Source organism: Cynocephalus volans, chromosome 15 (genome assembly GCF_027409185.1).
Source record: "Cynocephalus volans isolate mCynVol1 chromosome 15, mCynVol1.pri, whole genome shotgun sequence".
NCBI lineage: Eukaryota > Metazoa > Chordata > Mammalia > Dermoptera > Cynocephalidae > Cynocephalus > Cynocephalus volans.
Window position 1 is genome coordinate 77,333,012 of NC_084474.1, and position 72,089 is coordinate 77,405,100.

General features: G+C 43.2%; 1 protein-coding gene across 1 annotated transcript; it reads right to left on the reverse strand.

Moving 5' to 3' along the window:
- Nucleotides 1-20,969: 20,969 nt before the first annotated feature.
- Nucleotides 20,970-53,585, reverse strand: FBXO32 (F-box protein 32). The gene is made up of 9 exons (XM_063080145.1): nt 53,015-53,585; nt 47,040-47,152; nt 46,130-46,179; nt 44,840-44,932; nt 30,301-30,394; nt 29,295-29,479; nt 22,850-23,032; nt 21,717-21,860; nt 20,970-21,306 (listed from the first exon to the last, which is right to left on the reverse strand). Exons 1-9 carry the CDS (start codon nt 53,128-53,130, stop codon nt 21,217-21,219), a joined length of 1,068 nt encoding a protein of 355 aa, XP_062936215.1. The 5' UTR covers nt 53,131-53,585; the 3' UTR covers nt 20,970-21,216.
- Between the last annotated feature and the right edge of the window lie 18,504 nt (nt 53,586-72,089).

Here is a 72,089-nt window from a genome sequence, read left to right on the forward strand (position 1 = left end):
GAAAAACAGGAAATGAGTTGCATTGTCGTAGCTTAAGAGTATTTAACCTTTTGTCTTCTAGCTCCAAGCTGTGCTTGTTTTACAAAAACATTCCTTCTCTCCTGAGAACTTTGGGGCATTTAAGGAACTATAATAATCCATGGACTCTTCAGGGAGCAGAGGTAGCTATTTTGGTGAAAAAGGAAATGAGAACATGAGTGTACTGTGCTTGGACTGTAACGTGAATGCAGCCATTCAAAGGAACGTTTTTGCTGTCCTCTTCTGAATTCTAAATGTGTGTTTAATGCTGTCTCTGATGGTGTACTCCTAAAGGGCAGGAACTCAGCCTGGGTAACTCTCTTTCTGTTCTTGACACATAGTTTGATTAAGGACATAAAATGACCCTCAGAAAAGCAAGTTAAGAAGAGGCAGCTGACATTTATGAAACACTTTCTATGTACTAAGCACTGAGCAAAACACATTATGTGCATTATCTCATTCACAGCAATGCTAAGGTGTGGTTACCACTGTTACCCCCTTATACAGATGAACAAATGGAAGCACAGAGTAGTTACGGAATTTTCAAGAGTACCAGAACTGGCATCTGAATCCAAACCAAAATGATTCTAGAACCCGTGTTCTTAGCTGGTGTGCTAGACCATTATAGGGCTATTGTGAAGATTAAATGAGATGATGCATGTGACAAACTTATCACACAGTCCCTGGTTCATAATAAACATCACAATTAATTCCAGCTATTATTTACATGTGTAAATAAAATAATGCTGTTCTTCAGTATTAAGTAGATGCTGCTACTCATTCTTCTGATGTAAGACACACAGTGGTGGCCACTCTTAAGTATCTATTGAATTGAAATGAATTGAGTACTGGTGGTGAGGATTTGTGCTCAGTATATTTATTACATGCAGCATTGCAGTGGGGCTGAAGATACAATAATGGTGACAGTGGTCAGGTTAGAGAGTTTGTAAACAAGTATAGGGAACTGGCCCACACTGAGAAAAAGTCTACAACGTTGGCCTTATTAACCACTGCTTCTTAGAATCTAAGAAATGACCTCATAACAATTACTACATTGAATGTCTGCTTTCTCAGACTCACTCAAAGGCTGTTGGGATATAGTATTAGATAAGATATAATCCTTTTGCTTATGGAACTTATAGTCTAGTAGGAAATTTTTAAAAAATGCTGAAATTTTTACAAATCATGATAAGTGCAACCAAGGAAATAAGCAAAGGGTTAAGATACAGAATAATGGAGATGGGACATGGGGAGGAGGGTCCGGATCCTACTTTGCATGGAGCAGTAAAGAAAGGCTTCCTTGAGTAGGTGACATTTAAGAGCTGATGATAACTGAGGCAGGGAGCCAGGGATTGGACCCCCTTCCCACAACCAGGCACACTGCCAGTGCCTTGAGGCCTGCCCAGGGACCTGAGGCATTGGGCAGGGGATTGGACCCCCCCTCCCACATCCAGGTACACTGCCAGAGCATCAGGGCCCACCTGGGGACCTGAGGCTTGAAGCTGGGGACCAGATCCCCCCACAACGAGGCACACCACCAGTGCCAAGGAGCATGCCAGAAATATCCGCTCCATGTGGGTGGCCCATCACAGCCACCACAGTAACCATGGCTGCTGCAAAAGTTGGTAGACATCACAACCACCACTCAGATGGTCTGCTAGCCACCAGAGTGCATTGACACAAGGAGAGTCACTAGCAGAGACCAAAGAGGAGGATTCTCTCTCCACAAAGCTCATTCCAGAGTGACAGAAGAAGCATCTGCCCTACGATAACATTGGGGGACCTGAACACACCTCTCAGCATTGGACAGATCATCTAGGCAACAAATCAACAGAGTCACCATTACTCTTTCAGAAGGAGAGAAGAAATCTAGGGTTATCAGTGGTGGGAGGGGGGAGAGAGAGGGGGATTGGGAGAGATTGGACAAGGGGCATAAAGAGTAAGTATGATTTGTAAAAATATATATACCAGTAATATTGATTTGAAACAACATATGTCCACATTGAATCCCCAAAATCTGTATAATCAATACAAATTAAAATAAATAAATAAATAAGTAACTGCTGATGAGAACGAGTCTAGGAAAAAGGAGCAATACAAACCAAGGCTCTGAGGTGGTAAAGAACCTGAAAGAGGACACGTGTGGCTGGAGCTGAGCAGGGTGATATGAGATGAGATGAGAAAGATAGTCAGTGCAGATCATGTAGGGCCTTGCTGGCTCTGGGCAAGAAATTGGGTTTCATTCTAAGTTTAATGGAAACCTCTGAAAGGTCCTAAATAGGTGAGTGCCATAATCTGATTTGCTGCTGTGTGGAGAATGGACTAGAAAGAATGAGAAAGCTGCTGGGGTTTCTTGTGCAGAAAAACAAAGGTGGCTTGAACCAAGAAGCAGCTCTGGAGAGAAAGAAGAGGGTAGATTTGGGAACTGACAAGACTTGACCCACAAGGACTGGATGTGGAGGGTGAGGGAAAGGGGAGAAATTAAGGGTGACTTAGATTTCAGTCTGTGGAAATACAGTCTCAGGGGTATTAGTAAACAAATATGTAATATTATTACTGTCATAGTCAGTTTTTGTTAGGTTCTGGTCCAATAATGAATAACCCCCAATTCTCTGTGGTTTGCACAGCTGCTGCTTATTTTCCACTTGTGTTATGGGAATCTGTCCATTGTAGGTCCACTGAGGCTTCTTCAATTGGGATCCAGGCTAAAGAAGGAACCCCTCCCTGGAACATGCCAATCTCGTGGCAGATGAAGAGCTACACTGGAACTGTGCAATACCTCCTAAGACATCTGCTCGGAGGGTCCCCTATCACTTCTGCTTACATCACATTGGCAGGAGTGAGTGACATGTCAGTGGGGTAAGGCAGTATATTCTCACACATCGAGTGATGATAATTTAGAACAATAGTATATATCCCAATTTCAAATTGTATTACAGGATTTACCACTAGATCATGACTTGTCATGTTACAAACTAAGGAAGTAGCACTATATGTCGAGGATTTCTGTGTGCCTTACTTAAGGATCTGAAGATGGTATGCAGAATTGGTGAATAAATATTTTGTGGATTTTCTCAAATAGAGAAAAATAGACAGTTTTTTTAAAAAAATTATTTTTTAACATGTCATCTATTCATATGATGTTAAGATCTAAAATTACAAATGGGTATATGGTGAAAAGTTTCCTCCCTACTTCTGTGTCCCAGTCAACCAGTTACTCTCTGGTATGCAGCACAAGGTATGTGGGACCATGGAAGTGGCTGGAAGAGGACACCTTGATGAAGAAGGAGTGGTTTATATTGTCAGGTATTTCCAGGAGGGCAAATTAATCTGAATACTTAGAAAAAAAGCTTATCATTAAAGGCCACCAGAAGTTCCAGAATAAGTTTACACCAAAGGAACTTCATTTCTTTTTTTTTTTTTTTTTTTTTTTATCGTGTCATAAGACTACTGAGAAAAGAGAGTGCCCTGAATGAAGTGCATCTTGATTTCAATGTAGCAACTGGCACAGGCTCTCACGATGATGTGGGCATGGAGTCACGTGGTGGCTAAACTCACAGCCAGGTGTTTCCAAGGCTCGTGGAGCTACCGCACACCAATGTGCCAGTTCACAGGTTGAGAAACTTGCAGGGGAGTTTGTCCCTTGTCTCCATCCTCTTCACTATATGCTGTTGCCAACTAGAATAAAGACACAGAAAGTATGCTTTCTCAAATCTAAAGATGAAAGATAGGTGACAGAGACAAGACCTCCCAGAATCTTGAGAGGCTTGGAGATGTAAACTAGGATAACATGTGATAGTGATGAAAACATGAAATTCTCCATCTAAGTTAAAAAAAAAAAAAAGGGTCAACAAGGTTAAAAAAAAAAAAAAAAAGGTCCATGGCTTTTTAGTTGATAGGGAGCATAATGGAGGTCAGCAGTAGGTTTTCTCTACTGTTAATTAATCTTAATATATAAATGAAGGGCTGGATGCTTAGCTCAGTTGGTTAGAGCGCGGTGCTGATAACACCAAAGTCCCGGGTTCCATTCCTGTACCAGCCAGCAGCCAAAAAATATAATTATATACAAGAGTACTTCGGAAAGTTTGTGGAAAAATAGAATCGAAAGGTAATGTGAATCTTTCGGCGAATTTTTGAAGTACCCGCTTATTAACATATATGAAGTGTCCAGAAGAGGGGAGGGGGATGACCCATTTCTGGGTCCTGCGTCTGGACATTCTGGAATGCCTTCCGAGGCAGGGAGCAGGACAGTGAAGGACTTAGAAATAATCTTGGAACTCTTCGAGGAACTGAGTGTGGTTAGTCTGAAGAAGAAAAGACTCGGGGCAGAGGGCACAGATGCTGTCTTCACACATTTGAAGGGCTGAAGTATGGAAGTGAATTGGATTTATGTTGTGTGGCTCCTGGAGTCAGAAAGGGACCAATGAGTAGATGTCCCAGAGAGGGAGGTTTGTGCACAGCCCAAAGAAGAGTTTCCTTCCAGAGCTGTTTAAGTACTGAGCTCCTTGTGATTGGAAATCAGTGTCACTGGGGTCAAAGCAGAGCCCAGGTGACCAACTATTAGAGGTGGAGGAAACGACAGACCTTTCCCTAAGTGGGGAAGGAGCCATTTCCACCATGGCCTGGCCCCAGGTGTATGTATCATGGAAGCTTTGTTCAGCTGGTGCAGTGCTGTCCTCTGACACATCTCTTATACCCTGTGTCGTAATCACACATCCAGTTGTGTCCCCCAGATATCACCTGGGGCTCTTCTTCTCAGAGATCTCATTAGGCCTGACCCAAACCCCCAGCTGTGTGAGAGCCTTGAGACCTCCCATGGTTTCTGGATTCTGGGACTTCCCTTCTCATGCTTCTTTTAGTCTCTGTGCCCCCCTCCTCCCTGGTAATCTGGGCAGGATCAGAGGGTTTGTGTGGGGCTGAGGAACAGCTGAGGCTGGAAATGCAGAATAGAGTCCAGTCCTGGATGGTCTCTGGGTCAGAGTCCTGGTAGGAAACATGTGTCCATCTGGATAATTTGAGGAGGGTGTAATAAGTGGAGTATTTACCAGGGTGTGGGCAGAGTTAGGGGAAACACCAAAGGAGGGTGTAATGTGCGAAGACTGTTAATAGCGGGGGCTGCGGTGTGCAGTGTAATGCGCCCCCACAGGACTCTGTGTCCTAAACACCTGCACCTGCGAACATGTCAAATTACAATACAAAAGGGACTTTGCAGATGTGATTAAGGATCTTGAGGTGGGGAGATTATATTGGATTATCCAGGGGGACCCAATCACAAGTCCCTGTAAGAGGAAGGCTGGAAGGTCGGAGACAGAAAAGGGCACGTATCAATAGAGGCAGAGGTCAGAGTGATGTGGGGCCACAAACCAAGCAATGTGGGCAGCTCTAGAAACTGGAAAAGGCAAAAAGTGGATTCTTCCTTAGAGCTTCCAGAGGGAATGGAGCCCTGCTGACCTGTTTTAGACTTTTGACCTGTAGAACTGTCAAATAATAAATTCGTGTTGTTTTAAGCCACCTAGTTTGTGGTAATTTGTTATAGCTGCAATAGAAACAGGTGTAGGAGTCATTAGTCTTTACAGCCCTTAAACCTAAAGGGGCAGCGAGCAGGGTAGGTATGACCAGAGCCCAGAGAAGCTGTCTGGACAGGGTCGACGGACAGCTGCTGGGGCCTGCGGGAGATGGACGTGGCTACACCGTGGTCTGGTAGGCAGGTGTCAGCAGGAATAAACAGTCTGTTCTCACTCTGCTTCACTCTCCAATCTTTCCATCCTCCTTCCAGACCTAACCAAGAGCTATAGGCAGGGACCCACAGATGCAGTTCTTCTGGGTAGCAGACAGAATGGGTTAGGAACAGAGGAAGGAGTGATTTGAGGGTTGATGCTCAGGGACGTCTTTACAGGTAGAGGACATTTGAGCTGGGCTTTGTAGGGAGAGCAGGAGTTTACCAGGCAGACGAGACAGGGGAGGACATTGCAAACAGTGAACAGCATATGCGACGGAGGCGTGAAGTAGGCAGCCAGGTCAGGGCACTGAATACAGTTTGGTGTGGCTGGAGCAGAGGACACACATGGCTTTTGATGAGTCTATGGGAGAGGCAGGGGCCTGATAATCACTGGCCCTGCAGCCACATCAGTGAGCTAGGGGGTTAAACCGGAGTTCATGGGAGGCCTTAAAATGATTTTAGAATTTATTACAAAAGTGACAAAAGTAATTCTTGCCAAACTTTCAAGTACCATAGTTATTTTGCAATTAAAGACTCCCTTCCACTGATCTCTTTGTGTCCATCCAAATCCACCCCCTACCCCAAATGGTGTAGACATTGTTAACCATCCGGGGGCATCTTTATTGATGTATTACAAATTTTATGATGTAAAATTTTAAACCTACCAAATATAGAGAAAGTAGTAAAAAGAATCTTCATTTACCCATCACCCAGATTCAACAATAATTTATTGAATGATTTTTTTTTTCTTTTTAAAGATGACCGGTAAGGGGATCTTAACCCTTGACTTGGTGTTGTCAGCACCACGCTCACCCAGTGAGCCAACTGGCCATCCCTATGTGGGATCCGAACCCGTGGCCTTGGCGTTATCAGAACCACACTCACCTGAGTGAGCCACGGGCCGGCCCTATTGAATGATTATGAACAGGGGAATCATTTGATGAGGTATGTGTTCTAGAAAGATCTTTAGGGCAGCAAAGTGGGTAAACTGGAGGGGCTCAGCCTAGAGGTGGGGATAAATACCTCTTGCAGGCTTCCAGGCAAACGATGCTGAGGGCTGTGGTCAGGGGACAGGCAGAGGAGGAGGAGAGGAGAGGGTTGAGCAGGGGGAGGTTTAAGAGCAGAATTAATGGGCTACACGTTCTTGACCATGAGCCTGTATTTTGTTGAATCTAAGACACAGCCTGAATTAAAAAATATGAAAAATGAAAAGAATGTTCATGTTAGCATTGATGAAATGCAGTAAATTAAAAGCTGGGACTGCCAACTCCCCATGGGAACACCAGACGCAAGCTCATTTGTGTGTAACAGAGAAGCAAGATTTTGGTATCTGGAATCCTGATGCATAATATGGATGAATGAACACATCTTTTTTATGCTTCTCAAGTTGAACTCTTGCTGATCATGATTAAAGAATATGTTTCAGGGGATTTGTATGGTTGGGAACTTCACAGGAGCCTCTCAGTTTAGCAAAATTCTATCCAGATGCAATGATGTCACTTAAGAGGGCACGGTCCTGCTTGGGTTGGGGACAGCCCGATTCTGTTTATTTAATAAAAACAGTTGTTTTGAATGGCAGTACTTTGGGACCTGGCCTGCTGCTGCTTTTTACAGGAGCCTTCCTGGACTTCCAGAGAGAGCTTGGATTCCACAGGCAGATGGAGCTGTTTATCCTTGTTTTCCTCCCCAGCGATGGGCCTGCAAGCTTGCAGTTACAGGGTACTGCCATCCCATGTTGGGAGCTGGGATGGTGGCATAAATACCACCAGCTTGAAATTGGATTGAAACATTCATGTGAATGTTTATAAAAAGTTCAGAGCCAGACTTCTGTGTTGGAAGTTATTTTAGGACAATATTTTATCAGTTGCTGTTTTGGAAAAAGTACTTTTGCCTTTGCATTCCCGGAAGTACCACCCAGTAGAAACAACCACTCCTAACCCCCATACAACACAGTGAGTGTGGGCTCTGGATTCAGACAGCTGAAGTTTGAACCCCAGTTCCACTGTGTGTCCCTGGGCAAGTGGCTTATCCTTCCTGTGCCTCAGTTCCCTCTTCTGTAAAATAGGCATCATAAGTAGTACCTATTTAGTAGTAGTATTGGGAAAATCAAGCATTTAACATGCTTAGAACAGTGCTTACCCATTCAATATAAAAATAGCAATGATAACTACAATACTGAACACTAAAGAATATTCCATTTACTTGGTGGCAGGCACTTTTCTACATAAAATAGCTCATTTAATCTTCCCAACAATCCTATGAGCAGATGCTATTTTTTCCCCCACTTTATAGATGAGGAAATTGAAACAGAAAAGTTGATTCAATAAGGGTTAAATACTATTGTGTCTTGGTTGAGTGACATGTATACCTGGTTGTAGAATATTATAATGATTGGTTTATATGTCTGAGTATGTTGGGATATTTGGCACCATTTGCCCTCTGCATTGGCGCCAAATATCCTGTTGAGTTATAATTACTATAACTCAACGTCCTGTTATAGTAATTAACGAATTACAGAGTATGATTGTCTATTATAGTTTTTTTGGGTAGATCATGAACGTTTCTAGGTCTCACTTGTCTCATCTGTGAAATGGGGGTGTGTGTGGGGGGTGATGCCTGTTGGAAGGTGATAGAAACAAATCACCTCTTGAGGTCTCTGTCAAGTGTAATGTCTTTGAGTCTATGGAGTTCAAGGTTTTAGGGTTGCCTGAATTCAAGGTTTCTCTTTTCTCATCTTTATTTGGTTTCAAGTAAAGATTGCATTCATTTCAAAGTACTTCATAGCTGTGAAATGCCCAACCTAGAAAGAGGCAAATTCTAACCAGGGGAGGGGAAGAGAGTATTGTGTTCATACATATGATGGAAATGGAAACAAAGCAGTGTTCTGTGTAATCTGTTCCTGCCTACCAGCAGCAGGGCTGTTAGCTCAAGCCAAGAGTGCTTTCGAGGTATTTGTCAGCAAGTTTGCAACCAACAGAAAGACAATTTGGATGTCAAGGCTAAATGAAGGTTTACCCTAGAGACCCCTGGGTATCTGGTACAGGAAATATGTAAGTCAAAAGAGTCTTCCCAAGGTATTGTACTAGGTGCTGTGTGGGAAAGACAACTGTGGTGTCAGAGAGAGAACACTGGGTCAAGGACCAGACAGATTTGAGCTTAAACTCCGGCTCTGTGGTTTGGTAAGTGTGTGACCAAGGTGTGCTGGTAAATGCTTAAAAACCAGCTCTCAAAAAAAAAAAAAAAAAAAAAAAAAAGCCCTGATTTGTAGCAGTTGCCAGTTTCTGTGGTGTAAATGCTCCTACTGTGGCCAATCTGAGTTGCCAGCATGTCACTTAATTTGGAGTGGGAAAGAGATAAACACAATCAGTTCAGCTATTGGGAGTTGACTCCAATATATCACACTGTGTGATCTTGGATAAGTCATTTAATTTTTCTGAATCTCCCTCAGTGTCCACATTTGTAAAGTGAGATAATACTAGTATGTACTTCATAGGGTTGCTCTAACAGTTAAAAAGAATAATGCATTTGGGGCCAACCCCGTGGCGCACTCGGGAGAGTGCAGTGCTGGGAGCGCAGCAGTGCTCCCGTCGCGGGTTCGGATCCTATATAAGGATGGCCGGTGCGCTCACTGGCTGAGTGCAGTGCGGCCGGTCACAAAAATGACAAAAAAAAAAAAAAAAAAAAAAAGAATAATGCATTTGAAAACACTTGGCAAAGGATCAGATTCAGTTTATTATTGATGTTGCATCTGGGCTTTCTTATTCCTTGTTACCTGGGAGTTTAAAAAATTATTTAAAAAGGATTTTTCACCCAAGAAAAATTCTACTAACTGGTGGAGGGTGTGTATGTGCATGTTGTGGGGGTGGAATGGAGGAGGATGTTTTGTGTTCTGGTAAATAAGATAAACAAGAAATACATTGAAAATACAAAAGAACATAGTTTCATCTGAACTAAAAGATGACTCACTAAAATTACCAAAGGATAATTGAGCTAAGAGGGACCTCAAGAGTCACTAATCCAACATGCCTTCATGTTACAGATGTGGAAACTGAATCAGAGAACTGAAGTGGGTTTGCCTAGGTTCTGTCCGGCAGTGACAGAGCCCTGAGCGGAAGCCATACCTGTGGACTGGCTGGCCAGGGCTTATCTGTGAGCCCATCCTTTCTCAGCAGGGATTTTTGTTGGCTTGAGCAAGGACTTTCCCCCAAGGACTGATGGGAGAAGGGGGAATATAGGGCTTACATTGCACTGCTCAGGAAAGGTAGTTTGGCTCAGTCATCAAATAGCTATTTAAACCAGGGGACTCCAAAGTGAGCTGCTGGAAGAAAAATATGAAAACCTCCATTAGTTTATTTTAATCTAAAAGAGTAAGAAGTAAAGCAATTATCAATGAGATTTCTGGCAGGAAATAATCTACTTCTGTAGTTCCAGTGAAGGGGCATTCATGAAGGGGCTAGTTGGAGAGGTGTGTGCAGAATTACGGGAACACAAAGGGACGCTGAGGTCCCCCGGGAATGAGCAGGTGGTGACAATGACTTCCCCTAGGCTTGGAGAGGAGCACGTGATAGCTGGAGCCTTGAGGAGGGCTATGTGCAGGAGGGACACAGCCTCTGTCAGACACGAGGTGCCAAAGCCAGGAAAGATTGGGGAAGGAGGATCCTGAACTCTTTCTCTCTGCTCCCTTGTCTCAGCCAGCACCTCTCAGTGGACAAACACAACCAGATGCCCATTGGCAAGGGAGTCTGGGGGATGCAGTCCTTTGTGGTCAGTGCTCTGGAGCATAGAGCCAGGCAGAGAGGTGGAGAATGGATCTTTGGGGACAGACAGAACAACTGGCACAAAAGCTTTACAAATGTTTACTATGTGGCTTGACAGTGGTGGTCTCAGTCCACCCATCAGACATCAGGTGTCACGTCAGATACCTGAGGAATCTTGGCTCCAGTGTGGGGTGGGGGCCACTAGCACCTGCAGTCATTTGTCTTCAGTGTATTGTGACATATTGCAACATCTGTAGACCAAGCTAAGTGGATCTATTGATTATTGTATCTAGTTTTAATTAAAGGAATTATTACAAAATAGACAAAAGCTTTAAAAAGGTTCTTGCAAGGAAGTGGCAGAGCGAGGAAACTACTGTTGCAGGCACAAGGAAAGAAGGAAATGTCAGCACCAACACTGCCCTTCCTGGGCAGGCTTCTTCTGTGGCTGCATTAGGAGGTGCAACAATGATAAGCTAATGAGGTGTGACCAAAAAATGGCCGCAGAATTCAAAATGGTCACAACTATGTGAAATATGGATTTACATCCATTAGTTCTAATGACTGTCTTTCTACCTGTTTATTATGCTTTGAAACATTAGCTAATGATAGAAGTATTTGTATAAACTTTATAGATAAATAAATGAACAAATATAGTACATATATTGAGTTTATACTTAAAAAAAGTTTACTGATGAGATGGTTGGAAAACACTGGTTTCAAAAATAAGCGAAGGGGGGTGGTCACTGATTTTATCATTATGTTTCTCTTTTTAGACAGTGAAGGCTACATGGTTTTTCTACCTGGAGCACATAAGGTAAAAACAGAAAATGGAAAGCGGACTTAGTGAATAATAACAAATATTTACATAAAACTTACTATGTGTCAAGCATTGCTCTAACCACATAAAACATGTCTAATCTTGAAAATACATCAGCTCAGTCATTCCACACATCAATTCTATGATGCAGACATCATGCCCATTTTACAGATGAGGGGACTGAGGCATGTCAAGGTTTAGCACACTGTCCAGTACAGCTGGCAAGTGGCAGGCTGGCACCAGAGTCTGTGCTCTTGATCACTGTGCTACTGTGCCTCTCCAAAGGAAGTAGGAGTTCCTGGGAATAATTGTGAAATGAAGAAAGCTAAATAGTAAAATATAATTGAAACAATTGAATACAAGTTTAAAAAACACAAAGGAGCGACAGCCACACAAACGTTTTTATGTGGGGCGAGAGTAACTGTTGTGTTGCACTCTTCGGTATCTGCTAAATATGATTTCCTAGGATGTGGTCGTTGGCTGTGTGCCTCTTGCAGCCACTAGATTCCGCTCTACCTCTGGTTCGTCTCCCTCTCCCCTCTCCCCCTGCCCTCAGAAGCCTTCCTCTAGGCTTTGCTTGCCCTTGACCTCTTTCTAGGAGCTTGTATGAATCAGGGTGCTCCAGAGAAACAGAATCAATAGGATGTGCATCTCTCTTTACTTCTGTCTGCATGAGTGTATGTACATATACGAGTACATAATATCTCTCCCTCTCTCCATACCTATCTTTCTACCGATGTATTTTATTCCTTAAAATAAAATTCCTCAAAGCAAAATAGTTTATTCCTTAAAATCTCTCTCTGTCTCTCTCTCTACTATCTTGATTTATCTTAAGGAATTGGCTCACACAATTATAGGGGTTGGCAAGTCTGAAATCTGCAGGGCAGGCCAGCAGGCTGAGTCCCAGGGAAAGACTTGGTGTTGCAGTCTTAAGTCAGGAGGCAATCTGGAGACGTGATTCCTTCTTCGGAGGTCATGAGTTTTTTTCTCTTAAGGGCTTCTACTGATTGGATGAGGCACACCCCCATTAGGGAGGGTAACCTGCTGTACTCAAGGTATACTGATTTGAATATTAATCACATCTAAAAAATACCATCACAGCAACATCTAGACTGTGGGTATCATGGCCTAGCCAAATTGACACATACAATTAATCATCACAGACCTCCTTGAAGGGACCTGGGGCTCGTTTGGGCTTCTGCTGGTTTTCTAGAACACTGATGAGGCTCTGGCACTGGGATCCCAGGGGACACAGAGAGCTTCAGTTCCCTCCAAAAGGGAAATCTGTCTAAGTTTCAGAGTCTCCCTTCTCCCCACCCTCCAAGATACCAATCAACACCACCAAATAGGTTTCGGTAATATTGTCACCGGCTCTTGAGCCGCAGTCACCAGCTTCTGGCTGCCAAAGAAGGAGCCCTTGCTTGCACTGATTCAGGAAGGATGTGTTGTGGGCTTGTGTCTTACCCCACATCATTCTCATTTTCAGAAGCATGAACTCATTTTTCCTCTATGAACTCCTCTGGTTCTTTGTACCTGACTCAGGGCACTTGAGACTTTGGATCTTGTGTCGTGTGTGGTACACACTTTCTCATCACTTTCACCCCTCACTGCAGGTAAGTTCCTTGAGGGCCAGGGCTGGCACACACCTCTGAAGGGCTGCCTCAGTGCCCAGGACACTGCTTCTTCATGAACATTGCCACTAGAGAGAATTTGCCACGCTGAATCTCTGTGATGCTTCTTGGGCAGACACACGCTTGGTGTTCGCCTCAATTAAGCATATGTAAAAGGGGAAGGAGATAGAGGTTGATGTCTCCTGTCCAGCTTTTGCAGTTCCATATATCTAGGCAGTCAAAATAATCCTTGCTACTGAATTAGGCTGTGAAGACGATTGTGCCTTTTATTTGCAGACAGAGCCTTGCCCAGCTTGGAGGGGGGCCGTGCAGCAAGAGGGACAGTGGGAATTTGTCTGAGGGGACAGAAGTGATAGGGAAAAGCTTTGTAGAGGTGGACTGCTAGACTTTCTAGAGAATCCGTCAAATTAGCTGTATGAGTTTCCTGTTACCGCTGTAACAAATTACCACCCATGTGGTGGCTTAAAACAACACAGATTCATTATTTTATAGTTCACAAGGTCAGATCTGACACAGGTCTCATTGGCTTAATGTTATGATGTCAGCAGGGCTGTGCTCCTTCCTGGAGGCTCTAGAGCAGAATCCTTTTCCTTGCCTTTTCCAGATTATAGATGCTGGTCTGCTCTTATTCCTTGGCTTGAGACCCCTTCCTGTATCTTCAAAGTCAGCAACGCGGGGTTGAGTCCTTCTCCCATCCCATCGGTCTGACCTCTTCTGCTTCCCTCTTCCACTTTTAAGGACTCTTGTGATTACATTGGGCCCACCCAGATAGACAGCACAGGAAAATCTCTCCATCTCAAGGTGCTTATCTTAATCACGTCTGCAATTTTCCCTTTGCCCCTGTAACATAACATTCATAGGTTCCAGGGATCAGGACATGGACATCCTTAGGGAGCTATTATTCTGCCTACCATAGTAGTCTTATTATTTCCATTTAAAATAAATAATTAGTGTAAGATAGGACTTCAAATTGAAAGGTATAATAATTGCATAATATTAATGTTTGAGTTTTTTAGAGAATTTATTTTGTGACTTACTAATTTTTTGTTTTGCTTATTAAGGTTGTAAACTTATCTGAGCAGGTATTTGAAGTGCTTTAAAAAAGCAAACACGTTAGATTTATAGCTGAAGTGCTTAAAAGATCAAATGTATCAGATTTATAATTGCAGCTTTAAAATGTTTAAAGGAATTTTTATTAAGTTTGTAAAAGAGACTTATTTTTTAGAGGGACTTTGGTCTGTTCAATTTGAGTTTATTGGGCTCTCTTCTTTTGTATTAAAATTTACAAGAGTTGTAAATTGAATATTAAGATTCGTTAGTTGAACTTAAAAGAAATTTTAATGAAAACTGGGTCTCTATATTTGTTACTTTATCAACTCACATTAATTTTAAAGCAAGAAGCTGTAAATAATTCTGTTTATGCACGTAGACTCACACTGATTTCTATTCTAGTTAAGTATGTGGTCCTAAGTGAGACATTCAGAAGCATTTTATGAATGTATGTATGGGCTTATTAATTCATTCTGTCCTGGCAGTGTGCTAGGTACTATGCTATCGCCACAAACAGGACTACAATATAACAAAGTCCATAAATAAGAAAAGAGTTGTGAGATGAGATTTACTCAGCGGGGGGAGGCTTCAGTGAGGAACTGAACAATGGGTGCTAACCAGACAGGGGTAAAGGAAGAACATTCTAATAGACAGACTGAGCAAAGAATGCATGGGATATTTAGGGAATGGTGAGATTTTGTGATCCTGGTGGAGGTTTAAAAATTTTCTGTCTAATTACTCTCATGTACCTTTTATGTCATTTTTTGATGCAGAGTTACTGGCAGGATCAGGGTGTGTTTCAGAGAGAAAGTATCAAGTGAGTCAGTCACCTACAGCTAAGTCACCTGAGTAGATCATACCAGCTGGAAACACAATGCAATTCCTAACCCAATGCTTAGACTCTTGTTGCTCAGGGAATAATAATAACTGTTAACATTTGTTGAACTTATGTACCCAGCTCCAAGCACTTTACATGTATTAGTTCAATTAACCCTCATAACCATGAGAGATACTCTTACTATCACCATTTTAAAGTCTGGGAAATTGAGACAGGAGGGGTGAAGTAAGGTGACAAAGGTCACATTGCAGGTAAGTGGCAGGAGCATGATTGAACATTGTACAAGCTGTTTCCTCTTTTTGGAATGCTCTCTGAGGCCTGCTCTTTCTTACCTTTCAGGTCTCAGTTTCAACATGACGTCCTTGGAGAGGCCCCCTGCTCAGTCTGTCTTAAACACGTTCCCCTTCTTTTTCAGTATTATTCTGTATCTCTGAAAAACTCTTAACTCCTTTTCTATTATTCCCTTCATAACATTTATTACAAATTATTTTTTTCTACTTTTTTTTGTTTGTTTGTTTTTCTCACAAGATTCTAAATTTCATTATGGCAGGGTCTATTTCTGTCTTGTTCACCACCCTATTCCCAGTACTTTGCACAGGTCAAGCATCTAGTACCTGTTCCATAAATGTCTGTTGATGAATAAATTGATATTGACTTCAAAATTCTTTATTCCCTGGTCATTCTACTATACAGCTAGTATACAGAAATATCCCACTTAAACATAATGCTGTTTTATGGACTTAGGTTGATATTTAGCAACAAGCTTATTTTTCAATGTATTCCTGGAAATCTTACAATAATAAGTTCCTGGGAGAAGGAATATAAATCTCAATAGGCAAAAGATAAACATATTTGGTATGATAAGAAGCCAACTTGAAGTGACACACACCAAAAATGCACCAGTGTGTGTTGTTGGAAAAACATTTATTGCAATTCAGTGTCAAAAATTTTTTACAAAAATATGCCACCGTCTGGTACAAACAACTATAAAAAATCAGTTCATCATGCAAGAAAAGTGTGCAAATAATTTATACAGAAGGACTCAACTCACACAATATTAAATAAACATCTTTGCATGTAATTGGTCTAACCTTATACTTTTAGTTACAATGTTCAACCTTCTCTAATATTTTTCATTTTAAAAAAGTACATTAAAGCTTCTAAGCTTAGGACATAGACTGTTATACATACCCCTGTTAGACAGGGTGATTGGCACTTAGTAGAATAAAAGATGGCGCCAAGGGTTCCCAAGTGTAGAGCAGGGCTTGGAGCTTTCTGTTTAACAGACTTGTGCATTGTTAATTAAACAAACATATCTACACTCAAAGACAGAAAAAGTCATGTTCAAACTCCATAGGTAATGTTGTAGTAGATGGAGTTTCAAGAAGTTCAGAATTTTGGAGCAGCCATCCATTTGGAGCCATATGGAGCAGGGCCTAAGTTTTGAGAGATTTTTCAGGAAGCTCTGCTTGCTGAGTGAGTTCAAGGACACTTTGAAAAATTCCCAGCAGACAAAGTCAAGAACATCATGGTCCCTTGCTCCTTGCTGCCTCATGGAATAATCCCTCTTTGCTTAGTGAACATGAGGTTTGGCAGAGAGTGAACTTCCACTGGGACAGAAACTCACTGGATCTCACACTGGAGTACTGGAGGAGGGGGACATGGAGAGGATGGATTCAATGTACCTCTCCATCTAAGGGGAGGAAACACCTGCTTGGTTACCATCAGAACCTCTTCTAGAAAGCACGCCACTGCTCAGCCATTATCTATTTTTATAAGGGCTGTCTTTGTAATTAAAATGGAAGTATCCAAGGAAAAGGCGAATTTGTCAAAACATGCTATTTACAGCAAGCAGGCTGTACTCACTAGAATGTCATACTCATGACAGAGCAGAGGTCTGTAAAAGTGTTGAGTTGCTCCTTAACTTTTCCAGTAAGAATCAGGGACTTAAAATGTTTGGAAAAGTTAACGGTCACATGCCCAACACTGGGCAGTCTCCTGTGCCTTCCACAGTGAAGGTCTTGAGAAGAATCAAGTCAGAGGTCACGGGTGTCCAGCTACACCAAAGGGTGCTTGGGGTGGGGCACAGGGGCGCACATGGTCAGGCCTCAGAAAGCCCCAGGGTTATGCTCAGCTTTGCCACTGAGTACCAGGTGGGCTGAGGCATGTCTCTTAAATATTCTGGACCCACTTCCTCATCTTGAAAGGCAGAAGGAGTGTCAGACTTCACCACTAATGTCCCTTCCAGGTCTAAAGTCTTGTTTAGGAGTTTCCTCCCTTTGAAAAACCACAGCGTCTACAGAAAGCAGCAAATTTAAAGGAACTATGACCTTGTTTGTTGAAGCTATCAAGGACCCAAGATACATCAAAGAGCAACATCTCTGCATTTGCCTAGAGGTTCAGGGTGTTTCTGAGGTCTGTTTAAGCGCTAATAGGATTTTAGGCCAGCATCCAGTCAGAAGAGATGGTTCACAGACTCAGATAGTTGGAAACAGATAAAAAAACAACAGATGTCAACATAGAAAATGATGATAGAGTTTAGTTAAAAAAAAAATTCACACATAAAATTACGGTTAAAAAATTCACACATAAAATAGTGTTTGCATAGCAAAACATCATTGCCCTATAGCCTGGCAGAAAAATATAAACTCAGGTGCATATTTTATAATAAACATTGTGTTGAATGCTAAGAATGATACACTGTTGAACTTCTCTGGAAATGACTTACTTCCTTTTAAATCACACCACTTGCTTAGACAAATGAAACTCCAAGCTCTTTCTCTTTTCCCATATACAAACAACAGAAACAAGGAACCTCTGTTAATAGCAAGCTCCTCATAGGAAAGGGTTTGTGAGTTCACAAAAATGAGAACTGTGGCAATAACACAACACACACCCACCACCTCGCCTCACAAGCAAGAACAACTTGCTCTTGTGTTGAAGTTTTGCAGTGTAAACCCAGTCCATATAAAATATCTCCTCTAAGCCACTTTGATATAAAATTGATCATCACTAAACAACTATCACACAACTGACACCTTGTAACTTTTGTTTGTTTCTGCCACCCTCCTTCCCATTCAGCTGACTCATCTGCTCAAAGTACCAGCGTTGAGTGATAGTGCAATCTAGTCTAAAATGTCCCTGGGCTCTTTTCTGGATCTTTCTGTAAAGTGAGCACTCCTAAACTTCACGTACTCTCCTTTCCCCAAATCCTGGGCCTTACTCTCAAGAGACTCAAGGTTTACTGCTCATAAACCTTTGAGTTGGACCAAATCATAACTGCCCTGGACAGAACTCTTGCCTTCTCTAGAAGTCTGAATTACTTCATATTTGACATCAGTTTTGAATTCTCCTCTACAGGGTTTAGAGAGGGGGTAGGTAAATACAGCAAAGAGAGTAGAGCATTCTATCTCTTCCAGCAATTTCCATTGTCAGGCCCCTTCTGGCTTTTAGACCAGCAGCTCTGAAACAGGGATTCTCCATGTTTTTGTTTTATAGGTCAAGTTGACCTGGGAGGGTTTGCCAATAGAAATTCCATAGGCTATTAGTGCCCAGAGAACAAGGATTTTCTTTTTAACTTACTTTACTTATATGTGAGGCTCTGGCCATGCCTGACAGATACCGCATGACATTAACACAGATCCTTTTGCCTGCTGTGCTCTTCCCATTGTTCCCACGCAAACCCCGCCATCAAAGACATGCCATTTCTATTCCTTTCTCTCTCCCTCTCCACCTGCCATTTCCTTCCTTATTCTCCTCTTCCAATGAAAGAAAATCATAAATGATGGTTTCTTTTTTTTCCCTTAAAAAATTTCCTCAACTCTGTCAAGCACCGCCTCCAGTAACACCAAAGGACATGGGGGGAGCCCATGGGCGCCATCTTGGTAACCATTTCAGAAAACTATCACCCCCTCATTTGGGGTAGGGTCACCTTGCACAGATGCATGACATTGCCTAGGGTGTGATGTGGAATCGCCTGCACTGCTGATGGTCTAAATGAGGCTGGTTTGCTCGTTTTGTGCTAATAGCCCAAATCAGGCAGCACTTCTGGAATCGCAAACCTCAGGTACCAAGGAGTTTCTACCTCTTCGATCAGCACCAAGGAGCAGAGGTCACTAGTTGGTGGGAAGACCATGAACCCCTAAATCTAAAAAGGTCACTTGGAGTCAAAGGTTCCAGAGCTCTCATAGCAATGGCAGACCCAGCTCTACCCCACATCTTTTTTTTTCTTTTTCTTTTTTATAAAGATGACTGGTAAGGGGATCTTAACCCTTGACTTGTTGTTGTCAGCACCACGCTCTCCCAAGTGAGCTAACCAGCCATTCCTATATAGGGATCCGAGCCCTTGGCCTTGGTGTTATCAGCACCACATTCTCCTAAGTGAGCCATGGGCCGGCCATCTACCCACATCTTTAAGGAAGCTGAGAAATTTGAGAGAACCTAACAATTATGGAAGAAGTAGCTTTTTATTCAATGGTCTAGGCCCTGCATTTTCAATGTGAAGTTGCTTCAGGGGGAGAAGGAGATGGCAAAATAATAATAATAATAACAACAACTTTGGTTTTTGGCCCTTCAAAGCTCAATCTTACCCAACAAAATCTTATTTATTATAATTTGTAATTTTTCTCAGTAGGAAAAATTTAAATTCAATTTTTTCTTTGAGGGATGATTTAAAAATATTGAGAAATCCTGGTGTAGGCACAAACATGGCACAGTGAGGAGCTTTGAATGATAATTTCTCTTCAGAATGCTGATACTTGGGTTGTGTGCCATGCAGGAAAGGGGAGGATGGGGTGCTCCATCGCTAGCTTGTCCCTCACTTTGCTTCTGTACATGCTTAACCATCTGTCCCCTCTTCCCCATCACCCCAGTGGTCAACCCTTACTGATAGATCCACTGTTCCTCAACGTGACTGTGAGTCAAGTTCCTATTTCCGCTTCACTTGTTTGCCAAGGGCATGCAGAATGGCAACTTTATTTGGAAAAGAGAAAAGCAAACACAACTGCAAATGTATGTACATCGTTGTAGAAAAGCAACATTCTATAAAAAATAAACAAAAACATCCCACACTCCCTCCCAGGAATATCTGACAATTAACTCATTAAGTCCTGAGATCTTCCTTCCACAGCTACCTGCTGATACTTGCCTGGCATGATCCCCAAAGAGTTTTACATTTTAACTCTATGTTTTAGCTACCCAGGCCTGAAGCAAGTTTAAGATGCCTCCCTATGTGGCTGGAACTCCAGGCTCTCTTTTTAATCACCATTGCAAAAAGCCCTAGCTCAGGTTGACTGAATTTTGGTGTTGGACCTAAAGAGAACAGCTCATCACTCACAGCTCATTACCCAGCCAAGGGGAACAGTAGCCAGTAAATGGTTTAATGGGCTGATGTGTGAAACTTGTCTTTCAAGCCTCAGCACTTGAGCTCCAGCCATTCCACAGACATATGCTTATCCATGAAGATACCCAAGGAAGCCCGGACAAGCCAGCAAGTTAAACAAGAATAAGGAAGTCTTCACAGCTATTCAGTGACTAATTCTATCTTTTCTGCGGCAAGACTTCCTTTGGGATTGTTTTAAATTGGCCTCTGTTTCCCCAGATGAAAGGAAAAAAGGCACATGTACTTTGGGGTTGTTCTAGGAAAGAGGCAACTCCAAAGAGCTCCCAGTACTCCTAAAAAGGAAGTCTGAACAAGACGAGCGTTGCTTCCAATATCCCTTTCCATTTTAAATCACTTTTTATAGTGATGAAAACACTTACAAGAAAAGCAGACACTGCCTACTGGATAATGCACGTTGTCAGAGGGAGTGTTCTAGGCTTTTAGAGGTAGACCCTTGTGTGGTGTCTTCGTAGGCCCTTTGCCCAGGAAGGCTAACGTGGGGGCTGATCTATTACCTTTTCAAAACAAACCCCAAATCAAAACCAAAAGCCCAAAGTTTTCTCATATGTAGCTTTTCTTCTTTTTTTCTTTTTTTTTTCCTGAACAAATTTTCACATTGTAAACAAAGAGTGTTCTATCTCGTATTTGAATTTTGCCTTTTTCTTCCTAGGGAACATAAAGGAGTTTCTGAGAACACCAAGAAAATTCCCATTTTTACTGCAGAAATAAAATTCTTGCCCTTATAGTTTTGCTGGCAAATTGTTAGAAAAAAAGTTTATTTACAGGATTTCTGCTTTTCCATACCAACCCTAATGAGAAGTTCACATTCTTAAATTCCCAGTCAGCAACAAAATGCTCCCCTCCAATGTCTTCTCCATGACTTATCTCAGAAGTGTTAAGCCAATGATTAAAATGTACACTATTTACAAATGAAGCGTCCAAACTCCGTATTCCCAGCTATCCAATTAGCAGGGGACCCTTCTGAAGTGTTGTTATGTGCTGGGATTCAGAACTTGAACAAGTTGATAAAGTCCTGGGGTGAAAGTGAAACAGAACAGCTCTCTGGGTTATTGGCGGTGCACGGATGGTCAGTGCCCTGCAAGGGAACATCACGGTTAGGTTCAAGTTCTCAGAGGCATTATGCTCGCTTGTGGCACCATAAGACATTGCCCAACTTCAAAACAACAGTTCTCTGTCAAGAATGCCACAGGTCGGCAAGAACTAAAGAGCTGTGAATTTGCATGAGCATGTGTGTGCACTTGTGCACACGGAGATACAATTTGGGAGTAGGTGGATTGCCGAAAAAAATAAACCTAAGAGGGTGAAGGAAATGGAGGTCTTTCTCTGTCCATCCCCCTTGCCCAGGCACTAAATCAGTTTCACCCTCACCCTCAGCTGAGGGCTGCGAAAGGGGACAGTAGGAAAGGATTTGGCCTCATGATGAGGGCACTGGTGGCTCTTAGGGGCTGGGCTAGGGGCCTGTAGCCACCACTTTGAGACACATACCTTCCAGGAAAGAATGTGACAGTGTTTGCAAAGCTGAAGGGTGTCTCCATACTGCTCTTTCCTTGGGTAACATCGTATAAGTTTAAAATACATCTTCTTCCAATCCAGCTGCCCTTTGTCTGACAAAATTAATCGCTTGCGGATCTAAAAAAAATTAAATGAATCAAAGAAGTTGCAGGAGAGTTCATCAAGAAGATGGTTTGTGGTTTTCTGGTTCTGAAACGTATTGCTCCCACCTTTTCCTTCTCCCCCACCTTTTAAAAATATCTACCCTACAATAGCCAGGGGAAAAAACTGTCAAGATATAAAGAAATATCTTCTCAGCTCTCCCCAATTAAATAATAGCTTTTAACCAGTCTTTAAAAGAAACAGGTGGCTGGCAACATATTACTAGTGACCTTTACTAAATTGCATTCAGAGGGTCCCTTAAAGTTTAGACGATCTCAGTAAACAACTTCAATCTTTTCTTTGCCATAGACTTGAGTGATTATTGCAGGTGGATACCATAACTGCCTGGCACTGTGGCTCTATTTTATATCTAAATATTAGTGGCTTCATGAACAGAACTTGTTGAACTCACACATCTATATAAAGAAATTGGAAAGAAACCCGACAAACTGGAGGCAGCATGATGAGGGGAAACAGGGCTAGAGTTGGTGTCTGAAGGCCCAGATTCAAGTTCAAGACCAGTTTCTTCACCCTGAGAGCCACTTCACTAATTTGCATATGTCACAGCCATTTGTGGAGTTAGTCTCTTCATTTCTTCAAAGTTGGCACAATACCTACCCTTCTCTTACTTTAACTGTAAGGTATCATAAAAATGTAAGTTATTTTATTATAGAAAGAAAGAATAGGTGCCAATTTATAAATTTAAGTTGTAAAATGCGAATATGTTAAGAATATAAGTTTTTTGTTTTTTTGTTTTTTTCCCCATGAAAACTACCTGGAAAAAAAAAAAAATCCCAACTCACACACTCATCATACAGAAACTACTTAGACTGTTGTTTTCCAGTCAAACCAGGAAGCGCTGGCATGGGGGGCACCCACACCTCCTGCTTGAAAAGGATGCCAAGAAAGCCTGGCAGGGGGCAGAGAAGGGAAGGCAGGGAGAAAGGCCCAGGGGCCCCACACACCTGCCGCTCAGAGAAGTGGTACTGGCAGAGTTTCTTCCACAGCAACCGGTCCTCACTGAGCACATGCAGGTCGGGGGCCGCCTGGCCCAGGCTGACCAGGTCCCGCCCGTCACTCAGCCTCTGCATGATATTCAGTTGTAGGCACAAAGGCAGGTCAGTGAAGGTGAGGCCTTTGAAGGCAGGCTGCAGAGAGAAGGATGACAATAGGTTGGGGGTTGGAGAGCAGCAGTTCAGCAGGCGACACCCTCCAAGGATGCAGCTGTCCCCTTGTCCTCCACCTTCAAGCCAGTTTATTGATCAGAGGTCAAAAGCGTTAATTCTCCCTACCCTAAATGCAGAAACAGGACCCATGGCCAAGATTCACAAAGAAGTGGCTTGAGCTGAATGGTGCCAGAGAGATTTTCCTAAGTTTCACAAAGCTTCGTGCTTTCACTCTTAAAGATTCTCCCAGTAGCACATGTTGATTCCTGTGCTTCATTTGGTTCACTCAGTTACAAGATTTGCTGTGTATCCAAAGGCCTCACTGCCCCGGATGGAGTGCCTCTGCCTGCCACCCCAGCCTCCTATCCCACTGGCCCCGTTGTGACCTCAGATCGCTCCAAGTGGGTTTCTCACTGGCACCTAAATACACCTGGCTCACTTGTCCGTGATGCCCTCCCCACCGACCCCAGTCCTCTCTGCCCGTCCAAATGCTGCCACTCCTCAGATCCAGTTCAAACCCGCTTCCTCTGAAAGGCCTCTGCACTTGTGACTCCTATAGGCCTTACTTGTCGCTCCTTCCTACAATGCCTAGGATCTCTTTCTGACACTTCTTGCAATACCACCCTTTTTCTTATGCAGTGTAGCCCTTTTCCAAAAGAAACCTTGAATGGAACATTTCTGCTAGAACTTAAGCTCCATGTAGGCAGGAATTTTTATCTTTTTTCATTGCTGTGTCCCCAGTGTCTAGAAAAGTGCCCAGCACATAGTAGGCATTCCATAAATATCTGTAGAATGAATGAAACCCAAATAATTAAATAGGTAAACAACAACAATAATACAAAGACCCTACACTGGTGGTGTGTATAGTGTGGTTATGTGTGTGTACGTGTGGTGTGTATAGTGTGTGTATGTATATGTATGGTGTGTATGTGTGTACTGTGGTGTGTGTAGTGTAATGTGTGTGTATGTATATGTGTGTGGTGTGTGTACATGTGTGTGTGGTGTGGTGTGTGTGTGTATATGTATGTGTGTAGTGTGTGTGTGGTGTGGTGTGTATGTGTGTACTGTGGTGCGTGTAGTGTGGTGTGTGTGTGTGTATGGTATGTGGTGTGTTTATGTGTGTTGTGCTGTGTTGTATGAGTGTAGTGTATGTGTGTGTATGTGGTATGTGCACGTGTGTGGTATGCATGTGTGGTGTGTGTGTGTGTGTATGGTATGTGGTGTGTGTGTGTGTGTTGTGTTGTATGTGTGTAGTGTATGTGGTGTGTGTATGTGTGTGGTATGTGTGTGTATGTGGTATGTGCACGTGTGTGGTATGCATGTGTGGTGTGTGTGTGTGTGTATGGTATGTGGTGTGTGTGTGTGTGTTGTGTTGTATGTGTGTAGTGTATGTGGTGTGTGTATGTGTGTGGTATGTGTGTGTATGTGGTATGTGCACGTGTGTGGTATGCATGTGTGGTGTGTGTGTGTGTGTATGGTATGTGGTGTGTGTGTGTGTGTTGTGTTGTATGTGTGTAGTGTATGTGGTGTGTGTATGTGTGTGGTATGTGTGTGTATGTGGTTTGTGCACGTGTGTGGTGTGTGTGTGTACAGTGGGGATGGCTGGCCCAGGACCCTTTGGCCTAAGCTCCACCATCCATTGAGGCATTTGTATTCAAACCCAGGGATCCACAGAACATTCTCCAGGAGGTTCTACCACATCCCTGAATTTATATTTAAGTTCCTTATTGTTTTAAATTTTGGTGAGGCCATGATACCTCAGCCAGACCGACATCGTTGAAGGCAGAGTCTAATTTTGTATCCCTTACAGACTAGCCCAGCACAACTTTTTGGAGTGCCTACATGGCCTGGTGCTGGAGTGGCTACCATGAGCTCTTTAGGCTGGTGAGAGACCCAGAAAAATAAGCAAGTAATCATAGAACATGGTAAGTGCTGTCACAGAGGGAAGCACAGAGTGCTGTGGGGACAGTCTGTACACAGGAGGTCCTCCATAATACTGGCTGATGTGTCTTGAACAGCAACAGGGTGCTGCCATCTGGATAAGAAGTCAACTAACCACCTGGGACTGTGGTTCCTTGTCCTTCCCATGCTAGTTCTGAATGAGCTCTTGATTCTGGACAACTGACATTTTTAGCTTAATGTTCTGTTACCCCTGAGAGGTCACAGGGAAAAAAAAAAAAAAAAGGGATGAAGAAACCAGCTCAGGGGAAAATATCCCGGGAATGGGTATCAATTTCCCTCCTCAAATTCTTAGGGAATTAAATTCTGTATGAAGCATAGCAAAACCCAAACACAAAAGGGATTCCAGGGGGACACTGTCTCAGCAATTTGCTCCTGTGTTTCCTGCACATCGTGGGAAGGTGGGCAGTGTTGAGCGGTGTTGGGTAGGTTGGACTATTGAGAAAAATGGGAGGTGGCATGAGAAACACATCAGACAGACAAGCCGCAGATCGGGATCCCAGGGACCCTTGGGAAGTCTGGGTCCATTTCCCCATGTCCAAAATGGATGGGTTTAGAAGGCTCTGAAGATCCCTTCCAGGTCTAACAATCTCAGGCTCGGGGCCACTTTAGCCTCTGATTTCATCAGAAATATCTATGACTAGACAATTTATATTTCTCAGTTCCACCTCAGGCTGCTGGGCTGACCTCTCAACCGTTTGTAAAATTCAGATCTTTGCCTGACCACAGAGGCCCTAGACCTATTTGTCATTTATCATCTGCTGCTGATCATATGAGCTAATAAAACTGCCATGAGATTTTCTTTTTGTTTCCAGCACTTCAAAGCCTCTACTTTTTTGGTTAAAACTCCCAGGCCAATTATTACATTAACTCCTATTAAAGGCAAGTCCACTTGGCAGAGTTCACTCTGTCAAATTTTCAAACCTGAACTTTTCCAAAATCCTTGCCCAGACCCCATACTGAGCTCTTCCTTCTGATAAACAGTTAACTGCTTGTATGCCTCCTTTGCAAATGTAAACATGTAAAAGAAAAATAAGTCACTCTTGCTTGTCCAATCAAACATTTGGCTAAAATCCATTTATGTCTATTGTGCCCACCCCTCCCCCACACATGCTTCCCACAGCACACTGTAATTATATTTGATTCCTCCCCCTACACATTAGTTCTCTTATTTTTTTTTCTTCATCCTTTATGATGTTAATTATTTTTGCCAATTAAAATTGGCTCTGTAAAATTAGATATGAAAATTTCAAAGGAAAGCAAGATTATATGCTAGGGAGATACTGCTAGAACTTTGGCAAATAGAAAACATTTACTATAAAAGTCACCTTAATATTTTCATGTAATAACATACTTCTCTTTGGGCCAAACTGTTAAAAAGTAAGTTTTAAAATGTAGTCCAGACCGAAGTAATTAAGTTCCCTCTCTCTATCTCTCTCATCTCTGTCCTCTGGAGAGTTGGGCATTGGTGTGAAAAGCTCTTCAGGGCTTTGTGGGTTCCAGCACAGACAGCTCTCAGAATAATGTAGCTCAGAGCCAAGGAGGGTTGGGACAGAGGACATGAGGGAGAAGGGTATCACGGTTAAAAGCTCAGCCTCTGCAGACAGGCCTGGGTTCAATCCCCAGCCACATTCTACCAGTCGTGAGGCCCTGGCCAAATTATTCTCGACTACTCAGTCTGATTTTTCTCATTTATAAAATGAGGAAAAGCATATGTTACAGTGTTGCTGGGTAGAGCGGATATGAGATAATGCACAGAAGTACTTAGTGCAGTGCCCAATAAATATTAACTATTATAATGACTCCTACTTACAATTATTCACTAGATGAGTTAATTAATACACATAAAGGACAGAGAAGAGTGTCTGTACAGAGAAAGCCCTTAATAATAACAACAGTCACCAAATTTATAATACTATGCATCAGGCACTGTTCCAACTGCTTTCTATGGATTAACATATTAAATCTTACACTAGGGCTATGAGGTAGGCATTACTGTCCCTATTTGCTAAATGAGGAAAGTGAGATATGGAGAGATTGGATAACTTGTCCCCTATCCTGGTCATCATCGTCCATAATACAGGGCAATAGTTTCCAATTGTGTTCCTTTGAACATGCAACAAATATTTCAGGCAAGCGGTGGGAGGGGACTTCCCTTCAACCATTCCTTCATTCAGCTAAAATTTACTGACTGCCTCCTGCTCTGTGCCAGGGACAGAGAATAAGACGGGCAATGTCCTTTCTTGGATGGAGACAGAAAAGTGCATGCCCATGAGATAATTTCAGATCATAACAGCTGTTCTGAAGAAGGTGATGTGATAGTGGCTCCGATAGATTTGATGGTCAGGGAAGGCCGCGAGCTGAAAAGCCCCAAGGTAGGACCATGCTCAGAGGGTACAGAGAATAGCTTGGTTTGGCTGGAGCGCCTTGAGCAGATGAGATGAACTTCAGTGTTTGATCTCTTCTGCATGGGATTTCATTGGATTAAAAAGTTTTTTTAAAAAAAGCTAGATCATTGGATAAATAGTTGGAAGAAAGCTGGGTTGAAAAAAAGTTTGGAAACCCTGATGTTAAGCAAGCTTTGCCATTTTTGGAATAAGGAATCCAGGACTCTTGCCTCAGCTCTGGCCCTCACTGCTGTGTAATGCTGGGAAAGTCAGTAGGTTTCTCTGGTCCCCACCCCACAAAGGGTAATAGCAGCTACAATGGCTACCTCCCAAGAGTGTTTGGGGATCAATGAAGGGGAACTCCAAGGAAGGGAGTCCAGGGAAGTTCAAGGTACGGGGCCAGCTGTGGCCAACGGGGCTCCTACGAGGTGGGCAGAGGGAAGAGTCAAGCTCAGGGTAAGTGTGACCATCTAAATGGGGTTCCAAAATTTCTGGAGGGAAGATGCTCTTGAGACAAATGGGACTTGCTCATTTATGACACTGGCTGGGTAATTCTTTCCTGGGCTTAGACAAAATGGTATTAAGTCCAGGTCACAGAGAATGCCAGAAATCAGACAGAAAGTGCAAGTGGGTTTTCTGTGAGAGATAAGCTAGGAATTTGGGTCTCAAATTCACATTGTCAAACTATGCCTACATCTGAGAGATGAGAATTAGGTAAATTACTAGAATGAGTCAGGTCAACGTTCATAACAAATACTCACGTTCTCTTAAAATAATCAAATAGTTGAGATAGTTTTGAAAGATGACTTGCACTTGTGCTCTGCTCTGTGCACGCGTGTGTGTACATGGGTGTGCCTGTGTGTGTGGGCGTGTGGGGGTGGGTGCTGTAGCTTAAGTGGCTTGAAGGAAGTCACATAACTCTGAGGTTTCTAATTATTCCCTGTTTCAGAGCTTAAGAAACTAAGGCGCAGAGAGGTCATTAGCAGTAAAGTCAAGGACATGCATTTTAAAAACTTCATAGGGTAAAATAGTTATTTAAAAGAGGTCAAAGAGATTTCTACGGGCTACCTTCTCCCGATATGGGGCAGTCCCTTTATCAGCCCGGGCCCCGGAAACCACTGAAGACAGCCACGGTCAGTGATTAGATAAGTAAGCAACGTGCTACATGAGCCACTCGAGTGTCTCTGTCCATTAGCGAGCCCCAAGAGATTATACCAGTATCCTTCCCACATTTTTTGTGTTCCTTAGTCCTCCTGTTCGCCATTAAGAGGACAAGAACTGAGAGCCAAGTTATGTTTTCAAAGCCAAAAGAAACTACTGATACAGACAGCCACGCTTCGCTGGTAACCCAGGGCTTCCCCCATCCCGCCACTTGCAGTGAGAATCACTGCTCATCTTCCTGCATGTATGTTCACCGTCTTTCATCAAAGGCTTCCTTTGTTATATAACTACCAAGAATCGAAACTAGAATTTTAAGTTGCTGGTACCAGTTCTCCGAGCCACTGCCTTCACGGCTCTCTTGTCTTCAAGGCAGCATCCTGAAGCTGCAAACAACCCATTTTTTTAAATGAGGAAACGGGCAAAGAGAGATCTCTGAACCCCACCAAAGATTTCAGCAGGATTGCCAGCATCTCCCCAAAAGGCAGGTTTCCAGTTTTCCCATGATGCTTCAGTGGGCTGTCACCTTTCACATTACTTTGCTCTTGTTTCGCCCAGTTCTCCCCACCCTTCCTGTATCAGGAAGTTTCCCGGCCCACCCTCAGCAGCGGGATCAAGCATCACATCAGAACAGACCACAGTCTCTCACCACTAGGGTGGATGTAAAGTCCTGGTGAGGCCATCCAGCATCTCTGCAGAGCAAACAACGGCTGGGCTGGGGCTGGGGAGTTCCCGCTTACCCTGGTAATCTGGATGTTGTTCAGCTGCTGCTGCCAGTGTAGAATTGTCTCCATTCGATATACCCACATGTTAATGTTCCCGACTAGCACAGACTTGCCGACTCTTTGGACCAGTGTACATAGGGATGTGTAGAGGGTCTGGAGTAGTTCCCTTATTAGTCTAATGTTTTGCTGGTCTTCAAGGACTTGTGTGGGGAAGAAAAAAACAATCAGAGTTATGATACTGAAACACCCTGTCTTTTATAAGTGAGCTTTTCTTCTCCATTTTGCTCATGTTACCCGGGCACTGCCTCTGGGGACATGGTTTTCTTTCTTGCCAGTGTTTACTCTACACTTGGCCAATCTCCTGCACTTGAGGTTAACGGGTAGAATTTCCACGATGTAGGTCCCCCTTTGTTCTCTTCCTTTGTTTTCTATAAAGCCCCTTTCTTTTTCATGGTCCCACCAGCACCAATGTCTCACCTGATCAGAAAGCCATTTCTTTTGCCCAGCAGTGACATCCCTTTTAGATAGTCATGGAAAGAGCACAGTTCCCAGGGTTAGGATCTTGGGTTCTAATCCTGTCTGGCTGGCTTTCTGTGTGATTATGGACAAATCACTTCTCATGACCCTTAGTTTTCTCATGTGTACAGTGAGTCAGTTGAACTAGATACCTAAGGTGACTTCCAGTTCAAATAGTCTATGAATCTATTCACCTTTGCACACTGCTTAATTTTCAAGGAATCTGAAGGCTCAGTAGCCAAGGTTGGGACAAGTGTCTACACTGAGGAGCTTATAGCGGGGCACATGCATGATCCCAAAGAAAGGACAGGAGGGTGATGGTCTTGTCCTTTGCCATGGGCATGAGGTATACCTCTTTCTGAAAAGGAATCTGGCACCTCTGAAATGCAGGTGGAGTTATTCATTTCCATCCACTCTCATTCCTTTAAATCTAATGACATGTCCACTCTATTGGAAAATCCATCTGTGCATCCATGCCTATAAAAAGGGGTGAGAAACAGCTCACCTTTCAGTACCACTTTTTCCAAAATGTTCATGAAGTTCTTTTGGGCGATGCCACTCAGGGATGTGAGCTGTGACTTTGCTATCAGTTCCAACAGCTGTGGATAAAAATAGAAGTTGCCAGGCTCAGAATACAGAGATATTTTTCTCCTCTAATCTTCACTTTTGAGTCACATGACACGTAGATACAGACTGACGGGGAAAGAGAAATGGCAGGCAGGGCCACAGTGCAATAAAAAGCAGATGCTCAAAGCAAAAGACAAATGGGGCTAATTCAAAACCCAGGAATCAGGCTGAATATTTCATTGCTTTTTCTCTTTTAAATATAGAGAGTTTGGCTTCAGCCAGGACTAATCCAATCTACTTGTCCTACTTGGGCAAGTGAAATTGAAGGGAACAAAACCTCCCGTGATCTGCGAATGTCTGGGTTCTGCATAACCACCCCCCATGGGAATTCTTCTGCCCCCACTTGAACTTCTTCCCCCCCCACCCCCCGACACTGACTGCTCTCAAGGCACCTACAGCTCATGTTCACAACCACGTGCACTTTCTGAACAAGTGATGATTCTCATCCACATATCTCCTGCTTATGCAACATTCAATAAACATGTCTATTAATTAGCTTCTCTCATTGCACTTAACTTTCTGATGCCAATCACAAGAAGAGAGAGAAACTCAGGGATGTGTGGTATATTCACTTAACTCTACTTAGAGGCAGTGATGTCTCTGTGGCTAAGAACTAGGATCCTTGTAGCTCTTAGTCTTGGGTTCAGGTCTTGATTTGACCACTTAGCTCTGTGATTATGAGCAAGTTACTACATTTTTTTGGTACCCCAGTTTCTTCATCTTTACCAACAGCCTTTAGAGTTGACAAGCTTGTTCTGAGCTTTAAATGAGAGAATGCAAGTAAAGCCCTTTGCATTGTGCCTGGCACAAATCAGGTGCCACATAAAGGTTTGTTTGTTTGTTGAAGTATGGCCCATTCCTACAACCCCCATTAGGGCCAAAAAAAAAGAAAAGTAACTGAAGCTGGTATTCTTAGTCTAATCTTTCTTTCCTTCTACAGCAAAATTCTTTACAGATGTGGCAAGATTTAAAAAGCAAATCAAAAATTCTATTGCTGAAAAAGAAACTTTGGACTGGAAAGGGTTTAGACATAATCTAGTTTAACCTGCTTAACGGATGAGCAAAGTGAGGCTCAAGAGACTAACCTGTACAAACCCCTCCACAACTAGTGACAGGACTCAGCAGAGTCCTTCTCAACACAGGGAAACGAAAGGGCACGCTTTGTGCTTTCAAAGAGTTACCAAACAAAGAGGTTGATAGAAAGTGAAAATAATTAATTTCATCAGAACCTACCATGCGCCCAAGTAAAACTAACTAGACTTAGTAAAGTAGACTTAGCAAATCAAGACCCTTCCTTTATATGAAATCTGGAATCTCTGCTCCTAGGAGACTTTTTTTTTTTTTTTAAAGATGACCGGTATGGGGATCTTAACCCTTGACTTGGTGTTATCAGCACCACGCTCTCCCGAGTGAGCCACGGGCCGGCCCTTTCTAGGAGACTTTTTAAGAGAGTTTCATCTCCTGGCCAGGCCCTGGCCCAACTTCATTTCAGGTTAATAAATACTGAGTATGACACTGTGTTGGGTGCTGGAATCAAGGCTGAGTGAAGAGGCAAGTGAAATATTAAAAACTGTGTTGCAGAGGAGAACTGAAACTTTTTGGACCAATGCCCCAGGCAATTCAGGGTACCTCTGCTTCCAAGGCATTTACTTAAAAATTTTGTCCCTGTGGAGCTCTTTAGGAGCCTGTCAAACCGCACACAGACTTTTAATTTCCTGAACATAATTTTACTTTAAATTGAGGGAAAATAAAAAGAACCCCTGAAACCAGAACCCCTTTTCTGCCTGGCTTTATGTATCTTTCACACATGCAGGGAAAGATGCGGCCACCTGACTGGGAGGAGGCGGTGAGGCTGGTTTGTTACAATTAGCACTGGGGATCTGAGGTTGGAAGTTAGGAGCTGACGGAGTGTCTGCAAAGAGAGGTGAGAAATCAAAACACCAGTAGAGGCCACGTCCATGGGTGCTGACCACACCGAATGCTCTCTGCTTGTCTGGTTTAGCTCTGCCACCAACCAGCATGTGACAGTCAAGAGAGGAATGAAAATGGCACAAAGGGACTGGCTAAACTTTTCATTTATCTCCCTGACCAACAGCAAGATTCAGAAGGCTGGGCCGCTGGTCTATTAATACCCTGAGCCTCACATGCCCAGCACAAAGCAAGATGAAAGAAAACAAAAGCGGTAGGCTGTGTGCTGTGACTCATCACTGGGTGGGAGGTGGGTCAAGGGGGTAGGAGGAGGGCAGGCAGAGCTGGGCCTGAAACCCATCCAAAACCCGGGTTCCATGTGACCACCATCTCACGAGGGTGTCAGTTTTAATCTTGTCTAAAAATGCACCAATCACAAGGACAAGAAAACTTTCAAGGCTGTGACTGTGCATTTGAGGGGAAACAAAATGCCTTGGGTCTGGCTGACATGATCCTCTTTGATTTAGGAGGAGGAGGAGGGATAGAGCAGCAAAAATTTGTCAACCGATGGCAGAATGACATGTCAATTATACTCTGTTTCATCCTGTCTCAAGAGAAAGTCCCCTTTGTCCCTGCCAGGCAGCTGGGGAGTCAGGAGAGAGAACCCTGGAATAGGAGAAGACCTGGATTCCCTAGTTGGGTGACCTTTACAACTGTCACTCATTTAGCAAGTATTTTCTGAGTGTCCACTCTGTCCTAGCATTGTGGTAGGTGACAGGGATATGACAATAAAGACAATGATCCCCAGACTCATGGAGTTTACTGTCTAATCTAGGGTGTAAGTCACTTAATCTTTCCAAACCCCAGTTTCTTCACTTCTAAAATGGAAATAAAAAGACTACCTACTTCACAGGATTGTTATGAGAAATAAGTGAGAGAAATATATAAAAATCCACTGTAAACACCAAATATAAGGCATTCTTAGTATAAGGTATTCTTTCTTCCCCTTCCAAACCCCAGTCTTTTAGTGAAATTTAAAGTTGGCATCAGGGGTTGGCAAACTTTTTCTGTAAAGGGCCAGATTGTAAATGTTTTAATGTTTGTGGGCCATACAGGCTCTGCAGCAAGTGCTCAGCCCTGCTGTTATAGAGCAAAAGTACCCACAGACAATATGTAAATGAATGGGCATGGGTGTATTCTAATAAAATGGTATTTACAAAAGCAGGGGGAGGGCCAGTTTTGGCCCCCAGGCCATAGTTTGGGAACTTCTGGTACATATCACAGAGTTTAAGAGTGAGGGCTCCAGGGTCAAACTGCCTGCTTCAGTTTCCCATAGGTCAAATATGCATCATAATTGTACCTACTTCAGAGTTGCTGTGAAGATGAAATGTGTTCATAAAGTACTCATACCAGTGCCTGGTATAAAGAATTATATTCAATAAACCATTATCATTAGCTTTTATCATAATACAGAGAGCATTACCCGTTAAAATTACGAGGCAGGAAAGAGTGAATTAACAGGGTGAAGTACAGCTAGTTCAAAGACTTTCAGAATCCCTGTACTTCAATTGTATGTGCAACCAAATGCTTAAATGCTTTCAAATTTTAGTATTCCTTTCTGTCATTTTTATTATGATCGTGATATATTTAATAGCTCTCTATCAGTGGATCAAAGGTGATGTTGACACATTTCATGACTTGCAGAGTTGCATCTACCATGAAACCTTATGTTGCTGACAATAATGGGTGTTTACAACGTGCCAGTGACTGTGCTAAGCACTTCACATGCATAATCTTGTTTAATCTTCAACGGCAATCTCATGAGCTAGGCTCCTCATTTGATAAATGAGGTTTGGAGGCCCAGAGAAGTTAAGTCTCACCTAAAGACACCAGAAGTAGCAAATGATGGATCCACGACTTGAGTCCAGATGTGAGGAACACGTATTTTGATACCTTAAGGACTTCAATTTGTCAAGGCTAATCAACTTTGCATCTAAGGCCAAATTTGACTCAAAAAATAGTAGCAATACCATGTATTGTTATGTTCTGGGGAAATAGAATCTGGAAATTTTATGCAATATTATGACGTGACTTGTAGTCAGCTTTTAACATTAAGGGAGAAACAATACCCAGAAAGTGTTAACAGCACATTTGGGATGTGTCAATTGCTTTGGGTAAACCATGAAGTTTTCTTTCCCTATCGCATAACTCTACAGGCACAGAACCACTAGGTAGTGTTGGGTGGAACTAGCAGGAAAGAGGACAGAATTTGTTAATTTTACTTCTGTGTGAAGAGAGCTGTGTGCCTAGGGGCGTAGGTTTGTATCTAGCAATTTTATATGGATTCTTTGCCCCTAGTCACAAGAGGAAAGAGTGCAGAGGAAGATGTCTTCTTTGGAAGTGGCTGTTTATTTTCTGCTGGGCAAATTTTAGCTGAAGTGCCAGTGACTTGTGACTGTGTTTAAGGAGGGGCAGGAGGGAGGAGGCAAAGAAGGAGGGGTTCTCAGTTCCTCCAGAATTCCATGGTGTCATTACTCTGTGGGCAGTGTGGGCACCTGGCATAATCTGTGTGACAAATTGGGCACTGACAGCAATGGTTCTGAGCTACTGGAGGAGGAGACGGTGGTCACTGCATGCTGGAACCACATCCTGCCCTTTAGCTTTAGCTCATGCTTGTTTTGAAGACAAGGAGCAGAAGAAAAATCGAGTTGCAAGCAATGCCATATAGCAAATCTCAGAGCGAGCATCAACCGGTTTGAGGTGGTGTGTGCAAGATGAATGGGCAGAAGTGATTCCCTCCGCCCTCACTTCACTTGCATAAAAAGCAGGTTTCTTATTTTCTCTTCCCTTCGGTTCATGCTAGCACAGCATTCATAGTTTTGAAAATACATCAGTTCACGTCTCTGCTAAATCCTCCAATGGCTTTCCTTTGCACTTAGGAAAAAGCCCAGACTCCTTACCATGACTGGCAAGGCTCTCCCTGATCTGGTCCCTGCTCCTTTTCCAGCTTCATTTTGCACAGTGTTTCCTAAACTTATTCTGCTCTGGCTACACAGCCCAATTTTTATTCTGGGAACAAGCCAAGCTCATTCCTACTTCTGGGCCTTTGTCCTGTGCACATCTTCACATGCTCAGCTCCATCCCATCTCTCAGGTCTCAGCTCAAATGCCACCTGCCTGGAACCCAGAGAGACCTTCCCTGACCACCCTATATGAAAACCTCCCAATAGCCATCTTTACCTTCTATGGTTTCATTGTTCTTTGTTGTTCCATCTATGTGTATCTAAAATGATCTTGTTTGCTTACTTGCTGATTGTCTAATTAGGATGTACGAGTAAACCTCAACATAGCAGCGGTTTTTTGGTTTACCACACTGCCCCCAGCCTGGCACATTAGGTGCTCAACTAACTATTTGTTTTATAGTACATTTGTCTTTTAGAATCAAACAGTGTTATAGCTGGAAGGAGCACAGGACACAGTTTACCAAATTCCCTCCTGTTATAGATAAGACAGCTGATGATGGTTGCATGACACAATCAACGTCAATAGCAGACCGTCTGGACTCTCCGGCTGGTATTCATATGGGGTCTGGTCCCAGACCCATGCTTCAGGAGCAGCACTTGGGCCTTGGAGTAAATTACTTACAATGCAAACATATCTCAAACACTTCCCAGGAGGGCAAGCAACCTGAGATCTAGAGGGATGTTGAATAATTGGGCTTTTAGAACCATCAGCAAAAATAGCAGCTCCCCCCCTGCCTGTTAGCTTAAAAGGAGAAAACCACACTGAGGTGAACAATGAGGCTGTTGCCCAAGCATACTCTGTCTTGCAGAGAATATTGTTAAAAACATAATTTATCCCCAAATTCCTCCATCTGCAATGAAAGTGGGGTGATATAGCTTGAAATATACATCTGATTGGAAAATCTGCCACAGTTATCAAAGGCAGGAAAGAGTCCCAGCCCCAAGAAGCCCTGCCAAGTCTCACGTGCTCAATACCCAAGCTGGATGCCCAAAGGAAGATTATGTCTTTTGCAATAAACCCTTGGTTACATCAGGCAGTGCCTCTCCCTGCACAGAGCACCGTGTACTTCCAGGACCCTTATTTACTCAACGGATAACACAGATGAAAAACCTGGAAAGTTTTGTCCTGACTTTGAGCTTGAACACTGACAGGTTGGAAGAGGAAAAATTTCAGTGACATTAATAATCTTCGGGTATGTCAAGACTGGGTAAATATTATTTGCAAGTGAAACATCTCTCTAACCGAGGGAGACAAAATAAGAAGGAGGGCCAAGTTTACATGAATTACTTGTATTCTCAGCTGAGAGAAACTTGCCTCTTCATCTTTCATCTATCCCAGTTACTTTTGAACTTATAATGGCACCCTATTCCCTGTTTCATCAATCTGTGATCCTGCTTAAACCATGCTCCCCATCTATCCAGCACCCCCTACCCTAACTGAAAATTCTATAAGGCTGCGTGTCATGTTGCCTTTGGCCTCTGACCCACCAGCACCCACCTGCACTTCTGTTTTTTCCCATCCCCAGGTTTCTGCTCATGCCATTTGTCCCTGCAAAGCCTTCCACCTTCCTCTCCATCTGTCCAAATCCTGGCCATCCTTTAAGGAAGAAGAAACTCAGGGTCTATCTCTTCCAAGAAGCCACCTGCAATGCTCCCAGACAGTACCAAATTCAACATGCTGCTTAAGGGATTGTGCCTTGCCCTCCAAAATAGCCTGGAAGCACCTGACAAGCAGGGGCCAGGTCTTAGATGAGTCTCAGGTGGCTATGGCAATACTGCTTATATGGGCTTAATACAGAAATACCTGTTTAGGGATTCAAAAGCGTTCACTGGAAGCAATGTGCTATGTGTGGGGACCTAGCAGGAGGATTCTGTTGCCATTGGAGACCTCGTCCTTTAGTGGACTTGAGACGCCTTTGAATTCTAGGTCACAGATACTCAGAGTACAGTGTCAAATACTCTCAGGGACATCCTTCCTTGGATGGAAAAAGTACTTAGAACTCAGCTCACCTGTCCAATTTGGCATATCCTCCTGTATAATAAGCACCTGACTTAGCCTAGAAACCTAAGTAGAATTTTAATATAAAATATATTTCTAGGCCTGTGGTGGTATGTTTAGATTCTGATCACTCAAGAAAAAAATTATACAAAATGGGCACACTTTTGATCTAGTGGTCTCTAAAGTGGGATGAGAAAGAAAGAAAATCAGGAAGAAAAATAATAAAAGTCTCAATATTTTATTTAATCTTTAATTTTCTATTTTTATGTTTGCTAATGCCCATAATGAGGTCCCTAAAGGTGATGATGATAGTAACAGCAACAACTACTGCACCCATCAAGTGCTCCCCAGGGACCAGGCACTGTTCCAACACATTTTACATGTTTAAATTCAGATTAGTTCTCACAGTAACACTATGGGGTAAACACCATTATTAGCACCTTTTACAGGTATATGATTTACAAATGAATTTATGAATACACATAGATTGAGAGTGCACGCTGTTAGGAGTTCATGGTCAAAAACACCACTGCTCTAGTCTCTTGGTTTCCCTCACTGCTGTGGGTACCCCTCCCACTTCTGCAAGCACCCCATACTTCTGTGCTTGTGTGGGCACCTCCCACTTCTTTATACAGCCCCATTTCTGCATATGCCTCTTCCAATTCTGGGGCCATGCCCCATCTGTGAGTGTTCCCCACTTCTGTGGGCACTTGGATGCTTGCAGGATCTGTCTGCCTAAATGCATATTATGACTGCTGAGGCCAGATGTTCTGAGAGATACAGACTTTCTCCTGTAAAATCACTCGCAGCCTAATCAGAATTTGCTGGAGGACCCACCCTGTGTCTTCAGTATTAATGCGCCCAGTTGACTATCACAATTTGCAGTCATTTCTGCGAGTCATTTTCTAACGGGCTCTGCTCTGTTGACTTTGTGGCTGTTGCAGTGGCTGGCCTCTGTACCCCCATCCCAGATACTACTAGTTTTAAGACTCAGGTGGCTGAGGCCACTCCCCATCAGAGGAAGGCCACCGCATGTGTGCAGCACCAAATCAATCCAAGGTCTTTGTGGCAGAGGAACCCACATGAAGGGCCAGGCTGCTCAAGCACATCATCATGACCTAGGAGGGACTTGGCAATAGCATGCTCTTAATTTCAGGCATTGGGTTTAAATTTGAGTCATTGTGCCATATTTTAGCCTTTTGTTTGCCAAACCGCCAGTCAACTTAAACTAAAACGTTTTCAATAAATGCTTTCAGGGGTGGTAGGAATGCAGTAACTTGCTGGGAACATTCCAATGGACTTGGGGTGTTAATGCAGAAAAAATAAGAATGTGCACGGGTCTAGGCTGTGATGCTGTGCTGCAGAAGGACAGAGACAGTGGGGTTGCAGCTTTATTTGTCCTTCCTGATCCAATAGCATATATGGTCAGTTTACTCAAAACAGGAAATTGGGACTCAAGTTGTCCATGACCTCCCTGGGCAGATGATGGCAGTTATAGTTGGTCTTATTCTCATCCCACAGAGAGAGCTGGGAGTGACCAGATCAAAGGTCATGCTGGCATTAAGGCCCTTTCCCATGAGTGAGAGATAACATATGCAAATGTTTCAGTGACAGTAATGGGCAAGCTCCATTCTGCATTTGACCATCCAAGCAATTTAGTGGAGGGGAAAGAGCTCTGGACCAGCAGTCAGAGAACCAGGCTTAGATCCTGCCTTGACCCCGCATCCCTTTCTGGCTAGGTGACCTTTTGCAAATCACTCAGTTCCCTGGCCTCTGCTTCCTCATCTCTAAAATGGGTTAACAAAATCTGCCACTGTACAGCCTGTCTGTGCTTATCAAAGGAGTAAATGCATAGGGATAGAATTAGACTGCAAAGTGACAGACTCATAATTTAATGGCCAATGGCATATGGGAATGCCAGAAGCCATTAGAAGTCAGGACTTTCTAAAACACTGCTTTGCCAATGTGCTCTGTTCCTTGTCTCCCCCTGCCACACCAATGGCTCCTTTCTGCTTCCCAGATAATGTCCTATTAAATAGCCTCCTCTAAAGTCTGTCCACTCTCCTTTTCCAGCCATATTTAAATGAACAATCATTACCGACATTTATGGACTTCTTACACATGTGATCAAAGTATTGTAAGCTACTTATTTCATTTAGTCCTCGCCATAGCTCTGAGAGGGGTGTTACAATCACCATTTCCATTTTACAGATGGGTGCGTGAAGCTTGTCCAAAATAGTATATGAGGGTACTTCAAAAAGTTCATGGAAAATTAGAATTAAAAGATAACACAAATCTTTCCATGAACTTTTTGAAGATGCCTCGTGTAACTACCATGTGGCAACACCCTTAGATGATCCTATTTCTAATGTGCACTAAGCTACTTTCGTCCAGACTGAATGTTCTACTCACTGGTCTCTGCACAGACCTGAGACCTGCCTGCCTCGATCCAGTCTCCCTGAATTCTGCCCCTATTCAAGACTAGTTCAAACCCCACCTTCTCCCTGAAGTCTTTCTTGAATATCCTGCCCACAGTGAGTCTACTTTCTGAAACTTTATAGCCTGTCCGGCTCTAAAACATCTGGTAATTTTCAAATTCTGTCTCATGGCATCAGGGCATCCCTCTTTTAATGCATATTGCTCAACTCACCAATGAGACTGTACAGCAGGGGTCAACAATTATTTTTTTGTAAATGTCCAGATAGTAAATATATTTTAGGCTTATAGGCCACAAGGTCTCTCTTGTTCAGCTCTGAACCCAGCTCCAGTGTTTAGCCCGAAAACAGCCCTAGACAACATACCTAATAAATGAGTGTAGCTGTGTTCCAATAAAATTTTATTTATGGAAACTGAAATTTGAGTTGCATATAATTTTCATGTGCCATGAAATATTATACTTCTTTCAATTTTTTTAAAACATTGGAAAAAATGTACAAACTATTGTTAACTAGTGGTCCATACAAAAACAGGTGCTAAGCTGTATTGGCCTAAGGGCCAGTCATTTGCTGATCCCTGCTGCAGACCTTAAAGGTTGTATCTATTTCATCTTTCTATTTCCCTCACTGTCTAGTGGCAGGATCTGGTGAAAATAATACAGATTTTGGAGTAATATGAGTCTGAATTCAAGTTCCAGCTCTACTTTACATTGTATTCAGCAGGAACAGATACTTAATAACTGTTGGTTCCACGCCCCTTTTAAGCATATTTTTTATTGGTACTGTTCAGTTTTTATCTTAATTCCATCTTATCCCCACAATGCAGTTTTCTCAAGTGAGTCAGTAAGGAACAGCGGTAGTTGTTTGGGTACATGTTGGTGTTTTCTGTCATTGAGCCTGATTGGGGAGAATGTAAGGATTTAAAAAATGTACAACCATCCTAAGCACCTCAGAAGTCCCCCCTGCAAATGGGCAAGTCTTCGCCCCAACTGTATCTGGACTATGAATTGAGACCTCAGGTCTTAATTACCCATGAAAGATGGCTGCATGAGCTTAAATCCTATTTCCTTCCTGAAAAATAGGTCACTTACTGTATGTCCTCAAATGGCTACAAGAGAGGAGCTCAAATGTTCTCAATCACAAAGAAATGATAATTTTTTGCAATAATGAGTTTGCTAACTACCCTGATTTGATCATAACACATTGTATACAAGTATTGAAATATAACTCTGTACCCCATAAATATGTACAATAAATACATTTCAATTAAAAAATAAATTTCTTTAAAAAAGTAAAAGTCACAATGCATTTTGAAATTTATGTAACATTTTCACCTGCATCACCTTTATTTTGCCATCACATTTTTTCATTATCACAAAATGCTTTGGGATAGCTATGATTATCCTAGTTTTACAGTTTTGAGAGGTAGAGTGGTTGACTTGCAGAAGGTACCACAGCTAAGTTTCGAACTTTGAGCCAGAATGTGGGAGGCATATCCTCTTTCCATCATTGAAGTCCAGATGGACCACAGTACATGCCCCAGAAATCATATCTGAAATTTAATGCCTCAGCGTGTCTTGTTTAAAAATGCATTATGCAAAAATATAACATTTGGGGTCCAGAGTAGTTTCTGAGCTGGTTTGCAAACTTGAAAACTCACTGGGATCACCCAGAAGACATTTTAGAATTAGCAGTGCCTGGGGACCACCTTCAACTGGTTAAATCAGAAGCTCTAGAGATGGGCTTCTGTAGTCTAACAAGCTCCGTAGGTGAATATAATGTGCAGCCAAGCTGAGAGCCACTGGGCCATGGTAGGCTCATTTCAGAGAGCTGTGAATGAGTAGTTGTCTCTGAAACTTTCTCCTGGCTGACTTGCTGCTGGAGACCCACTTTATCCTCTGGCCTATATCCGGGTTAGTCAGCACTTGCCTGCATCTTCATGATTACAAACTTCCAACCCCACCAATGGCTCAGCCCCTGGAATCCTTTCTAGTTTCCCAGGGGAATTTCCAAAATGTGTTGGTCTTGAGGTATAAGGTAAACTATTTTTTTAAATGGCCTTCCCACAAATATGTAAGTTGCTGCCTCTGAAGATTTTAAATCATCTTTAAAACACATAGCTGGGCTGGTAGGTTAGCTCAGTTGGTTAGAGTGTTGGGTTGATAACACCAAGGTCAAGGGTTCAGATCCCTGTACTGGCCAGCTGTCGCCTTTGATCCCCCAAAAGACCCACAAAAAACCAAACAAACAAGAATACCTACTAAAGTTGTATTTAAGCCATGTAGGGAGGAAGCAGGAACAGCGAGTGAAGCTTAAAGCCAATTACAATCACATATTAATGCTATGTAAAAGCCTTTCCAATTTATAGTAAAAAATTTTCTTATTCCAAAAATTTCATGAAATTTTCATTCCAACTAATACAAATAATAACATTGAGATAGCAGTGTTGGCCATCTCTTTTATTACCTCTGCGTGTCCCTGTTTTGGAAGATGACAGTCAGCATGAACATAACAAATTTTTTAAAAATGTACTTTGGCTTTAAAGGCTTTACACTTATTGTTGTTTCCCCCCCCCCCCCAAATGACATTAAAATTGGTTTAGCTCCTTGGTGAAACCAAGCAATCACTGTAGCATTAAAACTCCATTAGGTCAAAGTCGTAAGATGGGGGTAATATACTGGAAAGCTACTTTGCAGAGTTGGTTTAAGGATAAGACGAACATATGAGAAGTATATTGAGTTCCTAAGAAGAAAAACCTCAAAACATGGTGCCTATCATTAAATGTTTTAAGTTCTTTATAAAAATAACATATTATTTCTCAAATTATAGAGCACTCTAACAGTGAAGGGGAAAAAAGGATGTTCTTTCCAAAACAAAAATATTTTTCCACTATTTCTGAACCTAAACTTTGAAATCATTCAGCAGTTTCTTTGACTTTAAGATTATTTAAGAGAAAGTGCTCATGATACATTTTACAATTAGTATCAGACACAAGGTCTGTGTGGTGAGTCTTATCAAGTGCCAGATTCCCTAGTTAGTTATTTTTAAGTAGAAAGACATTTCTATCAACGAAATTGAAAAGGTTTTCTATCAACTAAATTGAAAATTTATGGGGAATCAATAATAGTTTCAGTAAGTAGGTAATTATAAATAGTGGTAGTTGACTTTCCATAGTGGATTCTAGTCTGCAAAGTACTTCCATATATAATGTATCACTGAGTTTCACAGCGACTCAATGAATTGAGGTAACCAACTCTTTCAGAGGTGGAAACCAAGATGTAGAGAGGCTGGAACAGCTTGAAAGTATTAGAGCTAGCGTCTGACTCAGGCCATTTTACTTTAAATCCTCCACTAATGTAGAACTTGCTGTAACAGTTAAAGGTGTGGACTCTAAGACTGCCCAGGTTTGAAATCCTGATTTTGTCACTTATGAAGCTTTGTGACTTTGGACAAGTCATTCTACCTTGCTGAACTGCCATTTGTTTAAACAGAGATAATAAATGTTCTTATAATTCCTCGGGTTATTGAAAGGAGGAAAAGTGAAATGCATATAATTGTGTGAAATAGATTTTCACTATTATGATCCTTGTTCCTTCATTTTATTTTACTTTCTGTGAAAGAAAAAGTAGGTGGGAAGAAAAACCATCTAAAAACTGACCACTTTGATTATCAGCCTGTAACAAGACATCAGATCTTCCTCTACGTCTTCCAACTATGTCTTCGTCTAACATGCAGGAGATGGAAACTATTCATATTCTTAGCAACAAAAGTTTCCAGATCTTCCGTGGCCCATTTCCAACCAGCTTGGGCTAGTTTGTGGGCACTAGGAGGATGAGGTGGTGACCTCCTTAGACTGGCAGAGTCACACTGAATGACATGAACATCTCACCTGAGAACATCTCTTATTTTTATTCCTTTTGGGTGGAATAAGGGCTTGGCTGAAGAGTGGGAAGATCTGTTCATGTGGTCATGTGCTCAGCTCAGAGCTTCTAACCTGCTTCTTGCAGGCCTGGGTTTTTATCAGGTCAGTTTGGACGGCCATGCCTGCATCTGTCCAGATGACAGGTGAATGATCCAGGCCTCAAGGGGGCTTGAATGTCATCGCTCTGGCTGTGCTTTTGCAATCATCTGACTCAGGGACATGGCACTGAGAAGCCCAACAACCCAGGAAAAAGAAAATAAAAACCAAACCAACCAACACCCACAGGGAGAAAATTCCCTCCTCCTTTGGATCCTAAAACCCAAACAGCTGCTACCTCCCAGGCTGAACCACTGACAAAAATATACAAGGGAGCTTTGGGGGAAAAACAATAACAATAAACCAATTAAGAAGAATCAGTGACCTGAAAGTCATGGCTAAACTTATTTGCTTTACTACTTCCATCATTAATATTTGGCTAAAACTCATTACTTTTTTTTTTTTTTTTTTTTCAAAATAAGGTCTAAAATGGAAAGCAACCCAAAAAGGCAGTTTCAAGCTTTGGGTAGATATAGGACTGAATATTGTTATCACAGCGGGTGGAGGTGGAAGGCAGTCCCGGGAAGGAAACATGGAGGTGCTTTGAGCTCATCCAGTTTTGTGACCAAAAACGCCTTGGGGTCACCCAGAGCCAGCTGAAGCGGGACAACGAAACAGTCAGAGGTGCAGAGGTTTGTAAAACAAGCCAAAGTGCTTTAGCACTTGCTTCCCAGTTCCCGAGCTAATGCTGCGGTCAGGGCCTGTGCTGCCTGCAATGTGTTCCCAGTTATCCACAGGGTGGGCTTGGAAGGGGCTGGGAGTGAAATTTCACTTGAGGGGACTGATTCACTCACTGACTGACTCCCTGAGGTGTTATGGCGGTCCCTGTCTGTCGGGGCCAATCTCAGGGACATCCTAACAGGATCCACCTGAGATCTTGAAGTACGCTGAGAAAGAGGGAGGTTGACAAGTCTGTTACCTGCTTGCCTCAAAATCCTCAGATGTTACTTTTTTGGGAAACTACTTCAGGACAACCAGAAGAGATGATTCAACTTGAGAGAAAGAGGGATAAACCTTTGGGTTTTTGAGACTTACCCGTACTACATAGTTAAATCTTCTCGAATCTAGAATGGCTGTTGAGAAGTCCAGTCTGTTGAAAGCTTCCCCCAAAGTGCAGTATCCATGGCGCTGAATGTGAAAACAGAGGTGCAGAGGTTACTCCTGCCATGCAGAGGTCACTCTCTAGAATAATCCAATTGGACTCTACTGAACAAGCTTGTTGCCCGTCTTAGGTAACCTGGGGCCATTGGCTTCTTTCCTGTGCCCATAAATCCTTATGAGCCACCAAGATGGGGAACACAGCTGGCAACTGCCTAAGTCAGTGACTCATATGTTAAACACCACTTTTTGTGACTTGTACCATCTGGGCCCTTGCTCTCTGCATACACTACTCTGGGGAAATCATAAGTAGTTGCTTATCAAGGAAATACTGGGAGCTGGATAGATGATGTGGGAGATCATGGTGGTTGGTGACTGTAACATACTCCTGGAGGAGAATCAGATTGACCTGTGACAACTGTCACCACATCGCCTTGTATTGATAGTGCTTTTTTTCTCATTGTGATCATCAAAAGCATTTTTAAAGTTTCGTGAGAAAGCAAAGGAAGATTTGATCTTATACCTATGAAAGCCCAAGGAATTGGGAATGTGGAGCCCTGGCTCATAGTCCCAGCTCTGCTCCAAGTTCCTGGGTGGTCTCGGGTGCATCACTGACCCTCTCTGGACCTCAAACCACAAAAGGAACTAGATGTTCTCTGAAGTTCTTGACAGCGATAGAAATTACATCTATCATTCTGCCTTGTATGCTAGTTATCTGAGCAAATGCCTGCGCAGAAAGAAAATGTACAAAAAAAGGTTTTATAAGTGCCATACGATTGTAGTCATTATAATGTCCCCTCCGACATCTGTCCCAGCATCTTGCATTAAGCAGGCACTGAAAACTTCTGCTATATTTAGTGATTGACCCTGCCTGGGCTAAAACTTAACCAAGTTGAAGAGATCCTAGAATAAGAGGAAGGTACTGTTCTTAGGCAAAATCCAGGACTTTATAATAACATGATTGAGATGGGCATATTAATCTTTATAAAGCACTTTTACATACATAATCTCACTGAGTGATTGGGGTATCCAACTAGTGACACTTCATCTCTCTTTCTCTGTAGTCCCAGGCTCTGATGGCTGGCTGGTTGGTAGCTGCTAGCCACCACCACCCACACCCAAGAAGATAGTTACGATTTGAAGTAATATTGTTGCCCAATTTCCCCCACCCTACCAAGGAGGTATAAGGCTAAGTGTTAACTGTTTAGTAAATGAATGGAAGCTTACCTCCTTAGTACTTCCTTTGTGAACATAGATCCATTTTTCTTGGTGGAAATCTACAGAGATAAAAAATATAAATGGCTTTAAAATTTGTAACATGCCTACAATTTTAAACATGCTTCTTTTTCATTTATTTCACAGTTTGAAAAGTTTTGACAAAAAATACAAAGACTCTACTGGTAATCTAAGAGGATGCAAATGCTTAACTTCTACAGTGTATAAGTACTGGAGTTATAATTTGCTTTATCTAAAGCACTCCAAATCTTCGATAGATACCAAAGCTCCAAGTTAAAAAATCTACTACCCAAGTACAAGTTTGTTTTAAATGCCAAACCTAAAACTTATGCAAGCCCATAGAAAGTAGAAATAGAATGGATAACATGAGGAAACTATATAGTACAGATGGATTAATCTAAAATAATCTGTAATTCATGCTTATTAATAGAACTTCATATTCTTGGCTAATACATACAGCCTCTAGAAATGTTTACATTATTTATAAAAGGGAAGGGGGGAAACAAATCTATTTTCAAAGCCTCAAAACAAAGTTCAAAATAAAAGCTCATACTGGAATTGATTCAGCTGATCCTGTCATTGTAAAACTATGTTACCTAGGAGAAATACAAGTGACAAGCAGGAAAAAAAAAAAAAAAAAAAAAACCCCAAAAACAAAAAACAAACACTCCAACTAGCAAATGACTTATAAACAAGGTTATAAAGAACATGTTAATCTTGCTTGTAAAATTCACAGCCAGGTTTCTGCCTGCAAAGATCAGTAACCTTTGCCAGTGACACAGTAAACATTAAGGCAGATGTCTAACACGGAAAGAGTGTCCCCTGCCCCCCCATCCCCCCATGATCCAACTATAACTATCTCCAAACAGCTTTCTTCTTAAGTTCAAAACCAGTGGCTTACAATGAGTTTTGGTTTTGCTGTTCAGCATGTCCTTTTTTCTCTTCTTGGCTGCAACATCATAGTTCAGGCTGTTGAAAAGATTCTCCTTATTGTATACCTCCTTGTTGCAGTAACTACCAATAACAGAAGACAAGAGAGGGTGAGATGTAACAGCTATATTTTAATCTGAGCTGTTTCTATAAATAACTTATGGGTTATAAAACACACAAACACACATGCTTCTCAGACAAAATACAACAATAAAATAACCACTCAAAAGAAGTCTATATAGGTTTCTCTCTTCCAGGAGGAAATATTGTCACATCTGTGTGGAAGGCAGGGATGGGGATTTCTACTTCTTTTGAATTTCCTAACAGTGCCTGCTATTGTAATTTGATATACAATACTAGACTCTTTAAGAGCAAAACTGGGTACTACAATATTACTTTAAGCAAAATGATAAGGGGGGAGGGGTGATTACTGTTATCACTGTAATACAGGATGCCTTCATTTTGCAGAAGCATCCACACCAAGCTGCTGCTTTTTTTTTTTTTTTTTTAAAAAAAAACAGCTTTATTGAGATATAATTCACATACTATGCAATTCACTCATTTAAAGTGTATCCAAGCTTCTTTTAACTAGCATGCTCCTATCGTATCTGTAAAACATGATCACATTAACAAAAATCTGACTTAAAAACTTCAGTTCTAGGAGTCGTTTAGTGTGTTTATGCTATTTGTTTAGGTTTTAGGTAGTTCCTTGACTAACAAACACTAAGCATCATGCTTTGAGGTGAAGGCCTTGGTCCTAACTGAAACCAGGTAAATTAATAATTAATAAATTTATAAGCGCTGAAAAGACATTGAATGTACCTGTCCAATTCATAGGTCCTTGAAGGATGGGCAGGTTCAAGTTGGGCCAGGTGCATATTTCCCTCAGTAGGCTGAGCTATAATTTGGGGGCTGATGGCTGATGAGTTCTATTCTAGCTTACAATGTAACTCCAAAGTAAATCTCTGAATAGTTTCCATAGAAAGGATGCAGGAGAAATATTGAGGTATAATGAGAAGATAGTTCCCCACCTTCCTCAACCCCCATGAGGTACATAAGGCACGGTTTATAGTGCCAACTGGTAAAACATAAATTAGGGGGCTTTTGCTGCACCACCAATATATTAGATTCCTTTAACTTTCCGAGTTCCTCTGCTGAATTTAAAATGTCATTTGGTTTATATCTTTTCTTGGACACACGTCTGTTGGGTTAAATGAGGTACACCTGCAATTCTGTATTCCATTCGCATTGTGTAAATGGTAGAAGAAAAAAGAGGGTTTGAAACAGTTTCCAGTATCCTTTTGTTACAAGTCTCTCAAGTAACACTTCAATTAGTATAGTATCTTGCTAAAATGCTTACATGTGATATCAGCAACAAAATACTCAGTGTTGCTTTTCCAGACCCATGGGGATAAACTTAATGGATAATCAATTATTTGTTATTCTTCCTTCAAAGATCATGATTATTCCTGAGTTTCTTAATATCTTTAGCCTGCTCCTTTTCCTTCATGGAAACTTAATCTTTTTAGGTTTCAGAGAGAGCACTACAGAAATGTCTTCTCTCAGAGGCATTTTCTTAAGCAAGCCAAGGGGAATGTTTATGGCCAGGCTTTGTGTCACACGCGAGTGTGTTTGTCTACTTGCATGACTACAGGGGTACAAAATTACTGACTAGTCCAGTATCTGCTCCAAGGTCAGCAGGAAGAGAAGGGTGGAACAAAGACAGAACCCCAAGTCCCTGAGGCTAACTGAAGAAATTTCAAGCAAAGTTGAGGAAAAGAGAAAAAGATGGAAGGCCACTTGAGTGAGTGGTCCATGGTGTACCAAAGCCAAGAACAGCTTTAGAAAGAGAGCTCGAACACTCTGTGTGCAAACATATCACAGGAAGGCTTTTTAAAGCAAGCACCTTCCCCCAGACAACAAAAATCTGCAGTATATATTACACATCGAGTATAAAGAACCATAAAATGAAGCATCTTATTCTCAATCACTAGGTTCAGCAGAAAATTTTCAGACCTTCAGCCATAGATTATGACTATTCCTTAGAAATGTAAAATGTTTATATTTCATCTTATTCTTTTCTAACTGAAAACATCCTTCAAAAAAGTTTGAGCACTTGCTTTCTTCACAGAAGCTACAATAACCTGCTTTAAGCCCAAGTGACTCATTTCAAAAGCTAGTTTAAGCAGAATTTTACCTAATTGATGATGCTCTCTCACTGTAGAATGTAGACAAGTTTGAACCAAAGAAACCTTATACTTCTCATTTGGTATTAGGTTTTGGATTCCAGAGGTAGGGCCTGGAAGAAAGAGCTATGGGGTTTATTTGTTTTGCCTGCTTATATGTTTTCTTTTAAGCAATAATATATTCAGTTAGAGGCTATTTTGAGAGCTCAATTATGCCCATTTCAAGGAAATGCAAAGCCAATGGAAAATTACAACTGAAGTTTTTAACAAGAAAAACCACCACCATTTAGGAATGGCAACATTTAATTTTACCATCTCAATGAGGCTGCTTTCCTCACTAAATTCAGTAATAGGCAGCAAGTTGCTATTTTGCAGTCAGTTCTTACTAATCTTGATTTTTATAGGCACAGGCCTAGAATAAGAAAAGGACTCTGCACCCCCCATCAGCCTCAAACGACCGTCAAACACATGCCAAGATACTTTAAGACAACTTTAGAAAAGATGAAAGGATTTCAAAGTAGACCTCAAATAAGACCATTCTGGCAGCAAAGGAGGAAAAGAAAAACAAAAACAAAAACAAAAAACCCTCAATTTCTCATTTCATTTGCAATAAAAACCATTTAAGAAAGCCATGACCTGACCCAAAGGCCATAGTTGTAGTTATATAGACTTGATTAAGGCAGTGAGATTGCTATGCTAATTTGCTCTCACGCATATCCAGATTGCCAAACCCACAAGGCTAGTACCTGGATTATGCTGGTAAGACAGCCTAGTGTATAAAACTCTTAGAACAGTGCCTTGTACACAGTGAACACTCATAAAATCTTAACTATTATTTTTATCTAGGGCACCAAGGTAAACTTCCCTCTTCCTGGTCCAGCCTTAGTGATACAGTAAAGCATCATGTGAGTGAGTTTTCAACTGCAGAGGTGTAGGCTTGGATAAGGGTGGCCAAGGTTCGTGGAGCTTACTCACCCTGGGGTTGGGGTGGGGAGGGGGTTGTTGGTGAGGGGGGCTGTGCTGGGTGCCTCAACCACCACTTCCTCAAAGCATTCTGGGATCACCCCAATTCATGCGGAGCTCTTTCCTTAAAATTTTAATATGCCCCACCAATTTTAACACTTGCCAATCCCATTCTATCTTATATAATGTTTCAACTTTTTGAGAAGGGGCCCTATTTTAAGCTTATCTTAAATCCTCCCGTGATCTCAGTCCTGGTTACTTGGCTGTGATGGGATTTGTAACATTCTGCTGTTGGAAGAGGACAGGGTGCTGGACGGGAGAGAATAGCCAACAGAGTCCAGAATAGGTGTGCTGTGCAGACGAGCCTTGGTCAACACCACACAATAACCCCAGGCTGACAACCACCCAATGCACCCTTCATCCCTCCCTCTTGCTCTCGTTTGGGCAGCTCACACAATGGTATGTAGAATCAGAGAAGCATACCATGTCTCTGTCGTCCTCTGTTTTACAGTCTACCCCACCCTTCATTAAGGGCTTGCCTTTTGTTTTCTCGTAACAGGAGAGGCATTCAACTTCACCTCTGTAGGCAGGTGCTCAGCCCAGAGCTGACATCACAGTGCAATGTCACCGAGGTTGAAAACAGTGGGGATATTTGAGCTTATAAACCCAGCCCTCAGAAGGCCAACTGCTTTTAAGAAGTTAGCAGACTTCTCATGCTAAGTAGGGAAGGGATTGTTTGCAGTTGCTGGGAAAAAACAAAAAACAAAAAACCCCCTGCAAACAGCCAGCTGCTTTGCTAGGAGGTTACCAAAGGATTCCTAAACTCTGACTCATCATCAAAGCGCCAAAGGTGGTTACTATATTGATCACGATTTGCGGTGATGATGATGACTGTGACAGTTCCAGTGCAGACAGTGTGAAGTGGGAGGAAAGAAAGGAGACTCATGAAGGGGACAGAGGGGTGGGAAGTTACCTGATCCCAGGCTATCTAAACTTTTGTGGTAAGTTAAAACCATTTCAGATCTTCTATACTGTGGATAAAGAGGCACCACTATTTCTAAAGGAGAATGGAAACCGGTTTATCTCCTGGAGCAGATAAAGGGTAAGTATTAATAGGAACCAGAGGCTCTACATCCCGCCCCCCAGCCCAGTAGTCTGGTCCCCATTGAGGAGTATCCTACAGTTATATTCGGGTGTGCCACCGTGACACAGCTCCTCTGACCAGTACTGCACATCTGAACTCTTACACAGAAATAAAGTATCAAAACAGTAGATCACGTTTCCTAGGAACAGGGAGGAGGAAGAAATCTTCTACTCTACCCCTGCCCATTTTATTGAGGGAGAATAAGCATAATTGGTAACTCGAGTCCCTAAAAGACATAATAGTCTGGTGATAGCAGTTGGTCTTTTCATTTTTTCTGCACATAAATGATCTGATTTTCTGTAAGTAAAATTTCTTTATAGTACTCCCCTGGGAAGGTCTTAAGTATCTTGAACATAAAGGTTAATATGTTCTTGTCTCTCCTGACAGACCCCAGGATTAAATAATTTGTTTCTTTCCATTGGGAGACAAAGGAAATTTAATACATTACAAATCACAAACAAATGGGAGGCTCTGGCGGTCAAGCTGCCAAAATAACCACATTTTCTTGATAGTTTTCTTAAAATTTATTGCCAAGGCTTCATCCAAACAACCACTGGTAAATCTCAGTAAGTGGGAACCTGGCCCAGTTACAGAACTCTCCATTGAAGTCAATGTAACGGCACAGAGGCTGGTGGTTTTAACCAAAGGCTGCAGGAAAAGGCACCCAAGGGTGACCCCGGCTGCTCTGATCCCCCCTGGACCCACTTTCACCGCCCTCCTCACGTGGGCTAAATGGCGGGTCTCAGGGAGTGACTGTCGAGGTCGCGGACTGACACACTCCAGACCACCTAATTTATTGGTCGGCGCTTGTCTTACGAACGCAGCCGAGCACAGAGCTCACGGACCTGCGATTTCCCACCAGACCGACAGAGCCCAGGGGAGACCTCACACCCAGAGGCTCTCCCGGGCCAGGTGGGCTTTCCGCAGCCGACAGGCACCACTTGAAACGGGAGTGCGCTCACTATGCAGAAGACTGGTCGAAAGGGCCTCTGAGGGGACAGGTGCAAGGGCTTCGTGATCCCAGGAGCACAGGGCTGCGAGCCTCACCCCCGCCTCCCTTCCCCCCTCCGCATCTGCAGCCGCCGCTGTCGCCACCGCTCCGCAAGCGCCGCTGCCCCTTCCTGGTTACTCATCCTCCCTGCCCACTCCGTGGTCGCCTGTGTGTGGGAAGAGCCTGGAGGCGCTCCGGGCGCGACCGCGTCCAATCCGGTCACCAGACTTGTGCCCACCGCGCTTGGACGCTCTGACCCGGGCGGCGAAAGGCGCGCAGCCCGCTCGCCCGCGTCCCCGCACGCGCAAAGCGGGCGACTCCGGGGTCCTTAAGGCAGGGACCCCTAAAGTGTGTGCTTAATTTTGAGCGTTTGGGGACAAGATCGGCGATTATCATCAGATTCTCAGAGGAATCCTGGGTTCTGTAAGGAGTCGTGTCCACTTGGAGACGCTGACCTTGAACAATAAGAGAAACCCAATTCCCTGTCTCCCGTGCTCTGGCGACCTCTGCAGAATCTGGGCGACTCATCCCATCACCCTGGTCAGGGTGCCCCCTCCTCACCCTGTCCCAGCCCTGCCCGTCCCTCATTCACCTGCCCTGCGCCCCCCAGACAAGCCCGGGTCGGTTTTGCGGGCCAGGAAGTCGGTGGCAGGTCCCCTCACCTGCTGAGGTCGTTCACGAAGCTGCCGCTTCTCTCATCCAGGAAGCGCTTCCAGCCGTCGGCCGTCTTCACCCAGCTCTGCCCGGGGGACCGCCAATCCTGCCCGAGGAATGGCATGGCACCGCGAGCGGACGGGACCGACTGATAGACCGGACCGGCCTGTCGGCCTCGGGGACGCACCGCCTGGGCGGACGCTCGGGGTGCAGGGGCCTGCGAGGGGGGCAGGTGCAGGCAACCGGCGTGGAGGGCCGCGGGTCTGGGGGAGCGGAGCGGGGACCCGCGCTCGCAGAGGGCGCTGGGGAGGGTCGCACCGCGCGTCGGGCTCCCCGGAGTGCTGCGTGGCTGTCCCAGCCGCAGTATTTATCCCCGGCCGCGGGCCTCGGCTCTTTGTTGCCGGAAGAGCCGCCTGCTCTTGGCCCGGCCCCCCGGCCCCGAGGCCACGTGGCTTTGTTTATGGGCTCGGCTTGTTTTCCGAGGCGCCCGCGGTTCCCGATCCTCTCGCGGTTGCACAACCGCGCGCCGGTGGAAACTTGAACAGGCGCTGCCGGGCCGGGTCTCCCACCGCCCCTCCGGCCCTGGCACCTCCGCGCCCTCCCCGCCCCAGGGCGCAGCTGCCGCGGCCCCGGCGAGGTGCAGGGAGGAGGCCGGAGCGGCGTCTGGGTCACCGCGGGGCGGGCGTGCGGAGGACGGCCAGCCCCCCCCCCCCCCCGAGCTGTCAGAATCAAGCTCCTCGGTCAGATGAGCCCTCCGGGGGTGTCGGCCGAGCGGGGGCCGAGCACGGCGCGGCCAGGGGTCGGGCAGGGGGCGCAGCCTCCGGGCCTCTCTCACTCCGAATCCCGCTCTAAGGCCCTGGGGTCGAAGGCGGGGGCAGGAGGGGAAGCAGCGCGGCGGGGTGGGGAGGAGGGACAGCCGCCCACTCCACCCGCCCCCGAGCTGTCATTAACAAGTCCTCTCTCAGGCCTGCCTCCTGGAGCGGCTACGGAAGGGGAAGGAGAGGGAGGCCCGGGCGGCATCTGGTCCCCAAGGGGTGGGACCGGAGAGTAGGGACAGTCCCCCATCCCACCCCGAGCACCCTAAGCGAGCAGCGCCTGTGTCGGCGGCGCCTGGCCGGACACGGCGCCACCAGGGAGCAGGACAGGGGTCTACTGACTTCGTTCACTGTCCACACCTCGCTGTGGCGCGCTGGGGCAGTCCCCTCCTGCCCTTCCCCCAGTTCGGCATCCTCTCGCTGAGACCTTCCAGGGGAATATCAGGCCAGGAGTTTTGTTTTCGTCTTGGTGACAGTGAAGGGAAGGGGTCCCGGAATGCCCACCCACCAACCAAAGGAACTGCAGGGGATGCTTTCAGTGCGCAGGAGGTGCCCCGCGCGAGTGCAGGCTTAACTTATTAACCTAATCCACCTAACGCAGGGCCAACGTGGCGGGGATCCTGTTTTCCAGGTGTGGGGACCACAGGCCCAGAGAGGGGTTAAGCCGGTGACCACGTAAACAGGACCACACGGCTACTTTCTTCACAACCCTTCATACAATCTGAAAACCACCCTGTTTGCTTTCACCTTCCCCGCTCCCCCGCCCCCACCCCCCTAACAATCTACCCCTCTCTGCAGACTGCAAACTCCCTGAGAACTGGTCCGTCTTGTTCCAGCGGCATGCTAGCACCTTGCCAGGCCCAGAGTAGGCCTTCAATAGCCATTTGTTGTATGAATAAATGGATGAATCTGGGAGGCTGTGGCACCAGGTGGCTTCTTGCACTTCATCACTCTGGTTACCATGCTTTACAGCCTGATCCATGGGATTGCACAGGGTAGTAGCGACAGAGTAAAAATCACATGCTCAGAAATTAGCTTTAAACTCAATCCTTCAGTACTTCTTTCTGTGCAGCCATCAATATCTTCTCTTCCACTGACTCTGTTCAATCTTTAAGGCTCAGAGTAGGGAAAGAAACTGTGTGTGCCCTGGGAGGCTGCACACTGGACAGGGAGGGAGATGTTTTTAATAAAATCTGTTTTCAAGTAGCCAGGCTTTTCTGATTTAGGTTTCCCACCATAAATAATTTATTAGTGTAGTAGTAGTAAAAATAGCTTGTAAAAACACTGCAGAAGATCCCAAACAAATGTTAAACACTGTGATCATGCAAACAGCTGAGGTAATGTTGGGTCTGGTCTTTGTTGGAGTGAACTGATATCTGCAAGGAAGCATAATTAGGGGGTGTGATTATTAGAGATGCAGGGTAGTTGCTCAGGGTAGAAACCACAGAGGGCCAGAAGTAGATTTGAATTCTAATTCTGCTAGAGCAGCATACTCATCCATGTCTTGGATGAATAACTTAAACTCCTGGGGGCTCATTTACTTAACTGTTGAGAAAAAATGGAGCTGCATGAAAAGAGCATTTCTTGGGTAGCCACTTCTCCTTGAGTGGCTTGAGTGACATCATGTATTCTGGGATGTGACACATGGAGCAGTCACCCCAGTTGCCCCACAGATGTGTTAGCAAGAAATGAATGTTTTTTGTTGAATGCCATTGAGATCTTTTTGTGGTCTTTTTGGTATACAGCATTATTATCATTAGCTGACTAGGACAAAGGGCTGAGTAGCCAAAATTTGGTGCAACTTTTTTCAACATCTAAAATTCATGCACAAGTGGGAAATCATAATTTTTTGGTCCTTGACTTTTTGGCTAAGAACTAACTCAGGAAGCCTCAGTATTTGTCTCTAGTCCTTCAGCTTTATCCTTCTAAAAAAAAATGTGGCTATCTTATCTTAACTCAGGCTTCTTCTGAAGTATGAATAACTGCTTTAGATTTCCACCCACCATTAAAAATCTAACTTGACACTTCTTCAAACACAAGGTTTCTACTAGGAAGCCTTGTAATGCTGGGCCCCTTAAGATAAAGAATGTGCTAGACTGTGTTCAGGATAGTGACCTTCACATCAGATGTTGGCCTGCCTGTGCAGACTGTGGTTGGAAGCCTTATTATAGTGGAGCATTTGAGAGTCACCAAAGGCAAAATGTCAGTGTTGTACAGTAGTTCACCCTTTTCCGTGGTTTCACTTTCCGTGCTTTACGTCGCCCACAGTCGGGGGCAATCACAATGCCCATGTCATTCAGATCCCTTAATCTCATCACTTTATCATCTCACATCATCACAGGAAGGTGAGTACAGAACAGCAAGATATTTTGAGAGAGAAAAACACCACATTCATATAACTTTTGTTATAGTATATTGTTATAATTGTTCTGTTTTATTATTATTGTTGTTAATTTCTTACTGTGCATAATTTATAAATTAAACTTTATTGTAGGTATGTATGTACAAAAAAGACCCAGTATATATAGTATTTGGTACCATCCTCAGTTTTAGGCTTCCCCTAGGGGTCTTGGAACGTATCCCCTGAGGGTAAGAGGGAACTACTGTGGCTTTGGGCTGAAGATGCAGAGGGAGATGGATGCTCAGAGAATTTGGTAAGGCACAGACTTGTTGGGACTCAGTGTGGCCCAATGGTTTGGGCGGTGCAGACAGTGTGGGCACCATGGCTGTGCATTCACTTAGCTGCCACCTCTCCCCTGGCTTCGTACAACAGATGGCCTGGATTGCATGCTGGGTGTATTAGTCTGTTTTGTGTTGCTATAACAGAACACCTGAGACTGGGTAATTTATAAAGAACAGAGGTTTATTTGGCTTACTATTCTGGGACAGCTGCATCTGGTACAGGCCTCAGGCTGCTTCTACTCATGGTGGAAAGCTGCAGGCAGCCGGTGGGTACGAGCAGATCACATGGCAAGAGGAAGCAAGAGAGAGAGAGAGGGGAGGTGCCAGGGTCTTTGATACAAACAGCTCTCATGAGAACTAATAGAGTGAGGCCTCACTTAGGACTCCCACCCCCTGGAGAGAGCATTAATCCATTCATGAGAGATCCGCCCCCATGACTCAGAACAGCTTCCAGCACTGCCACATTGGGGATTTGATTTCCATATGAATTTTGGTGGGGACAACACATCCAAACTCTATCACTGGGTATTAGATTTTTCACATGTGTTTCCCCCAATGGGGTTGCAAGCTCCTTGATGGTAGGGCTGAGTCTTAGCAGTTTAGTTACCACAGTGCCTAGCACAGTGCTTGGTACATGGCAGGCAATCAATAAATAATTCCACAAGTGATGTTGAACTGACATGGAAGGCTTTTATCCCATGGCTTCACGTATTGAAATCTTATTACTTCTAGGGACATAGCAGAGTGAGGGGAGGGAGGGCTGGCAGCCCCCAATCGCACCCAATATAGCTGCATTTTCTTGCAATGGTGCCTTACAAGTCAGTGAGGCAAGTAGGGAAGGTAGTCAAAAGGTAGCCTCTTAGTAAAAAATGTTTTAATGTGCTATTCCACTGATGGCAGATGCTAGCCATGCTGAAGACACTGTGCCAAGCACATTGCAAACATACCCTGTGTAGCACTCCTTACAAACCTGTGAGCTCGGAACTGTTATTCTCATTTTCCAGATGTGAAAACTTAGGCTCAGAAAAGTCAAATAGCCTGTCTAAGATCACCCAGCAAGTATGCGGTAGAACTCAAACTGGTACCCAGGACTATCTCCAATCCTTACTGCAGCAAGATTGATTGGGTTCAAATCATGGTTCCCCATGTAAAAAGCTGTGTGATCTTGGGCAAGTCACTTAACTTCCCTGCGCCACATTTTTTTCATTTGTAAAATGGGAATAATAATAGTACCTATGCCAAAGGGTGTTGTGAGGATTGAGATAATATGTGTGAAGTGCTTCTAACAGAGCCAACACCCATGGTAGTTACTGTTATAATCTCTATGCAGAGTTTGCAGCTTCATCTTTTACTTCGTTAAGTCCATGTCCATCTTGCCAATCAAATTATATGTGTTGAGGGCATGGGCACTTAGCTAATTTCCCCCTGAGGGAAAGTGGGACTATTGGAGAAGTATAATGAAATGATAGCTTGCATGTTTTCAGTTACTATTAATTGTGCATGAACTATGGAAATGGACTTTATTCTGTAGGAAATGTAGAAGATTACATTTTCAAAGGTACACACAGCACAAATTTAACCTGTCTACTTCTTTGTAAGACTATGTAGAGAAATTGTTTGTAGAAAGAACTGTGAAAAACTTGATATACATGAAGCACTTCATTGTTTCTAAACCAAAATGACATTCATTTATAGCTTTGGCTGAGGGACTGACCACTTCTCACTGACATGCAGTGGTATTTTGTTTTTTCATAGTTTCTCTTTCTGAAAGGATTTTTTGTGTGTGTGCGTGTGTGTGTGAAAAATGCTTATCAGCAGTCGTTGTAAGTTAAAAATAACTTCAGATTGTCAGGTGGGGCAGGGGCAGAAACCAACCAAATGTGTTCAAGTTAGAGTGAATTCTATAAAGGAAGAGCTAGAGGACCTCAGTGTATTAAATTCAACCTGTCAGTATTGTCACAAGGAATGTATGTTTCATGTCACAACAATTTGCATATGACCTTACACCCCATCTGTCTAGGGTGGGGCATCCTTGAAACAGTGTGAAATACGTCTGTTAGGTGTGTTTAAGCAGGAACTGCCAACTGTGTGTTATTTTTGGGTCTCTGGCTGCCACGAGCCCTGCCAACTAAATTAAAGTTGGTCAGACACATGTCACTGAAAATATGCTCATTACTTTAATGAGAATCATTTGGCATTCCTCAAATGTGGGCCTCGTTCTGTTTTTGAGAGAAGGTCAAGGGCGTTTTGCTATAATCCTCCTTCTTTCCTAGCCCAATTGCTTAGTTTTCATGAAAATCCTTTTTTTCTTTTAATAAGTAGCAAAAAGGATTTGGAGACAAGGCTGGTAAGTTTTGTATAACACAAGAAATGAATGAAACTGCAGCTCACACCAAGAGGCCAAACTTCTATTGTCTTTTTAAAAAAACCCGATTTTAAAATAAGGATGTTAAATTTGTATGTTAGATTTGTTATGGATATAAAGCTTTCAATGCAATATGAGTGCCTGAAATTGGTTAAAACCAGTCGATCTATAACCTTTCAAATGGTATCCCTGAATGGTTGAGTAGCAAATTTGTTTTGAGATTTCTCATATGCAAAAATACCTTGGACTGAAATTCATCTAGACATTGTGTCTGGTGGTTCACTTACTTATTATCAATTATATTCCCATAACTTTGCAAGGTAGTATTTTTATCCCCATTTTATAGATGAAGATACTGAGGCTCAGTTATGTTAACAACTTACTCAAAGGTCTGCTTAAAAATCAGAACAGACCTTAGAGGTGATCTGGCCCAGTTCCCTCCTTTACCCATGAGAAGGCTAAGGTCCAAAGAAAAGAGACTCACTGAGGAACACAGAGCTAGTTGGTAGCAGTCCTGGGAATTGGACACCAGGAGAACAAACCAATAGGGTTAGAATATTCCATTAATCTTGCCATACCGACCAGTGTCCCTGGGAAATGTAAATTTTGAGGTAAATTTAAATCCTCTTCCTTACACATTCCAGTCACTAGATTTTATCAGGACTTCTCATCAAAGGAGTTTGGTCCAAAGAGTACAAGGAAAACGTTAACAGGTACATGAGCCTGTGAGGAGGGTATTCTTTAAAGTCAACCAGGATCCGAGAGAAATGGGAGATTTGAAAACCCAAGTACCCCATAGGTCCTTACCTGACAATCAGACTAAGTGCAGATTTGCTGCTTGTTGTTTTGTGACAAACTGTTGTCACCACTGCATGTTTTGACTGGTTGGCCCTAGTGATTGGAGGAGCATTTTGTGAGTCATGTTAGTTGTGTTTCCTTGTATGAGTTAGCTTCTGATTTATCAGATCCTGGAGAAGTCATTTAACCTGTTAGGTGTTCCATTTTCATATTTATGTACACACATGTGTTACAGAGATGGTCATGTGATTCTTTGACATCATTGATTGAAGAGTGATCGTTAACAACAATTATAATTTTTTTATCAGGAAATAGAAAAACACAGTTCTCTCCTATTTTTCTTGGGTGGTTTGTATATTTATGCCTGTAGTACCTGTCATTTTCCCACCAAGCAAAAGTCTGTAGATGTGTTCTGCTCACTGTTGTATACCTGATGGCTGGCACATATGAAATCTCACGTATATCGAATCAAATTTCTAAGTTGTATCCTGGCAATTGTGGCCCAAGAACGGCAAACCATTTTACTGCTTCTTTTAGATGATTCAATGAAAATAAAAATAAAAAGAACCCATGATTTCTTTTAAACAACAGTACATTCATATCAGGAAGAAGAAAATAATTTAAAAAGAAGTACAGAATGTTCATCTTTTCCATTCTGACTACCCTGAGAAATTAATTCCCTTAAGGGACATAATATTTTCAACTGGGTTTACTGTTGATAGTAATTTAAGAAATAATTTAGTCTTTTAAACATCTGCTTTGCTAAAAATGGTATGTCATAAAAGCCTTTGCTACATTTCTTCAAATTGTGCATTCATTGAAGAGATGGTGCATAACTTAGATTTTTTCCCCCCTTCTCTGTCAACTAAGCAAAAGGAGTGCCTATCTTTAGCTCTGTTTTTTTGACCATTTTATGGATGTTAAAATTTGTTATAGAATATCTTTCATTCATTGTCTCAACAGGGATGTATCATGCCCTTGCTACATTCCCAGTGCTATTTTCTAAAGCAGTTCTGGGAACGCAGAGATGAACACTTACCCTCAGGGAGTTTATAGGCCACAAGAGAGGGAGACATAGAGATATGTATACCTAAAACCATGTGACATGTGCAGCGAGAGATATGTACAGGGTATTATTAGGACACCCATGAGGATAAAGCACCTAACCAGCCTGAAATAGTCAGAGGAGGCTTCCCGGAGTTGGTCTTGAGCTAGGTCTGAAAGGATGAGGAGGCGCTGTTCGAGCAAATGCAGATCAGGGTGGGAGGGGGTTGGCACTCCAGGTATAGGAGACAGGAGGAACAATGACATAGAGGACAGGGACGGCATGAGGTATGTGAAGGATAGAATGTGAGCCAGGGAAGGGGGACACCTGGTGATGGGGAGGTGGGCAAGGACGAGATGGCAGAAGGCTCCGTGTGCCTTATTAGAAAGCTTGGAATACTAGTGGGATTGCCAGTGGGTAGATGGCTCTGTAGGTAGCTTCGTTTCTCTTGGGGGGGTGGAGGGATGGACAGAAGAAGTATGTGGCAGGAGGCAGGAGACCAGTCAGGAGGATGTCTCTGTGTTCAGGCAGCAGTTGAGGAGTAGCAGAACCAGAACAGCCATAGATAGCTGAGATAGACTTTGGCATGCTTAGGTGGCAAATGCCACAGGACTCTGTGATTGATCAGATGCAGGGGATGAGGAAAGAGATGCGCCAAGGAGGGCTTTTCAAGTTTCCAGTTCAGGTGAAAGAAGAAATGAATGGATGGAAGGACAGCTGAGGACTAGAGTCTCATTGTTCTGAGTCAGAGGTCACTCTTACTGTTTTTACGGCCAAGAACAGAACAAATTTTGTGCTTCCTCTGCCCCTGGGAAGATTACTTGTGTAGTTGGAAGGATTCTTCCTAATTGCCCAGGCCTGCCCCAAGGACGAGACAGGAACTCTATTTGGGACAACATTAAGAAGGGATCTTTTCTTCTTGCCCTCACCTATCTGATCCACCTTGAATAAGATAATTTTTCTCTGCCAGTGGCTGTGGCACCATGAAACATAGTCCTATACGTGTTCCATTTTCAATTGCATTAAAAATGTTATATATATATATATTATGCTGTTTCTCCCTAGAAAGAAGTTATAACATTCTTTTAAATAAATAAGCAAAAATGAAATTACTTAAAATCAATGAGTAAATGAATGTGTGATGAAAATTCCTATTACTTTTTTTTACCATCTGGTTAGGACCCCTTTTCTGCTAGCCCCTGATTTAGAGGGATGCCTCTCTGTGTGGTCTTGGTGCAAGGTCGTGCTCATTTCCAAATATAGGACTTAAAGGGACCAGATATTGTCGCTCCCTGCCATGGGCCAGCCAGTGTCAGGCATGTGACTTAGGTTTGACTGATCATGCACTCTCCTGGGGGAGTGAAGGGAGGGTGATGATTTCGTGTTGAAGGTGTTCCTTCCAGCATCAGTGGAGCGGTGCTGACCATGGATGCTTCCTGCGGCAAGAGCTGTGCTATGGTCCTTGCTGCCTGGACCACTGGGGCTCTTGCAGATCCTGCCTCTTTTGCAAGCCCATTTCTTCAGCCTCTTGCCAGTGCTATGTATCCTGACAATCTTTCAATAAAATCTTGGTGCTTACAAGAATCAGAGTCAATTTCTGTTGCTTGCAAACAATAATCCTGACAGTGTGGAACTTACATATAGGAGAGGTATTCAGAGAATGGGTGACACACAAAAATTCACTCTCTCCTTCACCCATCACTCCCCTAAACCCCTCTGGCTTATGTGCTTATATGTGAACTGGGGCCAAGTGTTGAATTAGACCAGAGAGGATGATTTGTAAGTATTAGGACTTACCAAAAGAAATTATCTGCTGAGAAAACTGGACTCAAGCCCAGAGAAGGGATTTTACCTCGCACAAAACTGGCAGATTTAGAAATATTAAGACAGAGAAAAATGTTGAACTGCTTCTATGTGGAAGTCAGTGATAAGGAATTCAGAAGCTTAGAGCTATAGATTTTGTTTATAAAACGACGGCACGAGCATCATCAGGGCAGCAAGCCTGAGTTCATTTGGGGATACTTTATAAATTTATGCAAGGCACATGTTTTGTTATAAATGATTTCTAAAATTGATGCTTCAGATGAGGACTTGAGCTTGAAGGCAGGAGGAAAGGAGTAACATTTATTGAATGCTTATTGTTATCTACATTTGTTTATTTAATCCACCCTAAAACCCTGCAAGGTAGGTATAATATCCCTATTTTAGTCATAAGAAAACTTCGTGGTTAGGTGATCTGTTCAGAATCATACAGCTCACGAGTGGCAGAGCTGGGATTTGAATACAAGACTTTTGACTCCAAAGCCTGTACTCTTCCTGTAATGCCATTCTGCCTCCCGAAGGTTGCATGTGGGCAATAGGGGAGAAAAAGGACAGAGAAAGAGACTTTAGGAACTTAGGGAGAAAATTCTTCTTCTGCATAAGAATCAGGACTGGAGACATAGCCGATTGGTTTTTAACGTGACTGCCATCGTGCAGTCTGGAGGGGCCATGATTTTCTCTATATTCCATACAATATCACCTCTCAATAATCAAGAAACTCACTTTATGGCAAAAGGAGTACAGCACTAGGCTCCTGCTGACAAAATTAACTGATTTTACTGTGTAACCCATCACTCAGAAGCTTTATAGAACTGTAAAATGGCCTTCTAAAGACCAGCTGAGAAATATCCTAAAAATTGGGGGGTACTGTCTTTTGGAATGCAGAAAACATAGTGTTGTTTCCCCTATATCCAGATCACATGGGCTTGGAACCAAGGGGGGAAAGGTTAATGTGAGGAGCCCTATCTTACTTCTAGACTATTATAGCGTTTTGGGGCCTGTGTTGGTGCATTTGGAGGTCCTGATTTTCAACAGGGAACACAGACATAGTTCCATTAAATTTGAAGCTGAAACTGTCCCATAGTCATTTTAAGCTCTTCATGCCACTGAACCAGCAGGCAGACGAGAAGTATGCTGTATTGATGAGGGTGATTGATCTTAATCATCAAAGGAGATTAGGTTACTGCTACCTACCAATGGCAAGAAAAACCACATCCAGATTCTAGAAGACTCACTAGGTTACTTCTTAGCACTTCCATAGGCAATAATAATGGTTAATTAGAAGCTGTGACAACCCAGTAAATACAGGGTTGCTAGGACTTGTACCCAGTGGAAATGAAGGTTTGACTCAAACTGTCAGGTAAAAACTCCAGCCATCTGAGGTGCTGAGGGTAAGGAGAAGGTGGATGGGTCTCTGCAGTCATGGCATTTGTGGTCTCCAGATTTGCTTTGTAGAGTTGTGAGAATTAAATGAGATGTTACAAAGCAGTAGGCACACAGTAGATGCTTAATAAATGCCAGAGATCATGATCATCTATAGGGGAGACAGGCCAATTGCAATAAAATGTGAAGCATGGTATATGTGTGCAAATAGCAGAGAAGCATAGAAAAGGAAAGAATTTATTCTTTTATGAAGAAATCATGCAGGGTTTCACGGAAGAGGTGACATTGGAGAGAAGAGCCTGATTTCTCTGGACAAAGGACAGTGAGAATGACATTCCAGAGACAGGGCAAAGCCAGGCAGGAGTGAGAGTGACCGTGCTGTTTGGAAAAAGGTGTTAAACTCTGTCTAGCTAGGGCACAGCAGATAGAAAGGGACATAGGGTATGAGTTGGAAGACAAGTGAGGGCCTTTTGTGAAGACTTCCTCTGCCCTGTGAACTCTTTGCCTGGGGTACAGGCAGAGAGCCCTGTCGAGGTGAGGTGAGCCTCTTGATTGGTTTCTGACTCTAAAACCCTGGAGGCATGTTGAAACCAGGGTGTGCCCGCCCTTGCGCATGGGGCACTTCGATGTTCTGTGCGTTAAACAGTTTTAAAGGCTGAAGCCGTATTAGGATCCCCTAAGCAAGGAGAAACCGATGGATCCAAAATACTGTTTTGAAATACAAAGTCTCCAAATATTAGTGTGGAAACTCCATGTTTAAATCGCATCTCTTCTCAGCAGATTCTTCCTAGAGAAAGCACATGGACCAAACATGACAAAATCAGTTTCCTTTTCTAATGTATCAAAAACATAAAATATGGCATGAAGGACTAGCAACCGTAAGCTTCTGGGATTGGTAGACATCGGGGGATCGGTGGGAAGTGCTATTTTTCTCATCTACTTTCCAGAATCAAAGGGAAGGAAGAAGGGCCAACAAGACATTGACAATACATAAAATCACATTTATTGAGCACATAGAATGTACCGTGCTCAGCACTAGGTGCAGCTGAATCATGAACTAATAAAATGAGATCCGTGGTCTGGGAGGAGCTCACAGTGTAGTGAAGGAGATGGCTGTGGATATAGACAGTATCTGCATGTGTCAGGCAAGGTGTTGGGCTCCATAGATGTTAGTATAGTTATCCTCATTCTCAATTGTGAGAACTTAGGTTCCCAGAAATTATTTGCCTGAGGTCTCCTAGCTGTGATATCAAATCAGGGTCTCTGCCGGAAACAGATGGCATACTCAGATGAAGTCATTGAGAAGAGCAGTTTATAGTGGTATAGGCAGGCTAAGAGAAATGAACAAAGGATGGTGGGGTGCTCTGGGGGTAGCCCAGAAGGGATATTACCATCCCTAAAGGGGCAAGTGGAGGGAACAGTTACAGGGACCTGGAGAGAGAAGAGATACGATTGTAGAGGAGGGTGCTATGGGCCCCCCAAAGATTTATGCATTGGAAACTTAATCCCCATTGTAAGAATGTTAAGAAGATGGGAAATCCAATTATGGTATTTGAAAGGTGGGGCCTTTGAAAGCTGGTGAGATTGTGAGGACTGTACCCTCGTGAATGGATTAATCCATTGATGGTTTAATGGTTGGTCACGATGTGGTTATGGTGGCTTTATAAGGAGAGCGAGTGAGAAGCTTAGCTCACTCTCGCTCAGGCCATTCTGTCCACGTGATACCCTGTGTTGTCGTGGAGAGTCACCACCAGGAGGAAGGCCTTTGTTGCACGTGTTCCCTAGACCTTGGACTTCCGAGCCTCTGAAACTGTAAGAAATAAATTTCATTTTTTTATAAATTACCCAGTTTCAGGTATTCTGTTATAAGCAACAGGAAACAGACTAATAATACAGAAGTCCTCCAGATAGGAGCTGCGGCCTTAGGTCCTGGTGACTCTCAGGAGAAAGGAGCCAACGGGAATAAGCATCCTGGCCCCACTCCCCTTCTGCCCTTTAACTCCTGCCGGTGTCTCCACTGATAGGACCCCAGCAGGAGCTAGAGGTCATTGATGCAGCCCATGTGGGTTCAGCTTTCTGGGGCATAGACCAAGTCAGAGAAGGGCAAAGTGTAGCCTCTAGAAAGGCAGACGGAAAATATGCGACACAGCCAGTGAGGGCAAGAGAGGAGATTTAAACCTCCAGTTTCTCCTCATTTAGGTTTCTTGCCTTTTTTACTCTGCCATGTGAAAGCAGCAGCTCTTCACCATTTACATGTTGCACCTTCATAATTACCTGGAGGACAATAAGAAAAGGCAGCGGGATAGAACTGCATGGTGTATGGTGGGGTGGATGAGTGTTGATTCTGACTATACCAACACCCATTTCCCCCTTTCTTTTGGCAACAGCATCTCCATTTTTCTTGGTGAACCACCCCTCCCATATACTTCACGTGTGTTTCTTAAATGGGGCTGCCCCACCTGCAGGTGACAGGGTGGGTGTCTTAGTCTGTTTTGTGCTGGTGTAGCAGAATACCCCAAACTGAGTAATTTATAATGAACAGAAATTTACTTGGCTCACAGTTCTGGAGGCTGGGAAACTCAAGATCGAGGGGCCAGTGTCTGATGAGAGCATTCTTGTTACATCACCCCATGGCAGGAGGTGGAAGGGCAAGAGAGGGTGACAGTGAGAGGGGGTCAAACTCACTTTTGTAACCAACCCACTCTTGCAGCAAGGACATTAAGCCATTTGTGAGGGCAGAGCCCTCATGATCTAATCACATCTTAAGGGTCCCACTCTCAACACTATTGCACTGGGGATTAAGTTTCCAACACATGCACTTTGGGGGACTCATTTAAACCACAGCAGTGGGCATGTAGCCCAGGTGAAAGAGTTCTCCGGAGGGCAGAGCTGGAGGCTTAGTGAAACCAACCCTAAATCTTATAGATGTCACAATCTCCTGTGGTAAACACAGAGGATCCACTCTCACCAAAGTGTCCCAGAGGGTTTCAGGCTGGAGAATATTCTGGGAAAATTGCTTCTTTAGATCATCCCACTTCCTCTTAGGAGACACACTTGGGTTTGTGATGATGGGATTCTGCCTGTCCAGGGTAAGTTAGTCCTGTTGAAACCTCTGCAGTGGTTATTTTATGTGGTTGCGAAAAGTGCCTTTGTCAAGCTACATCATCTGGATCTGACATCTAGATTCTGGGAACAATTTCTCACTGGGCCACCAGCACTATCTTGTTATGTGGTTCCTGGGTTATATACCTTATTATATGGTTATTTATATTATATATATATATTTATGCAGTTTTATATATATGAATTTTGTTACATGGTTCCAGGCGTCACCCATGGGCATCAGATTACAGAGTCAGAATGGTGACTATTCCATCTAGGAGGGGCTGAACACAAGCCTGGCCAATCATCCTCTTGGATATAGTGAAGTGTTCAGGGCACATGACCCAAATCAGGCCAATCAGAGCCAATGGAGGGACTCCTCCCAGTGAGACTGGGAAGTCCTTTTCCACAGGTGTTGTTGAGAGGGTGGGAGAAACATCTGTGTGGATTTGACCAAGTCGACTAAAGCCTTCCAGCCAGTTCTCCTTGATTTTCCAATCTTTAAGATGATCAGGGAGATGATTGGTATTTTCTCATCCAGTCCCATATGGTCTATGCAACTGTATCAGCCCAGTCTCACAACCTCCCCCCAAAAGCCTGCAGTGCAGAGCATTCCAAGATGCAAATTATGTGCTTGAGCTGATGTTATTATTCCTTAGCACAGTGTTACCCAGATGAAGGCAAGGGCTATTCAAATATCTGCTTGTAACTTTTATGTGAGAAGAGGTCTGGAACACTAGGCATGAAATGTGTTTACTGTGCTTGTGATTCTAAACAACCGGAGAATCTTCAAGAATTAGGCAGTTGCTCCACTGACAGTGATGGCTGTCCTGTATGAGCTTCCACAGGGCAACCTGAGGCAGGGTGTTTTCTAAGTCCCAGTTCTTCAGAGAAGAAAGGGACCTAGTCCGGGAGTCAGCATTCCTGGGTCCTAGTTGGTCCAGCATTGGAGTTGATGATGCATTTTAACATATATTATCTCCTGCGAGGTATTCCCTCTACCTGTGGCAATCTTCCTCAGGTACTTCAGTATCTCTACTAGTTCTCTAGGTCTTATCTGACTGTCCTTAGGGAGGTCTTTCTGACGTCCCTGGAATAGGCTTGGTTTCTGTAGTGATCATGGTGAATCAGGATAAATGTTGGTTGTCAAGCACACCATATTATCCTCTCTTTGTTGGTAACAGCCCCTTCTCTCCTTGGGGGGAAATTTCCCCTTTTCTATGTGGTTCTGGTGGGACTGTTGAACACAGCACCTCCTTTCCCTCATAGGGGTTGCCTAGTGACCAGGCTGAGTGAATCATAGTTCCTACTCCCTGGCACAGTGATTGATCCATAGATGGGCATGTGACCTAAGCAGGGCCAATCAGAATCTTCTCTGAAATGGTTCTAGAGAGACTGGTCTCCTTCAGATGGAGCTGCTAAGCCAGGAGGCCACACATCTAGGGTTAGCAGAGGCTGTCCTTCTTAGCAGCGTTGAGGAAAACTACCAGTATCAGGAAAGCAAGAAGGCAGGACATGAAGCCATGATGAGGAATGGAATAAGAGGGAGAGCCCTCTGTTGAGATATAATCCACATGCCAGTAACTTCACCCTTTTACAGTGTACCACCCAGTGGTTTTTAGTACATTCACAGCTTTGTGCAACCATCACCACTATCTAATTCCAGAACATTTCCATCACACCAAAGGGAAACTGTAACCTTTAGCAGTCCCTTTTCCCTCCTCTCCTTAGCCACTGGAAACCACTAATCTCTTTTCTGTCTCTACAAATTTGTCTATTCTGAACATTTCATAGAAATGGAATAATGCGGTATGTGGACTTTTGTGCTTGCCTTCTTTCACTTAACATAATGTTTTCAAGGTTCATCCATATTGTATCATGTATCAGTACTTCATTCCTTTTCATGGCTTAATAATGTTCCATTGTGAGGATGTACCACATTGTGTTTTGCCATTCATCAGTTGATGGACGTTTGGCTTGTTTTGGGCTATTATGAATAATGTTGCTATTAATTTTTCATATAACTTTATATACTTGTAACATGTTTTCTGTGATGACTCATTAATGTCTATCTTTCCCAGCAGACTGTAAATCTATGAGTGTAAGAGAGCCTAGACAGTGCCTACCTCCTGGCAGATGTTCAATGATTACATATTTACTGAGTGAGTAGACAAAAGACATGGAGTATAATCCCCATTTTACACACAAGGAAACAGAGTCAGAGAGATTAAGTAGCTTGTCCAATACACATAACTAGTGCATTCATCAGTACTCCTAATTATAAATCAACAGAAACCAACTTTGACTGATTCAAGAAGAGGAATTTATTGAAAAGCTACTGGAAAGCTCACAGAATCACCAGGAAGACCCATGCTTAGAAAATGAGCTGGTACAAGGAAAGCAAGATGGCAGCCCAGACCAAGGCCAAAATTGTGCCTGAGGAGCAGCCTAGTGAGGACACTGCTGACATCTCCACTGAACAGAGGATATTACAGAGTGTATGCTGCTGCCATCATTGCCCCTGTATATCAGACATTGTTGCTACTGCCACTGGCCTCACCAGAATGCCTTTTCTATTGGCCTTACACCTTTGCACCATCAGCTTCTGATTAAAAGTCTTTGGGTCCATCCAATTGGCTGTGACTTAGCTGCAAGGGAAGCTGGTAAGGTGAGTATATGGCCTTTTTGGCCTCTGTAGTAGAGGTGGTCTCACCTTACTCCAGGACTCATAGTGGGAAGTTCTGTAGAGAAGGAAGGTATAGTGTGGGGTAGATAGAAAAAAAGAATTTTCAATCTAGTAATAGGTAGAAAGCCAGGTCTTTCCAAATTGAATCCCTTATAGTTGTTTGATAGCTTCTGATGAAATGCCCAGTTCTCTGATAAATAGAAGCCTTACCCTGTTATTTTCATCTACTCCCCACCCTCCAATGTCAGGTGTCAAAGCTGTGACGGGTCATCATGTACTCACAGGCCTGTAAATTTCTTATCTATCTCTCACCCTTTGTTTTCAAAGTCAACCCCGCCAGAACACAGTGCCTTTTAAAATGTAAGCAGAATGGATTGACTTGAAAAACAAGAACCAAACTAAAACAAAAATCCTAGGACTTCAGCCTCTGGTCTTGCCATGCACATGAAATTGAGGAGTGTCCCTGCTGCTCCAGACCTTGGGAGTTGGGGCCTGATGGCTGTGCCCATTTCCCATCCTCTGTCTTAAAGGGAACTATATTGAGAAACACATGACTTTTCCTTGGTTGGTGTCCCCAGGACTTTTCACAGGTGAATTCCTTCTGTTGTTTCTTTATCATCTGCTCAAAGGACACCTCCCCCTGACCATCCATCTGGTGCTCATGGAAAGAGAGGTGTTGCACCATGTGAGAGGATTCATCCTGAATTAAACAGTGTTTGATTAGATCAGTGTAAAAATGTACCCACTCACCTAGGCCCTTGGGCACATGGATAATTAAGGCAAATAATTATTCACAACCACGGAGGAGATGCCAACCTTCCTATATTTAAGCCAAGAGACCTCAGATTTGCCAGAACATTAGGGAAGGACATTCTGGAGTACAATGCCAACTCTCTTTATACTCTTGGGTATTCACGGTGGAGAGACAGACCTTAGAGAGAATCTAGTTTCAACCCTCCCACTTTGCAGAAGAGGAAGTTGGGGTCTGAAGAGGTAAAGCACCTGCCCAGGGTTCCATACCTCAGTAGTGGCAGGGCCAAGGCAAAACTTTGGTTCTTTGGAGGTGATAAAAATAATAAAGTATTTTATGTGTTAAAATATTTTTAAAGCTCTGTGAATATTAAGCTTATGACATCAAATAAAAAATATATGTGAAAGCACTATTATATTAATATTAGGTAAACTTAGTAGAACTTAAGCAAGTGCTTAATCTCTGTGCCTCAATTCCATCACCTGTGAAGCAGGGCTAATAATCTTGTCCAACTCATCAGGTTGTGTGAGGATTAACTAAGTTAAAACAGGTAAATTGCTTGGGACAGAGCTTGGCACACTGTGAATGCTCCACAATTGTTAGCTATTGTGTTGATTTATTGAATCTAACACCCAAAGGAATCTTCAATTAGGCCCTGCTACTTAACTGATAAATTAAGAAGTTTAATTAAGTGATTAACTTACTCCGGTCAAAATTTTCTTATTGGAAATTTGTCCAAAAGATAACACTGTCCTATTTTTAATGAGCCCCAGGAATAGTAGGGAAGTCAGTCCTGGGAGACTGGAGGACTTGGTTGTATTGTCTTTCTGAACATGCAGTCTCCAGGTATTGCCCTGTGGGTGCGAACTTGTTTCCAATCTTGGTTCTGGTGGTTGCTGGCAGGGTGCCCACAGGCTGACCCCTTCCTCTTGCTGGGCATCCATTTCCTCAACTGTAAGAAGAGGGGGTGAAGAGGCTTGTTTCAATCAGTTGCAGATGTCTCTGTTGGAGTTGTAGGCATTGGACCTGAGTTTATTTATTTCCTAGAAAAGCAGAGTACAGATTAAGCTTGTGGACTCTGAATTCAGAGTCCTGGCATCAAGGGCAGACTTGTGTAATGCTGGGTGAATTATTTAACTACGCTAAGCCTCAGTTTTCTTGTCTGCAAAATGGGGATGATAACTCTACTTCCTTCAAGGGTTGTTGTGAGGATCCAATTAGATAACGCATGTAAGCTGTTTAGGACTGTGTCTGGCACCCCATATGCCCCTAGTAAGTACTAGCTATCATAACAACAGCCACTGGAAGGCTTTTGTTTCCAAAGAAAGCTCCCCAGGATTCACTTCTTTCTTCAATGTTCTTAGTCTTTTCTTCTGAAGTTTAGTACAAAGTTTTGAATGACTCAGAGTTCTGGAAGGGTTGCATGCTGATTAATCAAGAGTTGGCTCCCCTCCTATTTTGTTGTTCATGATGTTTATAGGCAGCATTTGGGCATCCAGCCTGCTGGGCATCAGATGGCACTTGTCCTGGGGACATTTATTCTGGGGGAGGAAAGTAGATGTAGTTTCCCATGCAATGGTCACATTCCCAAACCAATAAGGCAAGCCAGCCTTTGGGAGATCCAGGTCAGACAAG

Coding starts and splice junctions, on each gene's coding strand:
- FBXO32 (XM_063080145.1), bottom strand. CDS start 53,130: ATGCCATTCCTCGGGCAGGATTGGCGGTCCCCCGGGCAGAGCTGGGTG. Junction 30,395..44,839: donor GATTTAACTATGTAGTACGG/GTAAGTCTCAAA, acceptor TTTTATCCACAG/CTGTTGGAACTGATAGCAAA. Junction 21,861..22,849: donor ACCACTTCTCTGAGCGGCAG/GTGTGTGGGGCC, acceptor AATTTTTTTTAG/ATCCGCAAGCGATTAATTTT.